This window comes from Triticum urartu, chromosome 2, assembly GCF_003073215.2.
Source record: "Triticum urartu cultivar G1812 chromosome 2, Tu2.1, whole genome shotgun sequence".
NCBI lineage: Eukaryota > Viridiplantae > Streptophyta > Magnoliopsida > Poales > Poaceae > Triticum > Triticum urartu.
Window position 1 is genome coordinate 744,554,281 of NC_053023.1, and position 61,259 is coordinate 744,615,539.

The 61,259-nt window shown below is 45.6% G+C and overlaps 2 protein-coding genes and 1 pseudogene across 2 annotated transcripts; 2 read left to right on the forward strand and 1 right to left on the reverse strand.

Annotated features, from left to right (window-relative positions):
* Positions 1-39,704: 39,704 nt before the first annotated feature.
* LOC125538491 lies at positions 39,705-41,363 on the reverse strand. Its single transcript, XM_048701772.1, has one exon. The coding sequence runs from the start codon at positions 41,361-41,363 to the stop codon at positions 39,705-39,707; it is 1,659 nt and encodes a 552-aa protein (XP_048557729.1).
* Positions 41,364-51,301: 9,938 nt separating this feature from the next.
* Positions 51,302-52,395, forward strand: LOC125538493 (annotated as a pseudogene).
* Positions 52,396-55,883: 3,488 nt separating this feature from the next.
* On the forward strand, positions 55,884-57,542 carry LOC125538494. The gene has a single exon (XM_048701774.1). The coding sequence runs from the start codon at positions 55,884-55,886 to the stop codon at positions 57,540-57,542; it is 1,659 nt and encodes a 552-aa protein (XP_048557731.1).
* Positions 57,543-61,259: the final 3,717 nt, after the last annotated feature.

A 61,259-nucleotide genomic window follows, 5' to 3' on the forward strand; every position in this document is an offset into this window, starting at 1 on the left:
TCTGTTAGCTTAGCATATTAACCGTTCAGTTTTATTGCTATTGCTTTCTTCATGTCAAATACATATTCCTTCGACTATGAGATTATGCAACTCCCGAATACCAGAGGAACGCCTTTTGTGCTATCAAACGTCACAACGTAACTGGGTGATTATAAAGATGCTCTACAGGTATCTCCGAAGGTGTTTGTTGAGTTGGCATAGATCGAGATTAGGATTTTTCACTCCGAGTATTGGTGCGGTGCCCCCCTCCACCATAATCCACCTCGGTCATATCGTAGCGGTGCTTAGGCGAAGCCTTGTTCCGGTAGCATCATCATCACCGTCATCACGCCGTCATGCTGATGAATCTCTTCCTCGACACTCTGCTGGATCATGAGTTCGTGGGACGTCACCGAGCCGAACGTGTGCAGATCGCGGAGGTGCCATACTTTCTGTACTAGGATCGGTCGATCGTGAAGATGTACGACTACATCAACACGTTGTCATAACACTTCCACTTATGGTCTATGAGGGTACATAGACAATACTCTCCCCTCTCGTTGCTATGCATCACCATGATCTTGCGTGTGCGTAGGAATTTTTTTGAAATTACTACGTTCCCCAACAGGACTCATGTGCTACTGCGCACGTGACAACTTATCCCGGTAACCTAACCTCCTCCACTCCCATTCACACACCCACTCCGTATCACCGTTGGCAACGGTGTTGGGTATCGTTGCAGAAATTAACATTTTTCTACGCATCACCAATTTCAATCTATGGAGAGACTAGCAACGAGAGAGGGGAGTGCATCTTCATACCCTTGAAGATTGCTATACGGAAGCGTTGCAAGAACGCGGTTGGTGGAGTCGTATACGCAGCGATTCAGATCGCGGTCGATTCTGATCTAAGCGCCGAGCAATGGCGCCTCCACGTTCAACACACGTACAGCCCGATGACGTCTCCCATGCCTTGATCCAACAAGGAGGGAGGGAGAGGTTGGGGAAGACAACTCCAGTAGCAGCACGACGGCGTGGTGATGGTGGAGCAGCGTGATACTCCAGCAGGGCTTCGCCAAGCACCACGGAAGGAGGAGGAGGTGTTGGAGAGGGGGAGGGCTGCGCCAGGGCTATGGTGCGGCTGCCCTCCCACCCCCTCACTATTTATAGGGGAAGGGGAGAGGGGGCCGGCCCCTCTAGATGGGATCTAGAGGGGGGCGCCGGCCAGGGGAAGGGAACTTGACCCCCAAGCCAAGGGGGGGTCGCCCCCTTTAGGTTCCCCCCAACCCTAGGCGCATGGGCCCTAGGGGAAGAGAGGCACCCAGCCCACTTAGGGGCTGGTTCCCTTCCACATAAAGCCCATAGAGCCCTCTGGGGCAGGTGGACCCTCCCGGTGGACCCCCGGAACCCCTTCGGTGGTCCAGGTACAATATCGGCAACCCCCCGAACACTTCCGGTGACCGTATGATGACTTCCCATATATAAATCTTCACCTCCGGACCATTCCGGAACTCCTTGTGACGTCCGGGATCTAATCCGGGACTCCGAAAAGCATTCGGGGACCACGTACATACTTTCCCTATAACCCTAGCGTCATCAAACCTTAAGTGTGTAGACCCTACGGGTTCGGGAACCATGTAGACATGACCGAGACATCTTCTCTGGCTAATAACCAATAGCGGGATCTGGATACCCATGTTGGCTCCCACATGTTCCACGATGATCTCATCGGATGAACCACGGTGTCTGGGATTCAATCAATCCCGTATACAATTCCCTTTGTCCATCGGTATGTTACTTGCCCGAGATTCAATCGTCGGTATCCCAATACCTTGTTCAATCTTGTTACCGGCAAGTCTCTTTACTTGTTCCGTAACACATCATCTCGTGGCTAACTCCTTAGTCATATTGATCTCATTACGATGATGTCTTACCGAGTGGGCCCAGAGATACCTCTCCGTCTCACGGAGTGACAAATCCCAGTCTCGATTCGTGCCAACCCAACAGATACTTTCGGGGATACCCGTAGTGCACCTTTATAGCCACCCAGTTACATTGTGACGTTTGGCACACCCAAAGCGTTCCTACGGTATCCGGGAGTTGCATAATCTCATGGTCTAAGGAAATGATACTTGACATTAGAAAAGCTCTAGCAAACGAACTACATGATCTTGTGCTATGCTTAAGATTGGGTCTTGTCCATCACATCATTCTCCTAATGATGTGATCCCGTTATCAACGAACATCCAATGTCCATGGTCAGGAAACCATAACCATCTATTGATCAACGAGCTGGTCAACTAAAGGCTCATTAGGGACATATTGTGGTCTATGTATTCACACATGTATTACGGTCTCTGGTTAATACAATTATAGCATGAACAATAGACAACTATCATGAACAAGGAAATATAATAATAACCATTTTATTATTGCCTCTAGGGCATATTTCCAACAGTCTCCCACTTGCACTAGAGTCAATAATCTAGTTACATTGTGATGAATCGAACACCCATAGAGTTGTGGTGTTGATCATGTTTTGCTCATGGAAGAGGTTTAGTCAACGGATCTGCGACATTCAGATCGTTGGGGATATTACTACTGGGCATAAACCGGCCTACCTGGGCCGGATTAACTCCATCAGTAGTTCAAAGGTGTTAAAGCCCAAAGAGGCAGATAAAGGCCCAGGGCCCGTAGTCGGTTTACAACCTGTAGCCGTACATCAGCTTTGTGCATATACTTGTAATATAAGTTAGGAACAAGGAGAGACCAACCCGGATACGAGTATGAACCGGTGTTGGGACTCTCTGAACCGGCAGGCGTCACCCATGTATATAAGGGGACGACCCGGCGGCGGTTCAAGGACAACAGACAACAACTCGAGACATAGGCGAAGCTTATTTGCTCCCTAGTCATCGAAACACCCATCAATTCCATCACAACTAGAGGTAGGCTTTTACCTTCATTGAAGGGGCCGAACTAGTATAAACTCTCTTGCGTCCTTGTGTCCGCTTTAACCCCTTCAAGCTAACCCGTAGCGATGGCTCCACGACTAAGTCCTTTCTCTAGGACATCTGCCGTGACAAAACCACGACAGTTGGCGCCCACCGTGGGGCTATCGCACGATGGTTTCCGTTTCTTGGAGGGCCGCTTTGAAGGACTCAAGGGCTACGCTGTAGGCCGGATGACTAAGAGTCGTCGCGGCAAACTCTACATCGGCAATGCAGGCTGGGGCCCCGAGGCCGGCTCAATTGAGTACGGGTACCGGGTCCCCTTTGGTATCATTCATGTTTTCATTGGCAAGATCGGTGAACCGGGCCCTGAGCCGGACATCTGCACCGACCTCGTCGAGACGGCTCAGCTTGCGCGATCCGCCTGGGTTAAACCGGCCATGAAGCGTGCATTCGTGGGAATGATCCATGGAGGGAGTTATGAGGATGGATCGGAGCTTCGCGGGGCAACTACCATTTGTTCCGGTGACGACTCTTCGACCGGAGAAACCGAATCTCTTTATCAGCTACAAGATGGCCGGATTGAGAGCTGTTCCGATGGACGTATTCCGGACCCCTCTGATCTGCCTAACCGGGTTGAATATTCATGACCGGAACCACAAGCAGCGCTTCACTCTTCGACAGCCGCGGCAACGATCTCCGGTTCAGCAGCGCAATGGTTGCCGGCAGGAGGCCCTGTGCGCCCACCGGCTCAGGTTCTATCAGAACTATTTGATGCGTTGGCTGTGCTTATGGCAGAAGTTAATCCGCCAGATCAGGACGCTCACAACACGGAGATTGCAAAGGTAAAGGAACAAATCACCCAGGCCAAAACGGATCTGGCGGCTGAGGACACCAGGATGGCCGCAGAGCGGGCCGCTTTAGACGCACAGGCCTACAGGCTTATGTTGGATCAGAGCGCGTCGCATGAAGTCATGAGGAGGAAGCACCGGTCCCGCTTACCTCCGGTTTTCGAGGCCAGAGACCTTTTCAACACTCCAGGACCAAGAGCCAAATCCGCTGGAGGGGAACCGGGCAGAAGCCCCTGGGACCGGTGCACCGGTTCAGCCTCGTCAGATGGACCCGCCTCGTCAAAACACCGTTATACCTCAGGATGCTTTAACACCTCCGGGTCACTACTCCAACCCAATGGACAATCTTGTTGCCGCTGCTGCACGGACTGGAGGCCATTCCAATTGAAGGTGACTCGCCGCAAGCAGTAGAGACGCGACGGGTCAAGGAACTTCTGAGGACAGCTTTGGCCCAACAGGAGGCGTACTCGTACAGCCGCGACCGAATCCACTCGACCCCCCGTCCAAGCCGGAGCTATAGCAGACATATGGATGAACCAGCAGTGTCGAGTAATGAACGACGTGGAGCACCCCATGGTAACAACCCGACGGGTGGTGCTGATGACGCTCAGGAAGTGGTGAACCGGGCCCGAGCGCGTAGGGAGGCCGAGTTAGCCGCACAGCATCAGGCTCGGCAGCTCACGCCGGTTCGTCCAACCATTTCGATCGAACCTGGTGTTACTTCTAGTTCTTTGGGGGTGCCTTGCCTCGTCCCCGCTTTACGCAACGTGCGTTTGCCCAAGGATTTCAAAGGCCCACGCAAGGTACCAAATTATACGGCGGATCAACCACCAGAGACATGGGTAGAGAGCTATGAGATGGCCATGGAGATGCTTGATGTGGATGACACGGCGTGTGCGAAATACTTCACCATGATGCTTGAAGGAACGCCCGTACTTGGTTAAAAAGCTTGCCCGCTAATTCTATCAGTTCATGGGCCCAATTACGAGCCCGGTTTATCAACAATTTCAAGGATACCTGTAAACAGCCTATGTCGATAGTGGACTTAGCTGCATGCGTCCAGGAGGAAGAGTCAACGACTCATTGGGTGCGCCGGGTTTCACAAGTGTTGCACTCCTCAGACCGCATCAACGCTGACACCGCAGTATTAACCCTAGAAGGCAACTGCCGGTTTGGGCCCCTGAAGTTGAAATTGGGACGGATGAAGCGTCATTGCACCGACATGGGAACCCTCATGGCCGCTTTGGTAAAATATGCTGATTCTGATAGTACCAAGGATCCCGAGTCTGATGATGACAAGACAGGGAAGGGGAAGAAGAACAGCAGCTCCAAAGGTCAGCAGCATCACTGGGTAGGCAATGGCGGAGGAGGCAAGCGTAAAGCGGATGGCAACATGGATTTTGTGGCTAATACCAACGTACAGGACAATGGCCAGCGGCGCAAGGGCAGGCCGAAAAATCATAGTGGAGCGCCCAACCCCAACCCAAACCGCCTGAACTATTTGCTAAACCAGCCCTGTCCAAAACATGGGACGAAGGAGGAGCCAGCAAACCACCTTTGGAAGGATTGTTTTATTATGCAGGAGTACAAGAATTCTAATAATTTCCGGTATGATCATGGATCTGGCGGCGGCTCAGGATCCGGGCCGGGTTACGGTGGAGGAAGTTCTGGTTCAGGATTTAATGGTAATCCGGGGGGGCATAATGGTCAAAATAGTTAGAACAACAAGGGTGGTTACAACCAACAACATCAACAGTCAGGTTACCAAAGCAACCCAAAGCAGTTGAGTAGTGGGCAGTACCATGTCTTTACCACTAGCTTGGACAAGCGAGACCAGAAGGTTCAGAGGCGGGCAGTCAACTCTGTTGAACCGGCCACACCCTGTTATCTACGTTGGTCTGAACAGCCAATCATATGGAGTAGAGAGGATCACCCACTCCAGGTCGATAATCCGGGTCAGTTGGCTCTGGTGGTGGCGCCTCAGGTGGGAGGTTACAAGTTCACCAAGGTGCTCATGGATGGAGGAAGCAGCATTAACATCCTATACTATGAGACCTTCCGTCGTATGGGACTAACAGATAAGAATCTCAAACCGTCCAATACAGTATTCCACGGTGTAGTGCCTGGCAGATCAGCATATCCCGTTGGTAAGATAGCTCTTGAAGTGGCCTTTGGGGATGATCATGATTCCAGGTCAGAGACATTAACGTTTGAAGTGGTGAAAATCCAAAGTCCATATCATGCCCTGTTTGGGCGTCCGGCATACACCAAGTTTATGGCTCGGCCCTGTTATGTGTATTTGCAGCTCAAGATGCCGGGTCACAAGGGGACAATAACGGTTCACGGAAGCCGCAAAATCGCTTTGGAATGCGAGGAAGGAGATGCGGCTTATGCAGAGTCGGTTTGTGCCACCGAGGAGTTGAAATACTATAAAGACAATGTTGATCCGGCGGACATGACTCCGTTGAAGAAGCCAACTACGGAGCACGATCCGGCCCTGAAGTTCAAATCAGCAGCAGAAACTAAGCTGGTTGACTTCGTACCTGGTGATTCGTCCAAGCAGTTCAACATCAGTGCCAACTTGGATCCAAAATAGGAAAGCGCGCTCATCGGGTTCATCCGTGAGAATCGGGACATTTTTGCATGGAAACCCTCTGACATGCCAGGTGTACTGAGGCAACTCGCTGAGCACACACTTAATGTGGATCCTAAATATAAACCGGTGAAACAGTTCCTCCGCCGGTTTAACAAAGAAAGACGCAAGGCAATTGGAGAAGAGGTAGCCAGGCTCTTAGCAGCTGGCTTTATTATTGAAGTTTTTCACCCTGAGTGGCTTGCCAATCCGGTGCTGGTCCTTAAGAAAAACGGCACCTGGCGCATGTGTGTAGATTACACAGATCTTAATAAGGCTTGTCCAGCAGATCCTTTTGCCCTCCCCCGTATTGATCAAATCATTGATGCTACGGCGGGTTGTGAGCGTTTAAGTTTTTTGGACGCATATTCTGGCTATCATCAGATCAAGATGGCAGTTAAGGACCAGGAGAAGACGACATTCATAACTCCCTTTGGAGCCTTCTGCTATGTGTCTATGCCTTTTGGGCTCAAAAGTGCCCAGGCAACTTATCAATGGTGTGTACAAAATTGTCTTCACAAGCAGATTGGCCGTAATGTACATGCTTACGTGGATGATATCGTAGTTAAATCCAGGGAGAAGGAGACTCTGATTGATGATTTGAAGGAAACCTTTGATAATCTAAGGACGTACAAGATGATGCTCAATCCGGACAAGTGTGTCTTTGGTGTACCGGCTGGCAAGTTATTGGGTTTTCTGGTGTCCAACAGGGGAATTGAGGCTAATCCGAAGAAGATCACAGCCATCACCTCCCTGGCTAAACCGAAGTGTATCAATGATGTTCAACGCCTGGCAGGCCGGATTGCCGCGTTAAGCCGGTTTATCAGCCGCCTTGGGGAGAAGGCGATCCCTTTATATCAGATGTTAAAGAAGACGGATCAGTTCATCTGGAGTTCTGCTGCGGATGAAGCATTTGAGGACTTAAAGCGGCAATTGGCCAATCCGCCTGTGCTCGCCGCTCCCATTGACAAGGAGTCGTTACTGCTATATGTCGCTGCTAATGCTCGTGCGGTCAGCGTGGCTATTGTGGTGGAGCGAAAGGAGACAGGTAAGGAGCATCCAGTTCAACGTCCGGTCTATTATATCAGCGAGGTGCTCATTGAGTCCAAGCAAAGGTATCCGCATTGGCAGAAGCTGGTGTACGGAGTTTTTATGGCAAGCCAAAAGCTTAAGCAATACTTCCAAGGGCACCCAATCACAGTGGTCAGTTTTGCTCCTTTGGGGGATATCATCCAGAACCGGGAAGCAACTGGCCGGATTGCAAAGTGGGCTATAGAGCTGGGACCGTACGGTTTGAAGTATGTGCCCCGAACAGCGGTTAAGTCTCAAGAACTTGTTGATTTCATCAATGATTGGACGGAAATGCAAGCACCTGAAGAAAAGCCGGATCATACGTATTGGACCATCCATTTTGACGGATCCAGGTAGTTGGAAGGCTCGGGGGCTGGAGTCGTATTAACTTCCCCACGAGGTGATAAGTTTTGTTATGTTCTCCGTTTAATGTTCCCTTGTACTAACAATGCAGCTGAGTATGAAGCCTTGCTCCATGGTCTCCGGATGGCTAAAGAGATGAATCTAAGTCGAGTTAAGTGCTTCGGTGACTCGGACCTTGTGGCTCAGCAAGTGTCTGGCACTTGGGATTCCAAGGACCCACTCATGGCAGCATATCGTCGGGAGGTGGATATTGTTGCAGGTTATTTCCGAGGCTATCAGGTGGACCACGTGGACCGGCGGAAAAATTAAGCAGCGGACGCTTTAAGCCGGCTGGGCTCTCAGCGCAAACCGGTCCCGCCCAATGTTTTTCTGGATGTGCTGCACAATCCGTCGGTGAAGATCCCTGGTGAAGAGGATTTGGCTATTCCTGATCCCGAGGCTCAATTGGTGGCAGTTCTTCATGTTATTCCGGATTGGACGCTTCCTTACCTGGCGTACAAGAACCGGGGCGAGTTGCCAGAAGATGAGATTCTGGCCCGGCAGATAATCCGGCGATCCAAGTCCATGGCTATCATCAACGGTGAGTTGCATCATTGCAGTGTGTCAGGAGCTTTTCAACGTTGCGTGTCTCCTGAAGAAGGCTGTGAAATTTTGCATGAGATCCACGAAGGAGATTGTGGTCACCATGCCGGTTCAAAGTCTCTGGTGGCTAAAGCGTTTCACCATGGTTTCTATTGGTTAACTGCTCATGCTGATGCGAAGGATCTGGTCAGACGATGTGATGGTTGCCAAAGGTTTTCAAGACGTGCTCATGTACCGGCTCAAGAATTGAGGATGATTCCAATTACTTGGCCGTTTGCGACTTGGGGGCTGGATATGGTTGGGCCTTTCAAAAGGTCCAAAGATAAGAAGACCCACCTCCTGGTGGCGGTGGACAAGTTTACAAAGTGGGTGGAGGCAGAACCTGTTAGAAAGTGTGATGCGGCCATGGCGGTTCAGTTCATCAAAAATGTGATTTTCCGGTTTGGCTTTCCGCACAGTATTATCATAGATAATGGTACCAATTTATCCAAAGGTGCCATGAAGGAGTTCTGCGAACGGGAGCACATCCGGCTCGACGTTTCATCAGTGGCACATCCACAGTCCAATGGTCAAGCAGAAAGAGCTAATCAAGAAATCTTGAGAGGCATCAAGCCCCGGCTCATGGTTCCTTTGCAGAGAATGCCGGGTTGTTGGGTAGAAGAATTACCATCTGTGTTATGGAGCATCAATACAACACCCAACAGATCAACATGATACACACCGTTCTTCATGGTTTATGGAGCGAAGGCGGTTCTCCCCAGCGATATCCGTCATGACTCACCTCGTGTCACGGCTTATGTTGAAGCGGACAACGAGACAGCACGGCAAGATGCTTTGGACCGGTTGGATGAAGAGCGTGACATCGCAGCCGCCCGGTCGGCGATTTACCAGCAGGATCTTCGTCGTTATCACAGTCGCCGAGTCAGAACCAGAGCCTTCCAGGAAGGAGATTTGGTGCTTCGACTCATCCAAGATCAGACTGATATGCATAAGCTATCCCCACCTTGGGAGGGGCCTTTCGTGGTCAGCAAGAATCTGCACAACGGGTCGTACTATCTGATCGATATTCGAGAGCATAAGGACTCACGTACATCAGAGGAAGAGACTAACAGGCCATGGAATATAGCTCATCTTCGGCCTTACTATACCAGAGCCATTGGCCATACTTATGTACATATTATGACAATGTATATATTATGATAATAAACCGGACCTCAGCTAAAGCGGGGTATCTGTTCTTTTACATCATGTGAGGTTACACGGAGTTGCTCTAAAGCGGCCTCCGGTTTACCCCTTGAGTTCGCTTTGCTAAAAGCATCGTGTTATATCACTTGGAGGATTGGTCGTGCCCGAACCAATACCATGCCTCTTGATAGGCGAAAGCCACCAGATCACTTGGGGACTTGGTCATGTCTGAACCAGTCACGCCTCTTGATCGTCCTAAGGCCACAGAATCACTTGGGGGCTTGGTCGAACCCGAACCATGACCACGCCATTTGGTCGGCATAAATGCCACAAGAATCACTTGGGGACCTGGCTAACTAGAACCATAGTTACACCTAACGGGAGCTTGGTCGTGTTTGACCATGGTTACGCCATTTGATCACCTTAAATAAATCTTTTTTGGCAAACGTTTTTGTCGTTGCTTTTTACTTTTCTTTGAAGGGGTTTTTTTTTGCTTTTTATTGTGTTCTTTAAACCGACAAAGTTTTTTTTACCAATCAATTGACGGAACATAGTTCACGTCAATCCGGAGACTATTTGTCCGGTTTGATCCTTGTTGTTAACATCCTCTTATGGAGTAACACGGTGTTTATCATAACCCGGCACGGTTTACATAGTAAACCAGCGTCATATATATATATAGGAGCTGTTATCTCCTCCAACAGTATGGGTTTGCAAAACTCCGCTTCAAGATTGGCCAAGCCAACTTCACGCTCAATGACGGCAGGTATTATGTATCTCAAAATTTGGTCATACTTAAAATTTTGTTTTGATTTCATATATGCAGGCATCATATTCCGCCTGACGGTACAACCGCGGTGGCACTTGACGAATTTTTCATTTCAGAAAGTGTTTTGGAAAGTTCATTGCCACAGGAAGAACAAATTATGCACGAAGGCATGTCAACATCAAAGGTATCAGCTAGCCTATTACAAGGCAACATGGTGCCCATAATAACATAATTGTTTTTCGCGAAGAAGAGGCAGTTTTAAACCGGCGTCCGGTTCAAGCTTGGTCACCAGCCTGGCCTGATGATTTTGGGTCGTAGTCGGTTTACAACCTGTAGCCGTACATCAGCTTTGTGTATATACTTATAATATAAGTTAGGAACAAGGAGAGACCAACCCAGATACGAGTATGAACCGGTGTTGGGACTCTCTGAACCGGCAGGCGTCACCCATGTATATAAGGGGACGACCCGGCGGCGGTTCAAGGACAACAGACAACAACTCGAGACATAGGCGAAGCTTATTTGCTCCCTAGTCATCGAAACACCCATCAATTCCATCACAACTAGAGGTAGGCTTTTACCTTCCTTGAAGGGGCCGAACTAGTATAAACTCTCTTGCGTCCTTGTGTCCGCTTTAACCCCTTCAAGCTAACTCGTAGCGATGGCTCCACGACTAAGTCCTTTCTCTAGGACAACTGCCGTGACAAAACCACGACAAGATCCGTATGCACTTTACAGATATCTATGTCTCCATCCTGAATATATTCACGAATGGAGTTGAAGAGACGCTTGATATGCCTGGTCTTCGTGTGAAACCTGGGCTCCTTGGCTAGGGCAATAGCTCCAGTGTTGTCACAGAAGAGAGTCATTGGGCCCGACGCATTGGGAATAACTCCTAGGTCGGTGATGAACTCCTTCATCCAGACTGCTTCCTGTGCTGCCTCCGAGGCTGCTATGTACTCCGCTTCACATGTAGATCCTGCCACGACGCTTTGCTTGCAACTGCACCAGCTAACTGCCCCACCGTTCAAAATATACACGTATCCGGTTTGTGACTTGGAGTCATCCGGATCTGTGTCAAAGCTAGCATCGACGTAACCCTTTACGACGAGCTCTTCAGCACCTCCATAAACGAGAAACATATCCTTAGTCCTTTCAGGTACTTTATGATATTCTTGACCGTTGTCTAGTGTTCCATGCCGGGATTACTTTGGTACCTCCCTACCAAACTTACGGCAAGGTTCACATCAGGTCTGGTACACAACATGGCATACATAATAGACCCTATGGCTAAGGCATATGGGATGACACTCATCTTTTCTCTATCTTCTGCCGAGGTCGGGCATTGAGCCCGTACCCGGATGGTACTTCATCGATGTGACATCCCCGGTGAGCTCCATCCCGTGCACGCTGGCGCCTCCACCTCCACACCTGTCACCCTCGCCGCCGGCATCGACCTTTGGCATGCTTGCTTGGGTCACCCCAACCCCACCGTGTTGCGTCAAATTCTTAGGAGTTTTTCTTTCTCGTGTAATAAGCTCGACGAGCATACTTATGAGGCTTGTCGTTTAGGCAAGCACGTTTGTCTTTCCTTTAGTGCGTCTACCACTGTTTCCACTTCTCCGTTTCAATTACCCCATAGTGATGGTTGTACGTCTCCCGCTGCAAGTAACACGGGGCTACCTATACTATTTGGTGATTTTAGATGATTATTCTCATTATGTGTGGACTTTTCCTCTTCGTCGCATATCCAATGCTTTAGCCACACTCACGTCCTTTTACTCCTATGTCACCACATAGTTCGATCACCCCATTCTTGCACTCCAAACCGACAACGGAAAAGAGTTTGATAACGTTGCTCTTTGCACCCTTCTTTCCTCTCACGGCACCATCTTCCGTTTAACTTGCCCATACACCTCACAGCAGAACGGCCGTGGCGAGCGCATTCTTCGCACTATTCATGACTGCGTTCGCATGTTACTCTTTCACTCTAATGTGCCTGCCCGGTTTTGGCCTGATGCTCTCTCCACTGCTACCCTTCTAGATAACATCCGCCCGTGTCGTCCTCGATGGAACTATGCCCCTCACCACCTGCTCTTTGGCGCACCACCGTCCTATGACGGTCTTCACATTTTCGGGTGTCTTTGCTATCCTAGCACCGCGTCCACCACTCCACACAAACTCGCACCACGATCACTCCCATGCGTTTTCCTTGGCTAGCTATTCCTCTAACACCAAAGGTTACCGGTGCTATGATCCTGTCACTCACCGCGTGTACACCTCGAGACACGTGTACTTTGTCGAGACAATGTTCCCTTTTTTCAGGTCTCTCCAGCTCTGGCTCCCTCAGCGCCGAACACCGCGCCCCCTGCTTGGCGTGATGCGCGACCATGACCCTAGGTGGTTCCTCCAGCCCGACGCCTTCTGCCGCCGCCCGGGTCCTGACTCCCTCCCCCGAGGTCGAGTCCGACCAGGCCCCTGGGTTCCCGACTCCCTCCTATGAGTTTGAGTCGGACCGGGACCCCCACCCCAGCGCTGTGGCGGCCCCCACCCACCATCTCGGTCGGTGCCATCACCCCAGCGACGGGCTCGACATCCTCCTCTTGTCTACTGCGATAATGTCAATGTGGTCTACCGCTCCGCCAACCCGGTGCACCATCGTTGTATGAAGCATATTGAGCTCAATATTCATTTTGTGCGTGAGCAGGTTGCACTTGGCCGTGTTCGGATTCTCCATGTTCTGACAACGCAACAGTTTGTAGACGTGATGACTAAGGGATTGCCTACTCCCGTCTTTGAGGAGTTTCAGTCCAGTCTCAGTGTCTCCGGCGACGCTTCAACTGGGGGGGAGGTGCCTACTTTTACTCTATATATACGTGCACCTACACCCAATCATTACAACAACTAGTGTATTGCCAAACCGTTCTCCTACAGTGAAGACTGATCGGCAAGCAAAGATTACGAAAATAGTAGAGTAGAATTAGACTGGGACAAAGACACACATGCATGCCTAGCAGGATATACTGTAGTATAGTACTCCCTCCGTCCCATAACATAAGACATTTTTCGACTCTAATGTAGTGTAGAGTCGAAAAACTCTTACATTATGGGACGGAGAGAGTAGAAAAGAAAATAAGAGTAGTCCAACCAAAGGCATGCAGAAAGGTAATTACGCCGTGGAATGGAAAAGCAATAGGAAGCGAGGACGCAACTTTCGAGGGACTTTCATTACTTAGGCTAGTCATAGTGGGAGTAACTTAGGTAGTAACATAGCGTACTTCGAGAAATTTTTGCTTATGTGGCATGGATTTAATGAGAAGTGATAACATAATATGTTACTGTAACATAGCGCTTCCCAAGATAAGATGAGTCTATAAGTCATTATATGAAGCCACATATGACACTACTAGTATATTACTTTGCATTATGAAGATAGTAATTTAGACTAATGTCATATGCATGACACTAGTATAAGTTACTATCTTCATAGTGCGAAGTAACATAGTAGTAGTGTCATAAATGGCTTCATTTATTAGCTCATAGACTCATTATGTCTCGGGAAGTGCTATGTTACCACAAGCACCTCTTTCCTCATTAAATATGTGTCACATAAGCACAATTGTCTTGAGATATGTTACGTTGCTACCTAAGTTACCCCACTATGGCTAGCCTTAGACTAGCCACAATGGAGAGTAACATACACTAGTAACATATGTTGGGGAACGTTGCAGAAAACAAAAATTTTCCTACGGTCTCACTAAGATCCATCTATGAGTTCATCTAGCAACGAGTGATCGGATTGCATCTACATACCTTTGTAGATCACGCGCGGAAGCGTTCAAAGAACGGGGATGAGGAAGTCGTACTCGACGTGATCCAAATCACCGGAGATCCTAGCGCCGAACGGACGGCACCTCCGCGTTCAACACACGTACGGTCAGCGTGACGTCTCCTCCTTCTTGATCCAGCAAGGGGGGAGGAGAGGTTGATGAAGATCCAGCAGCACGATGGCGTGGTGGTGGATGCAGGGGTCACCGCAGTAGGGCTTCGCCGATCTACTACGAGAGGGAGAGGTGTAGCAGGGGAGAGGGAGGCGCCAAGACTCAAGGGTGCGGCTGCCCTCCCTCCCCCCTCTATATATAGGGTCCCCAAGGAGGGGGGGGGGGGCGCCGGCCCTGGAGATCCAATCTCCCAAGGGGGCGGCGGCCAAGGGGGGTGGAGTGCCCCCCAAGGCAAGTGGGGCGCCCCCCACCCTAGGGTTCCCAACCCTAGGCGTAGGGGGAAGGCCCAAGGGGGGCGCACCAGCCCACTAGGGGCTGGTTTCCCTCCCACTTCAGCCCATGGGGCCCTCCGGGAAAGGTGGCCCCACCCGGTGGATCCCCGGGACCCTTCCGGTGGTCCCGGTACAATACCGGTGACCCCCGAAACTCTCCCGATGGCCGAAACTGCACTTCCTATATATAATTCTTCACCTCCGGACCATTCCGGAACTCCTCGTGACGTCCGAGATCTCATCCGGGACTCCGAACAACTTTCGGGTTACTGCATATTATATCTCTACAACCCTAGCGTCACCGAACCTTAAGTGTGTAGACCCTACGGGTTCGGGAGACATGTAGACATGACCGAGATGGCTCTCCGGTCAATAACCAACAGCGGGATCTGGATACCCATGTTGGCTCCCACATGCTCCTCGATGATCTCATCGGATGAACCACGATGTCGAGGATTCAAGCAACCCCGTATACAATTCCCTTTGTCAATCGGTACGTTACTTGCCCGAGATTCGATCGCCGGTATCCCAATACCTCGTTCAATCTCGTTACCGGCAAGTCACTTTACTCGTACCGTAATGCATGATCCCGTGACCAGACACTTGGTCACTTTGAGCTCATTATGATGATGCATTACCGAGTGGGCCCAGAGATACCTCTCCGTTATACGGAGTGACAAATCCCAGTCTTGATCTGTGTCGACCCAACAGACACTTTCGGAGATACCCGTAGTATACCTTTATAGTCACCCAGTTACGTTGTGACGTTTGGTACACCCAAAGCACTCCTACGGCATCCGGGAGTTACACGATCTCATGGTCTAAGGAAAAGATACTTGACATTGAAAAAACTCTAGCAAACGAACTATACGATCTTGTGCTATGTTTAGGATTGGGTCTTGTCCATCACATCATTCTCCTAATGATGTGATCTCGTTATCAATGACATCCAATGTCCATAGTCAGGAAATCATGACTATCTGTTGATCAACGAGCTAGTCAACTAGAGGCTTACTAGGGACATGTTGGTGTCTATGTATTCACACATGTATTACGATTTCCGAATAACACAATTATAGCATGAATAAAAGACAATTATCATGAACAAGGAAATATAATAATAATCCTTTTATTATTGCCTCTAGGGCATATTTCCAACAACATACACATATCCCTAGACTATGTTACTACCTTCATGGTGCGTAGTAACTTAAGTGTGGTAACATGCAAAGATTCATTTATTAGGTTATAGACTCATATTGCATTGGGACATGTGATGTTACAGTAACTAGCTAAGTTACTACAACTATCTCTCCTCATTAACTCATTGCCACACAAGCAAATTTGCTGAGTTGCACTCGATGTTACCGCTGAAGTTACTCCTATTGTGGCTAGTCTTACGGTTTCACTAAGACCTCCTCCAATGCAGAGGTGCTTAAATGAGGTGCTAAGTATATTAAATGCCTTAGCAACTCAAGTCCTCAATGCAAAGGTGCTAAGCTTTTGGGTGCTAAGCTTCATGCATTTAATTAGTTGTAGACTCAAAATTGTGCTTCCACCTAGATACACGTGCTTAGCACCGTTTCCTCCTGGGGTCACCATACTATTCTCTCTCCTTTTAACTAGCATGCCACATCAGACTTTTTGCTTACTTGGCAACCTTAGCACCTGTCCAAGATGGAGCATTGAGAGGGGCCTAATTCAAGCAAAGACACGAGCTAAAGAAGTCTCTGAGATGTTGGTTGAATGGTTGCTGAGTGTGGCGACCATGACAATACACGGAATTACTTTAAAATTCTCATATATCACCGAAGAGGATGCTTTACTACAGCACATATGGCAGTCTTTTGGAAGGTAGCCGAGACGAAAATTACTTTATGCACGGAGTCAATCACACACGTACTCCTACTAGACTACAAGATTCGGTTCAAAAGGAAGCTCCATGGCCTGCTTGGCATACGCATGGGGGCAGGTAAATTAACTGACCAATATTAATCGTGCGACTTGCGTTAGCATTGTTTAAGTTTAACTAGTTTTTAATCGGTCGGTGCTTAATTTGCATGTTACCATTCCGCTATATATGCCTCCTGTCCCGTACATGTTGGAATACTTTGACCAGTCCAGCTAGCTGTGCAGCATTTCAGATGTATACTCAGACATATATTCCGGCATAAACAAACATGCAGGCTGAGGAGCACATGTAGGATTACATACATAGATTGACCTTGACGAGTCCTTTGACCTGAGATCGACTTGAGAGGACGATATACTGCTACTGCTGGCAGGTCAGGATACATATATTTTTTTGAAACGCCAGGATACAGTTTTGACAGAATGGTGACTAAACGCCAGGATACATTTTTTTTCGATCTATACATTTTTTAGATCAAACGAAGGTGCAACACATCAAAAGTCTTATCACGACAGCATGGTGACTAAAGCCTCGGCCTTATACTCTCAAAGAAATAAAGAGCACACCATTTCACGTTCGAAATCAGTAGGGGCAACAGCACCTCCATAGGCAACAAAAGTTCGCCAAAAATATTTTCAGAAAGTTTATATGGGCCAAAATTTTGGTGACTCATGGCCCATATACAAATATCCGTGCGTTGCACCGGGTGAAAAAATTCGTAATACCAGCTCCGCGTGCCATTATGGGACACTTCTTATATCCAACTCGGGCAAATGTTAAGGTTACCCTCATGGCCCATTATCGCTTAAGGTTACCTTCAGGGCCTATTATGGCTTAAGCTATGCTTTAAGTTGAGGTACGAGACTGCTTTTCAACCATCTCCACATGAAAACTTTGGTCGCCTCTTCTCCTCTTGCCACCACCAGGCAAAGTTCACGCAGCTCTGGCGGCGGCGGAGAGGTCCTTCATAGATACGGTGCCCCGGTGGGGCGCGCGATATGGCGGGGGGGGCTAGCTCTTGTGTGTGCATTAATGGCTGGTCTGGGCTGGCAGCTCAGCTCCAGTGCATTGGCAATATTTGGTGGTGGCCCTTAGCCTGGTCATTGGAGAAGGGGGTTGCGCCACGGGATCCTGGGCGGCAACATGTTTTTGGTTGTCTTAGGGTTTTGGATAGGGAAGCGAGACAATGGTGCCGCCCAGAGGCGACATTGAGCTATGATAACGACGCGCCGCCGATGGATGCAGGAGGAAGAAGAGTTCGGCTCCCCCAAGGATTTGAATGTAATTTTCTTTTTTCTGTATGGGCGAGTTTGTAAGGACATGTGTTACTTAATATTTGGCCTTATGCCTTTCCGCAAAACAAAAATAAAAAGAATTATCACTTTTCGTACCATGGAGGGCCTGTTCTGATCTCCTCCAGCTTCTCCAAACTCCACGAATACAGCTTCTTAGCGCAACTTCTTGCTCCATGTAGCGAAGTCATTCCGTTCGGCAGCATCGCTACGCTTCTCCATCGCTAGCACGGGCTGGCAGCGTCGCTGGCTTGCCTAAGTGCCATAACGGGCCATCTGGAGCCAACCCAGTTCGGCCAGCCCTATGTACGAGAGAGGGAGCCGCTCCTCTAGTGAATTGTTTTCTGTTTCGAGGGGGAAGATAACGAATCGTTTTCTTAGGCGGTGGCAACATCGCTGTAAATACTCTCAACTCTCACTTTTTGTTTTCGTGGAGCTGGGTTTCCCTGGCTTCTCTAATTTGCACTATGGCCCAGCTCAACTTCTCATTTCCAGCTTCTACGACCTAAACCGTTCGGGATAGATTCACTCCAGAATTTTGAGAAGATAGAAGCTGGAGGAGATCAGAACAGGCCCGTAGTGTGGATGTGAAGAAGACACCCTAACGTCCTTCAGCTCTGCACTGCTATAGGATGGAAGAGTAGTGGTGCATGGAGGAGAAACATACATTGTGATAGTTACATACTCTCCGAGAGTTTAATAATTAATGTAGAGTAACTAAATTACCGCGAATTCAAATTTTATAAGATCTATATGTAGAGTAACTAAATAAAATCGAATCAAGTACAAGAGCGGAGGATCTCTTACTAATGATGTGGAAGAGATCAAAGGTATTACAAACTCCTTCTTTAAGCATCTGTATTCTTGTGACAATACAGTTGATCCCTCTCGTATTATTCCCCTTGTGAAATCTCTGGTGAGTGATGAGATGAATGAGGATCTTTGCAAACTTTTTTCTGAACAAGAGATCAGTGATGCGCTATTCCAAATTGGTTCAATGAAGGCTCCGGGGCCAGATGGATTCCCAGCTGGGTTTTTCCAGAGGAATTGTGGTTTTCTGAAGGAAGATATTGTTCGTGTTGTTCAACAATTCTTTATTTCTGGGTGTATGCCGGTGGGAATTAATAATACAACTATTGTGCTTATTCCTAAAGTAAAAAAATCCTCAGTCTATAAAAGTTTTCAGCCAATAAGTCTATGCAATGTCATATATAAAATTATCTCCAAGTGTCTTGTTAACAGACTAAGACCAGTGTTGGATGCTATGATCTCTCCTACCAAAGTGCTTTCATTCCTGAAAGATTAATTTCTAATAATGCTCTCATAGCTTTTGAGTGTATGCATTCGCTGAGTACGCTAAAAGATGGCACGGGTGAATTTTGTGCGTACAAGCTGGATTTAGCTAAGGCTTATGACCATGTGGACTGGAATTTTTTAGAAAGTATGCTTCGAGTATATGGTTTTTGCCCGGCTTGGGTTAAGTGGATTATGACATGTGTTCCATCAGTAAATTTCTCAGTGCGTTTTAATGGCCAACTGCTAGACTCGTTTCAACCTACTCGGGGTCTCAGGCAGGGGACCCATTATCTCCGTACCTATTCCTTTTTGTGGCTGAGGCCCTTTTGTTGTTACTCAATGATACTTCTGCGAGTGGGGCTATCCAGCAGTTCTAGCTGAACTGATATGCTCCAGGTATATCACATTTATTATTTGCTGATGATAGCCTCCTATTTTTTAAGGGTTCTTTAGAGCAAGCTCTGGCCATCAAACATATCTTGACGGCTTATGAGGAGGGAACGGGGCAACTATTAAGCCCGGATAAATGTTCCATTTTATTTGGTAAAAGGTGTAGTCTGGAAGAGCAGGTCTCTATATTGGCGATTTTCAAAATTACGGCTGATGGTTTCAAGGATAAATGTCTTGGTTTACCTGTGCCAGAAGGACGAATGAAAGCGGGCAAATTTCAGTCTACAAAAGATAAAGCGCTTAAGCAGGGTCTGACTGGATAGAAAAATACGCCTCTGGCAGGGTGAAGGAAATCCAGATTAAGTCAGTCATACAGGCGCTCTCGGTCTATGCAATGGGCATCTTTAAATTTCTTGCATCTCTTTGTGAAGAGTTATCCCAGATCATTAGGAATTTTTGGTGGGGTGACGAGGAAAACAGAAAGAAAACTCATTGGATATCGTGAGATAAGATGACGAGACCTAAAGGTGAAAGAGGTACGGGCTTTTGAGATCTAAGGTTATTTAATCAAGCGCTCCTCGCGAAAAAAGCTTGGCAATTATTGATTTTTCCAGACTCATTATGCGCAAAGGTGATGAAAGCAAAGTAGTATCCTCATGGGCATTTGCTGGACACTGTTTTCCCTCAAGTGACTTCAGCTACTTGGCAACGTATTATGCATGGCCTTGAGCTGCCGAAGAAGTGTATCATTTGGAGAGTTGTTGATGGTGCGACTATAAATATCTGGAGGGATAATTGATTGCCTAGAGATTCGGGTCTTCAAATTTTTGCAAAAAAGAACAGGACCAGACTTAGATTTGTGTCTGATTTATTCATGAGTGGTTCTAAAAGATGGAATGAGAATCTGATTAGGCATCTATTTTATCCACACGATGCTGAGGAAATTTTAAAGTTGCGTATCCCGTCTTTCGGTGAGGGAGATTTTGTTGCTTGGCACTATGAGAAAAATGGGATGCTCTCGGTTAAAAGTGTGTATAGGCTGGCGCTGAATTTAAAGAACACTAAGAATGAGCCAGGGAGCTCTAGTGATGCTGTGAATGAAGAAAGGAGGCTTTGGAAGGCTCAGGTGCCTCAGAAAACCAGAATTTTTGCTTGGCGTGCTGCTACAAACAGTCTGGCGGTTCAAGTAAATCAATTTAAACACCATCAAACTACAATTGGTTTGTGCTTGATTTGTGGCGTCGAAGATGAATGTGTGTTTAATGCTCTGGTGAGTTGCCCTAAGGCTCGGACACTGCATATGGCGGTAAGAAAGGTCTGGAACTTGCCAGATGATGAGATATTTAAATTTTCTGGCCAGATTGGCTAATTCTTTTATTGGACCAGTTAACTTCGCCGACGCAGGAGAAAATTATTTTTATGTTTTTGAGGGCTTGACACTTGAGGAATGATTTGATCTTTGGTAAGGGAAAGGAAAATATCTCTTCCACGGTGAGTTTTATTCAAAACTATTGGGGGTCATTCTCGTCTTGTCAACCAATATGAGGATGGAGATCAGCAACAAAGGTAAGGAGAAGGTGGAAGCGTTAATTAATACCAATGAAGTGAAACAAAAAGGTGTGAATTGGCAGCCCCCCGGTCTGGAGTTCATTAAGATTAATGTTGATGCAAGTTTTGTGAAGGCCATGAGCGCTGCGAGTGTGGGCGTGGTTGCGAGGAACCATAGTGGAGAAGTGATCATTTCTTCGTGGGATTATGTTGGGGTCTGCAACAACGTGGATGAAGCAGAATTTAGAGCAGCCCTCTCAGGGTTACTCTCCACAAGCCCATCATTTTAGAAACCGACTGTTCTTTTGTGGTCTCCTTTCTTGGAAACGATTTTTTGGATAGGTCTCCTCTTGTTGATTAAGAAGGAAGCATTGAGCATTTCTAGGTTGATGACAAGATTCAAGATATCCAAGATTAACATGAGGGCCAATAGGGTGGCGCACGAGGTTGCAAAGTTTAGTTTTGTTAATAGGAGTGATTGTGTGCTTCTTAATAGTGTTCCGCCCTGCGTGTCTACATGTTTATTTAATCAATATATGGGAGGGGTTTTAAAAGAAGTACAAGAGTGGAGGCGTCTGAGACCTTGCATTACCGGCGCTTGTAGCCCTTGAACACCTCGCTCATGACTGCTCCCCTTGATTGCCTATGTCCACATGCACAAATCCCTTCACCAAGAAAATACATTGCACTTCATTTAAGAATGAATCTAGTACGAACTTTGCACAATATACATTGCCTGGCCATGTATTACAGTCCAAAATATATGCAGTTAGTTTAGTTACATATAGTTTGTCATAATTACATTGTGTTGCACACACAGAAACAAGTTCCTAATCCATCTAATCATACTTACAAAGCATGGCAACCGATCTTCCAGCTTACATGTCCTCTGAATCCCCAAAACAAGCACATGTTCTTAACTTTTGCAGATTTACTCTGCTGCTCGCAATTTGCAACTGCTTTTCACATTTAGATTTCAGGCAATAGGAAATGGGGTGGAGGGGCGCAGATTTTTCAAAGAAATACGACGGCTACAATAGAATAATCTCTCCACCTCTCTCATATGCACGCACATATACACAGGCAAGCAAATTGAACTGCAAAACTGAAACAAAATCTGCAAAGTTTGCGAGAGATTAAATTTTGCTATGTTGCAATTCGTGTTTATTCTGAAATTTATGAAGTAAAATAGAAATTCGAGTTTACAAATATTGAGCAGGTGTACTAGATGCAGAGCAGCTACACTTTTCTATTCCATTGGCCACCCGCAAGGGGCCGATTTTCGTGTTTTGACCCTCTGGATGAAGTTTAGCCGGATCTGACCCCCATCTAAAAGTATTACGGAATTTGACCCTTTTGCTACTGCCACAGTCCCCGGCAGTAGTGTTGAACAGGCTACCGCCAAGGCCTCCGGCGGGTAGGGCTAATGGCAGGCACCGACGTCCGTCCTCCTCTGCTGACGTGGCAAACAGACCTACCGCCACGGACCCCGATGGTAGGCTCTGTTAGGCTACCGCCAAGATCCCTAGCGGTAGGGTGTTGTGCAGTGGATAAGGTTGTGTGGCGGGGGTTGTGCCCCACCCCACAACTCCATTCACCCCCATTCTCCTCCACTCACCTGAGCTCAAGCCCTCTCCCCCCATTCTCCTCCAATCATAAATGCACAAAAGAGCAATAAATAGGGTTTCCAACAAATTGAGCCAATGCCACCAAAGTAGATGATTCCAACCAACCAAAAGAAGAGGGATTGGGAGAGGTACCTTGGGTGATGCAAATGCTCCGGATCCACCAGACAAATCTCTAGCAATGGAGAGAGATTTAGTGAGTGCTTTGGTGGGGGAGAGAGGGGGGAAATAGGGTGAGCTCGGGAGGAAGGAGATTGGGGATGAATGCGTGGGTGGGGCCCCACCACCACCTTATCCACTACAGAACTCTACCGCCGGACTGCTTGGCAGTAGGGGCACGCAGCTTACTGCCAAAACCCCTGGCGGTAAGGTCCTTTGCCACGTCGGCATGCGCAAACGGCCGTTAGTGGACCTCCGTCAAGCCTACCACCAAAGCATCCGGCGGGCGCGTGTACAACCCTATCGCCAAAGACCTTGGCGATAGGAGAAAAGGTCAAATCCCGATATACTTTCAAATAGGGGTCACATTCGGCTAAACTATGTTCAAAAGGTCAAAACACCAACATCGGCCCCCACCGGGCAGCCCGACATTCCATTATCCTCCAGTGGTCCAGCACAGTTTCAGTGGCCTAGTACCTCACCTAGTGGCTGGGATGACGTGGACATGGACTAGAGAGAGCTAGGCAAGAGCCTAAGCTCGGGGGAAGCTTTGACAGTGCGAGGACAACCACATCACCAGTTGTCGGCCGCTGGCGCGGCGGCGCTGTCGAGCATTACACTCGTGGTAATTGGCACATCTGCAGTTACAATTTTACCCCTCAGGAATGGGTACTCCATGATTTTCTATGTTAGTAGCACTCCGAATTAAAATTATTGAAGTACCAAATTCATCAGATTAGAAAGAATAGACAGTCAGTTTAATTTAAGTGTACTATAAAAGAGCTCAGAGTTACAAATCGATTCTTTTGGAATTTTATTCTTCTGCCAAACCAAATAGTCAGCAACAATTAGCAGAGTATTGCTCCATCTTATTGCAAACCACATATATATGAGGCATTATTTCTTTCTTGGGACATGTATATAAGCATGTAAGCCAATTTGACTTGGCTGAAAAAAATTAAGGAGCAGGTAAAGTCGGCGGGGATGTCATGGCCACTAGTATGTCTTCTGAAGACGAGGATTTTTTACACTCTCTCTTGCAGTCCTCCATTGTGGCGTAGCACCACGGATTTACCAAACAACAGAAGCAGATTCCCTTAGCGGCGCATTCATGACGCCAACTAGGGGTTGTGCATAGCATGTTTGGTAAATTGATCTTCTCGCCATATGTGTTATCCATGATTCGGCCTATGGAATAACAAATGAACAAATAATTTTTACAGAATTATTATATAGATTAAAGCAGAATAAATAAACACACAACAGGTTATCTATACCAATATAAAAAGACCCAAAGGGGCAGATCCAATTAATTTCGGCCATCAAACCATGTCAATCCAATGATCCAGATTGCTCCAATGATGAGCTCTCAACATATTGAGCGTGATAGCTTAACAAATATCAACATCTTTATTAATCTCATAATTAACACGTAATTGATATCCTACGTAATATCAACGTGCAGTTGATTTTCTCCCCAATATCAACGTGCATTGCACGCACTTATTTACTAGTTTAGACAGAGGAAACAAAAGTGGTGTGTCTAGGGCACATCTAGATGTGTTCTAGTTATTGCACATCTAAGTGAGTGAATTAAGCATAGAGAGAAAGAGAAAAATGAAAAGAAAATATCTACACGAATCTCAACATAATCAATGACATAGGACTTAGATGTGCAATACTTATAGCACATCTAGACGTGCTTTAGCAAAATTGAAAAGAATATTACTGGAGAAGTGAAGAAATAGTGTGCTTACATTGAGCAATAGTAGCACAGCATAGGAGATGTAGAGACAGTAGGGCTAGTGCAAAGATGCGGATCGTGTACTTGTCCATAGCCGACCCGGCACAACACTGGAATGTAGATCACTTCCGTTGTCGACGAGAAATATTTGCTACCAATCAACACATGACCTAACCCGTATATATATAGAGAGGTTGAGAGAAGAGAGACCCGGTGCTATAACTCACCCCGATCCTGCGCTGTAAACAACGGGCAATACAATTGAACTTAAAGGACTGCCCCGATCATGCGCATAAATCAATCAAGATATTGTCCTCCGTTTTTAGACAAGTTTCCATGTTACAAAACCATAGCTCCAGGGTTCCACCGCCGCCGACCCAGGCCATCTCTCGAGCCGGACCTATGGCGTAGGGTTCCGGGGAGAATCTGCTGGTGCCCACCACATGGGGTCTCGCTTTCGCCGTGCACAGGGTGGAGACCGATCAGCGAGGGCGGCCGTGATGGTATGTTGCTTTCCTTTGTATGGGTTCTTCTTCTATAAGATCGATCACTTCTCACGAAAATTTATGCGCCAACATCCGGCCTGCGGGAACGCAGCGGAGGCGAGCTTGCAGTAGATGTTCCAGGGGTGCCCCAGCGGCACGACGACCTATGGCATCCTCCTCGATGTGCCCCACATCGGCAGCGGCAACCTCGTCCGCAAAGACCTCGCCTTGGGCTGCTGTGCATGTGCAGTTGAGTGCCGATCTCCCTTTACCCTATCTGATAAACTCATTGAGTTTTGTGGCTCTTTTTTGTCTTTCTCGGCCCTTGTCTTTGACCTGAATCTGGATCCGCATGTGAAGGCTTTGTACTAAACATTGAGGTAATGTACCAGATTACTTATCCGGATCTTACCGGTGAATGCTTGAACTTGAGCTGGACAAGATATGCCATTTTGTGATCTATTTCACTTTCCTGGCAGTCTCAAGATTGTACCTCCACGTGAGAAAATCAATTTTTAGATGGACTGGTTGAATAGGCAAAGAACACAATTTTGCAAGGTTGCTAACGTTGGTGTGGAAAGAATTTCCCTACAAACTGCTTGCATGTGGTATTCAATATTCTCACTTCCGTGTCTTCTGATCACGCTTATTAGACCACCATTTTTTCTTATTTCATTGTGAAAATGTCTAAGAAGCGTAATGAGCTTCTGGGCGTCGGCAGCTGTGTGCAAGCAAAGCTCTACCGCCGCGCAGGCGTGGCTGTCTGCTCTGCGGTTGGTCCGTACTATCTTGGCCGCGCACGAGCAAGTTCACATGTGATAGAACTATATTAGTGATTTTTCTGTCTACTTTACCACCATCTGTGACATCTCTACATGTTCTCAGGGCACTGTTTGGCATTTACAGTACACACATAGACAAACAAATGAACAGGCAAGACACAAGGACTCCTTAGAACTAACACAAGAGTATTGGTGCAGCACATGACCCGTTCCCAATTTGACTTCATGTTTCTTTTCATGGAAGCTACGACCTACGAGACAGTAAAAGAAGGGAGCAACTAGTTAACGAGCGCTCCTTCGGGAGCCTTACAACGATCAGCGCCACTTGGCGCGCTCTCAGCCATTCGCGCTTCCTCCAGATTTTGTTTTATTATTTTTCCGCACGCGTTTTCGACTTTTTAAATGGTTTTTTCCGGGTTTTTTCAACGTTTTGGTTTTCCTCTGGTCTTCCTTTCCTTTTCGGCACAAAAAAATTCAAAAAAAAATCCGCAAAAAAACATGTTTTTTTTCTTTCGTGAAAGTCACGGTTTTTTCCACGAGAGGCACGGTTGTGCTTTAGCGAGAGCCACGGCCGTGCCTTTCGGAAATGAAAAAAAGACGCGTTTTTTTTCTTTAGCGAGAGTCACGGTTTTGCTTTTGCGAGAGGCAAGGTTTTGCTTCTGCGAGAGGCACGGTCGTGCTTTCGCGAGAGTCACGGCCGTGCCTCTCGGAAAGGGAAAAATAAAACGCGTGTTCTATTTTTTTTCCACGAGAGTCACGGTTTTGCTTCTGCGAGATGCACGGTTGTGCTTTCGCGAGAGTCACGGTCGTGCCTCTCAGAAAGGGAAAAAACACATTTTCTATTTTTTTTCTTTCGCGAGTCACGGTTTTGTTTCTGCCAGAGGCATGGTTGTGCTTTCGCGAGAGTCACGGCCGTGCCTCTCGGAAAGGGAAAAACAAAATGTGTGTTCTGTTTTTTTCGCGAGAGTCACGGTTTTGCTTTCGCGAGATGCACGATTGTGCTTTCGCTAGAGTCATGACCGTGCCTCTCAGAAAAGGAAAAAAATACATGTTTTCTGTTTTTTTTCTTTCGCGAGAGTCACGGTTTTGCTTCTGCGAGAGGCACGGTTGTGCTTTCGCGAGAGTCACGGCCGTGCCTCTCGGAAACGGAAAAAAACACGTTTTCTGTTTTTTTTCTTTTCATGAGAGTCACGATTTTACTTCCACGAGAAGCACGGGTGTGATTTCGCGAGAGGCACGGGCATGCCTCTTTCGAAAAGGAAAAAAACTGTGCTCCCGGTTCGGTTTTTTCGCCTGGTTTTTCTCGTCCCGTTTTTTTCGTGAGGAAAAAAAGTTCGTCAAAACCTATCAACATGGGATCTAGTTTTGAAGATCTCGACGAGGAATCCAATGGTGAAAACGGTTCAAGATTTGGACGCATGATTTAAAAGATAAAACATTTTGAATAAACGGATCTACGAAAAAGGGGAAAACTCTCAGGTTGTGACAAATGGCGCGTTGTATGTGCGTCACTTGTCGCGACCTGGAAAAGTGGAGTGTTCTTTGCAACGAGTACTCCTTAATTAGTGATTCGGTAAAAGAAAGGAGTCAGCCTCCACATAAGGTTTTTTTACGGGGTTAATGCATCTCCACTACTATTAGTTCCACAACATCACACAAACCAATCAGCACCACACGATTAGGTTCATAATTCTCGATCTAACAGCCATCATTAATCTAATCCCTTTATGGTGTGTATTTAGCAATTTTTGTTGACTGACCGTGCTTAACCAGGGAGTAGTACTCGAACAACCACTCCCTACAATCACGGAAGTCTGATAGCAAACTAAGGAAATTCCACGCGCTGGACCTTGACCTCACCGTCTGTCACGGCGGCGACCTCGTGTGTCAGACACCGCCCACCACCAACGTCTCCTCCATGCACGACGACCTCGCCGCACTGCACCACTCTGTCGCCTCTGTGCACGATCGCCATCGCCGATTGTTGCCCCTCACAGCGTGACATCAGGCCTGCGATATCCAGGAGATAGAGCTTGCCCCGGCACCCGTGCAGCCACGCCCACATCCGCACTGCCCCGGCGCCTGCGCCGCCACGTCCCCTGAACCAGCCACCTCGCGACACCGCCCGCCCCTGCTACCCACGCGACGCTGCTGCTCCCTCCTGCCCCAAGAGCGCACATCTCCAAGCGGCCTTTGCGGGAGGGACGACGCACCAGGCGCATCGAGCCGGCGCATCCCGGCATCGCCTCCGTTCTTCGCTCCGCCTCATCGACGCTGGTGCAGGTTATCTCCTCCGACTGCATGCCCATCCTGGTGGCCATCTCCTCCAACCGTGCTCCCCATCGTCTCCCTTCTTGATCCCATCTGACACTAGGAAACTTTTGCAGGCCTATATCCCACTCCTCCCCGTAGCTTCAGAGATCTTAGACAGAAAAAGGATATGGTGGCGTTGTGCCGACTGTCCGCTCTTCTCTTTCCTGGCGTAAGGGACCTCAAGATCTGGCACCGGGAGCTTTCTTCGTCCGCATCCCTACTTTGTGTATGGGAAAGCAATCTTCCGGGTAGCAGCAGTTGGACTTCATTTGTGATTAAGGATGATAGCTATTGAAGTGAGTAAATTATCCTTTCAAAGGAGATTTTTATGCCTACTGTTTCGGTATATTGAGTGTGACCACAAACAAACATGCTGACTACTAAAGTTCTTGCAGGTGTGATTGTTTGATTAGAGAAGGCACTGATATAACACGAGAGATTATTTCTGTAACACTTCATCTTGGGTCTGCACTTTCTAACAGAGTTGCAGACAAAACAAATCAACGAGCCTTTGTACTGAGTGTAAACATACTCTGCAGATCAACACCCATCTTTTAATGTGAGGTCTGTACTATCAAGTGCAGTTTATTTACTATGTCTCGGATTCTGAATGTATGGTTCAATTTCATGATTTTAACCTTTCAAGTTATTGGTGTCCACACATGATTTCAACATATCCAGTTTTCTTTCAAGTCATTGGGATGTTGCTTTGACAGTTGTCATGTACAGCTTATTATTTTTTGCACTATAGTCTCACAATTCTGAATTTAATCTTTTTTGTTGACTAGCATCATATTTCTTGATTGTGACCTCATGCTTAAATAGTTAAATTTGGTAGGTTGTAGAAATTCGAAATCACCATCTCTGAGAATTAGTATATATTCCATGGGGGTCATTGAATTCTTTTTCTCTTCCTGGAATTTGCGGCTTACATTGCTAATATTTGATCCTTGATAGCAATGCTCTTTTCCTTCCATGTCGGTCATGCCAAAAAAGCATTGAGGTGAGCATTTGATCCTCCATTAATCATCTATGTCCTTTCTGAAGCTGAATGCCGTTTTTTCTGGCTCAAGGGCGAGTCTGCACCAATCCACCCATGCTCGAGTCTGCACCAATCCATCATGCTCGAGTCAGGGGGATCACCTACAGTGCGATGGCCAAACCTATCTTGCAGGTTAATTCACTTTCGAATTTTTTATGGGCTTTAAGACTAACTTATCCTTATTCAATTGCACAATTTTCAAACCATATTAAAATGTTAGTTAACAGGTTCATTGTGCATTCGCTGGAATCATGGTATCATTTAGGACAGATTTATGTCATACTATATATAGGCAATTGGTATGATTCTTTTTAAGTCGAAAGTAATGGTGTGGGGCTAGAAGAAAATACATACCTTATGTTCGAAATATTTGATTCCCTTTTTAGAGTCAAGTACATGTCATTTGGAGAGAATACCTTGTTTATATATTTTATTTGTATAGAACCAGTTCTTTGGATATGTGACTAAACTTGATTCATACTTGATCCTGGTGCGACTTTTTTACCCAGGATAATAAACCTATGTTGTTGTTGTGCGGTTGCAGGGGAATCATGTACCGGCATCATAGATTATCCCAAATGATATTTCACTGACAAGCCACATATAAATTGAAGTCAAATTAGGCATATCTATGTTGCACAGGTTAATCTTATCTCAGTGTTCCCTGGATATTTCTTTTTTTGTAGCCTCTATTGCAGTGTGCACCGCTGCAAGAATGAAATTAATTTATTCTATATAAATGCTATAATAAGTATTTCAGAACATTTTTTCTGCTGTTGGATTTAATATTCTATTCCATTTCTGATTGATAAAAATGTTTGAGGCTACTTCCATATTTATCCCTTGTTTCTTACGGTCTAACGTGTTAGACAATTTTTCTTTCACATTTGCCTCTCCTGTTTGTGCACCAGGTACAAGGTCTCACCTTGTTGAAGGCTACTTCCGGTTCTTCTGTTTTCATTTTCATTTTGTTAATGTACATTTTATACCTAATAAGGACTTGAGGTGTCTCGTGGATTGTAGCGCATGGGGAGCCTCACGATTGTTGTGGTTACTTTTTAAACAAAGTCATTGTAGCACAAGTTGTATGTATAGCTCGTGATACATGGTGATGCATCTTTCCAAGGTTAATTGTGCGTCTCATTTATTGATGCTTTGACGGGTGTTTAATTTAGTGGTTTACATTGAAGGTGCATAACATTAAATAAGATATGATTAGGCTTAAGATATAAGAAGAATAATGATTATATATGAAACTTAAATACACATGGTTTGTCGCTTTTATGAAGAATGGAGTTACAAGAATGGGTGAAATATGCCCTACGGGATGAAATTGACTACGCATTTTGTGTATGTCCAGGGTTTAGAAGTCCATTGTGTGTGCATGTTTGATACGAGATATGTTGCTCATATGAAAAGAACTATATCTCCAAAGCTATATTTAGTTTAAATTAAGATTTGAGCTACATTATTGCACTCATTCATTTTATTGACATAATTATGGCCTAATTAGGATGACTGAGAATTTTTTTTTCTACGATTATACGTGCATTGCACGTGCATACTTACTAGTAATGTACAAATTACAGAACTCCCCGTTGGCTAATTAGGGGTTCACACTGCGCCGTGATTATGGGATAATCTTCAACTAAATAAAAGGAAAACAAAGGCGTGTAACCTGAGTCTTCTTCCACCTGTTCCAGCCATCGCGTGGAGGAGGCGGACGACCGCGTGAGCACGATGAGCGGTCGCTGCCTCGTCCACCTGGGCTTCTTCTTCGATCCAACCGAGCGCACCACTCTTTAACCGGACCGGACCAAAGATTTTTCGGTCCATATTTCACAGACTGGACCGGCCATTTTTTTGAGTTGTGCAGGACTGAGCTGGCCGGGACCACGCAGCCACGAGTGGTGTCGTCCACCCCGAGCCACATCCCACCTTTACTACCTCACGGTTGCATAGATTCTCTCCACTAGCAATTATGATGTTGTGTCATCCCGCCCTAGCATCGCTGGAGGCGGCTTTCCACCCCCTCCACGATGCACTCTCCATTGTCGGCCTCCATCCTCAGCGTTGAGGATGCTGTACAAGCGGCGGGATGGAATCGCAGAACCGCGGACTGCCCTGCCCCCACACTAACCCTTCGGCATGCTGATACGCCGAAGCCCAACCGTCGCGTCCGTGAACTCCAGCGGCCTTGATTCAAGGTACGAGGTAAAAAAATTGATTCTCATGTCGTGTATGCCAACTGATTCTTCACTCTGCTACTCCTAATTTTCTTGCAATTTTCAGGGAATTGTTTAATCCTGATCGACAAGATGATATATGTGCATTATCAAGATCACAAATTCACATTAAAGGCTGACGCAGGCGTCTCCAAGACATATATAAACGCATGCATCTGGCTGGCACCAAAAGCAAGAATGATTACTTCATTTGTCATGAATCACACTTGTAAGGTATCCAATCAGTCGTTCACTTGCTTGCTTGATGTCTTCGGTTTGGATGCTGATATGTAGTTCAGCTGATAGATCTGTGGGTTCGTTCCATCACCTCAGATTGTTGTTGCATGTATGCAGGCAATCTTTTTATTTTTCTGAGAGCTTCGGTGATATTCTTGGACCAAAACGGCTGGGGGCCAGGAAACGGACAACCTCTATTTCCACCTCAAATCTTTTTATTTTCTAGCTTTGATTAACTAGAAAAGGCTTGATTCTGGTATATATTCCTCGGCGCAGAAACTAGAAGCTCCGTGATATTTTTTTCTTGCCACATACACGAAGGATTGTGCATACATCTGGACCGTTGAAATCAACATATGGTTTCTTCAGGGACTTGTGAACATAGCATGGGCATTTAGATATTTTTTTAGCATTCTTCAGGGTCTTGACGAACAGCCAATTAATGATACGAGGTAAGGAGAGCAGAAGTTTAGTGCATGTTCAGCTCCATCCACCGATGTATATATGCAAGGGAAAAAGATTACGTTTTTTTGGTGAGAAAGATTCATCAGCCAGGAACTGTATATTTTGCTAAACTTTATCTGTTCTCTTAATATGCAGCGTTCAAATCTTCCCGTCTATATTTTACAAGGTTCCCATTACCCGAGGGATACAGACATATTGAGTTTGGTTGAAGGAAAAGAAAATAAGAGTGATTTAACAATAATAGATGGGAAATAATGATGCTTCATATGCATGGAGATTCGGAAAGGTGTGGTAGCTCCCGGGGGTCGGGGCACCCTGCTATCTACCCGTCTAACCTCGCTGAGATTCGTGCCGTCTTCTGTCAAAGCACAGAGCTGCTCAGTGTCTGCATGCTTATCGAGTCCATTTGACCATTCTAATTGTGGTGCTATGGGGAGTAGTAGGCTATGGGCAGTAGCCGTCTCGTGGGGCAGCAGGAGCAGTCCAGTGCTGAAAAGACTTGTCATAGAGTATGCAGGTGGCATGCCATACCACTGTTCCTGACAGTTGCGTCTGGTCATGTGCACTAGCTTGTGAAAATGCCTCCTAAGTAATAAGGGGCTGTTTGGTTTGAGCCTAAGTTTGCCTAAGGTTGCCACACCTAAGGTTAGGCAAGTTTGATCAACTTGGATGGGTGTTTGGTTCAAGCCACACCTTAGGCAAGCCGCACTAGGGTCCCACATCACATACACTCAAAAAGTGGCAAAATTCCCTTAGGCTTGCCAACGTGTGGCTCTCATTTTAAAGAACTAAGCTTAGGCAAGTGTGGCAACATTGTATGGTAAAGTGTGGCATGGTTAGGCCTAGAACCAAACAGCCCCTAAATCTCCCCAAAAAGCTTTGCATGCATCAGGGTAGTTGATGCAACTCTTCATGGGAAAGGTGCTACACTGACCGAGCTGTGTGACAGGTGAGGGAGAATCTGTATAGGTTAAACAGTGACCTACGAAGCCCATTGCAATTTTCAAATAATTTACTACTCCGGTTCTTACTGTTCACATAGCCTGCAAATCTATTCGCTATTGCAGGACAGGGCATGAATCACCAATTCAGACACTATGGATGGACGGCGAGGATAAGTGGGTGTCCCGACCCCCGGGACCTAAAAGTCCTATCTCATGGAGATTTTAAAGGTATTTATATTTTACTCTAAAGATCAGTCAAGGTTTACGACTACGTTGGTTTCATTATTAATCTAACCCTAAATATTTAGACGCTGTTGCAATCCATATGCAATTTCCTAGTTACTCCCTTCTTTTCGGTTTATAAGGCTCAATTCAAAAATCTCACCAACCTAGGTAGATGATGAGTGGTGGAATATTTTTTGTAGTTTGCAAAAGCACCCAATTAATGCTCTTGTTTTCCTCAAAAAATTATGTTTATGAATGCATTAATTGCAATGCATGCATGCATAAAGTGCAGGCATTGGTCAGTTTTCTCTTAATACTTGCATGCAATGATTTAATGCACCTTGAAGTCTGAACATGTGATGGGGAACAACCAAATTGAGCCTTATAAAATGGAAAAAACTAAAATTTTGAGATAAGCCATATAAACCGGAAAGGAGGGAGTAGTAAACAAAAAGGTTGTTTAACATATATTCTTGAATTCTTCTATAGGTTTGTGAAAGTCTTTAATGCCATACTAGTATTATTTTTCATCACTAGGAAGTAATTGTTTTTCAAGCACTCAAAAGAAAGAAGCTAATAGGAAGTTGGTGTTCCCTAGACTGTGTGAATGAACGTTCACTCAGAAAGGCTCAAATGAGCAACCGACATTTTCCTCGGCGATCACTCAAAAAACCTCTCCCATGAACATCTTCTATTCTTAAATAGTTTCAACCCATTATCTATTTTTTGTCCTCATACAACCATGCCACATCATCAAGTCATGCATGCATGAGGTCATAAGTACTTATTTTTCCTCTTCATGTAACCATGTGGCATCATCAAGCCATGCATGTGGCCTAAGTTACAATTTCTGCACTAATCCGCCCATTGTTTCACTGATTTTTAATGTGGCCATAAAATAGTATATACATTGGATGCCTAGGGCAAAGATTGACCGAAAAATGCCTCTTCGGCTTCAGCATGGCCGACGGGGTTATAGTTTTTAAAATTTGTCTATTATGTACTTAATACGAAAGACAAATAAGACACCATGTTTTTCCATATAAGCTAAGATAATGTACATCGTTGATCAGTAATTCTCACGGCTGAGATTTAAAGATATTACATTACGTGCCTAAAGTTATAGTTGGAACAAAGGTGCATGAATAAGAAGTTGGAAAAAGATGAGAAGATGGGAAGTTATGATCGGCAATGTGCACGTACGGTTGATGATGGGAAGTTATTATACCAAACAAGCACAAACAAATGAGGAAAACTACAACCACAATACTAGCTTATCCGGTTTTGAAAACATTGCAGTAGGTTCCCTGAACCGGTTTTTGTTTTTCCTGATTCGGTTTTCTTTTTTTCCTTTTAGTTTTCTGTTTTTCCAGTTTATTTTATTTCATTTTTAGAAAAATGTTCAAAAATTTGAAAATTTTCATGCTTTTAAAAAAGCATCAAAATTGAAAAAAAGGTTGTGCTGTCAAATTTTGTTCATAAATTCCAATAATGTTCGCGTATTGAATTTTTTTGATTTTTCCAATTTTATTTTATTTCAAATAATGTTCAAAATTACAAAAAAGGTCTTGCTTATAGAAATTGATCAATATTTCAAAAAACACGTGTTTAATATTTTGTTCATAAATTAAAAAGAAATTGCTCGCGTATTAAAAAATGTTTTCGGATATTGTCTGAGGATTTACAAAAATGTTGCCATTTCAAATAATTGTTCGGTAATTTTAAAAAATCTTCATGTTTCAATTTTTCTCAAGTTTCATAAAATGTTCCCATTTCAAAATATGTTCACAATTTTTAGAAAAATGTTCGTGTTTTCAAGTTTTGATCGGGAGTTTAGAAAATGTTTGTGTTTGGCCATATTTTTTAAATTTCAAAAAAAATTCCCATTTTCAAAAAAAGTGTTCTTGTTTTCGGAAATGTTTCAGGTTTTTAAAAACAGTTTGCAAATTTGAAATTTTTTATCATTTCATAAAACACCGAGTGGGTTCGTTCTTAAAGACTGACGTGGCTGACTTATCAGTAACTCTCGCATCGTGTGTAGCACAATATCCGTAGTTCGATTCTCTTTGTGGTCGATTTTTTTGGGGCTATAGTACAAGTTCGGTGGCGTTCATGGAAGTTTCAATGGCGTTCGTTTATGGCCGGCCCAGTCAGAGACCTTCCTGTACGAAATAAAGATAGTTTGCCGCAGAGAGCGGCATATAGGAGGTCCCCGTTAGGTTCCTAATGTAGCTTATGACCTAGTAGTAAGGACAGTGCTAGAGTCTGCGTGGGTCTGGGTTCCCAGAGAGTTTTTATTTCTTCCGTTTAAAATTGGATTCTGAGAAAAATTCACAAATTCAACAAAATATTAACGAATATGTAAAAAAATCATGAATTTCAATTTTTCTATGAAAAATATATTTCATGAACCTCAATTTTTTTCATGCAATTTAGAAAATTATGTAATTTTTTTAAAATGCTTGCGAATTAAGAAAAAACATGAATTCAAAATAGTTCATGACTTTGTATAATATGTATAGATTTTCATAATGTTCACATACTCAAAGTTCATAAATTCAAATAATACTTGCAAATTTTAATAGAATTCACAAATTTTAAAAAGAGTTGTTGAAATTTCAAAAATCAGGATTTGATTTTTTTCTCACAAATTTTTTAAAAATCTTTTAAGATTTTAAAATTTTAAATTAAAACTAAAGTATGAAAAATCTGCAAATGAAATGATAAAAAATAGAAATACCCGCAGGAAAAAATAGAAGAAATATCGTTCCTAAAGCTTCCCAAAAACTATTGGGAAGCTCCCGCCAACTTCTAAAACCACTCCAGGAGCGATCGCTAACAGCGTGTTAGTGCTGGGCCGGCGCATCTAGTGAAGTTATGAGTGGAGAACTGATTTTGGGAAGTTTTCAGAAGCTTTGTTTCGTTTGTTTTCTTTTGGTTCTTTATTTTTTAGTTCCCTTTTTAATCAATTTTTGTTGCATTTAGCATTTTTGCTTCTCCTTTTTTACATTTCCTTTTTAATCCTTGTTTTTTCAAACTCATGAATTTACTTTAATTCACTAACATGTTCTGATTCAGGATCATTTTTTGGGAATTTTGTGAACAATTGACAAACATTTTTCAAAATAAACATTTTTTAATTAATGAACATTTCTCCCAATTCATGTTTAGTGATCAATAAAGTAGTTGCTAAAAATCATAATAAATAAAGTTGGATTGTTGTATTCAAAAAGTAACAGTTTTCATTCGCTAAAAAATTATAATGGCCCAAAGTTTTTTCCGGAATAATCATGGTAATAATATAAAAAATCTACTCCAAACTGCAAAAACAGCTTATATTTAGGTACAAAGGGAGTACCAAACTACATTTTTTAGAATAAAAAATAAATCTACAATTTATCTTTCAGTTAAACAATTTCTTGAAGTTAAATATTACATATTGTTTTGCAACATCATCTCAATCTAGTGCATCCATCGTAAGGCGTGCCATGTTTTCCCAAGTCTCTTGGATCTAGGCTTACTCTTTTGTTTAAATAGATCTGGGCTTACTACACTAGTAGAAAAATGGCCTAATGTTCAGCTCATTAGTTCTGGTTTGTATTTGAGCCGGCATTAATGTGACCATTAGTGCCGGTTCCAATAGCTAGGCGGGCCGCTCTCATTAGTATCGGTTCGTGGCGAACCTTTAGCAGGTTCGTTGTGCCACGAACCGGTGCTAAAGAGAGTGGTGGCAGGATGTTGTCAGTCTGGGGCCCCTCCAACACCTTTAGTACCGGTTCATGCCAGAACGGTACTAAAGGTCGTCCTATATAAACCCTTCGTCCACCGATGAGCTCGCTCTGTTTTCCCCTTTCCCCTCTCCTCTCTGTTCTTCCCCTCCTCCTCGAGCTCATCACACATTTTGCCCAAAATTTGTCAAGATTTGAAGGCCCCCATCCATTCAAATGATCACAAAGGTAGCAACTTTGTCCTTTCCATCTCTCATTGCTAGATTAGCTCTTGCAATGCTTTATATAGTGATTAATTTGTGGGTTTTAGTAATTTGGGAGGAATTATATGTGGTAGTTTATTTGATTTATATGCAACTTGAGCTCAAAATTACTGTTAGTTTGCATATGTAGGTGTGGTTTACTTAGTGCCTTCCCATCTCCGTCCTAACCACCGTCGATCGTCCGCACCGTCCCGTCGCCCACACCACCTTGTGGTGAGCCTCTTGTTCTTATCTTTTTTATAAAAAAAAATCATGTTTGTGTGATGTAGATATATAGTTCCTTGTATAATTATCTTACCCGTACGTTGTTTGTTATTCATAGTGCCATGGTTTTGATATCCGTCCCAGTTGGCCCTCGCCCGGGTTATGATTCGGATGTGGTATATTCTCTTTTATAACTATTTGTTGCATTTCGTATTTATGACAAATTATGCCCATCAAGTTGACATAGATATTTTTATCTAGGAGGTATGTGAACCGGAAATTCCAACCGACCCTATTGTCGAGAGGTTAAATTTAGTTGAAAGAGAAAATGAGTATTTGAAAGAAAAATTGAAAAGAATTGAGGGGGAGAAGATGGAATTGGAGTTGCATGTTGACGATGTCGTCGATGATCACAAGATCAAGATGGAGAAAATGCGCTTGAAGATTAGAAAGATTAGAAAATATGCCATTGATAGTGAGGCTTGGTATCATTATGTTGTTGGATCAATTGTTACCTTAGTTGCGATCTTGATCGCATTTGTTGTTGCATTTAAATGCTTTAGCTAGAGAGTTATTTGTATGTTTGTTTTATGAGAATAATGTTGTATGAACTTTATGTATGAACTTGTATTAATTTGGTCTATTCGGTGCTGTGTAATGAAGATGAGCCGATAATGGATGTACGATGACCGATGCTCTCCCCAGTTCGAATAGGTGCATACTTTTCTGCTTGCGGCTGAGGCAAACAAGCGGGCGGATGGTTTTATGCCTTGTCCATGTGCTGGCTGTAAGAATGGTCACAATTACTCTACGTCAAGAACCATTCATGTCCACCTGTTTGAGTCCGGTTTCATGCCCCACTATAATGTTTGAACTAAGCACGGAGAAAGAGGGGTTATGATGGAAGACAGATCGACCGACTTTCAGGTGTAATCTAAACTTGCACAATTTTTTGGTAAGGTGGAATGTTAGGATAAACATGTACAATTGAATATGGGAGATAAACATATTTGTTGCCTAGTCTTTTGGGATAAGCTCTATCTCTCCAAACCTCCCTGTAATCTCTCTAGACGTTGTAATCACACATATATAATCAACACGAAGACATGCGTCTCATCTATTTGTGTGTGTGTGTGCGTGTGTGCGTGTGGTGTGTGTGGGGGGGGGGGGAGGGGGGTCATCGATTTTACGTTGATGACTAGAAACACTTATAATCTCATTCACTCGTTCGAAATCCAAGGCAATGCGGCAGTCCGCCAGAAATTGCCATGTCCGAGGTGCCCTGAAAGTAGATTTCACGCTAAAAAATGATTTTTCATGAAATGGAAAAAGGTTGAATGTCCACGTGTCATCCGAAGATTACAAGAAAAATTAACTTAGGGCGAATTGAAAAACAGCGACAGTCCCAAAGAAGACATGAAAAGGAAAATACGCGGGACCATGTTCAGAGTGGGCCAAATATAAGATTTAAGACCACAAGTAGGATATATACGTCATGGTCATGTTCGTTGTCTCGTATTCCTTCTTAAGAAGGTGCAAAACCCACGGTTGGTTGGCAATCGATGCACCCTTCAACTTGCTGACAAAGAAATCAGTCAAGAGTGAGCTTTGATTTTTTTTTAATGGCTGCATGCATCACTGATGCAAAGGCTGGGGGCTATCCTTCTTTTCAAACAAAAAGAAGAGAGACACGAGCTGCTTAATTAATTAATTTCCTCTATTATCCGGCTGGCTCTATTATTACAGTTCATATGGATATTTATACAAAAGAAAATAGATGGTGTTTGAGGATAGTCGTGAGGAGGAGATGAAACATATCATTTCTGAGATTTGCTTCTTGGCCAATCGACACTAAGAGGACACCAATGTCGACCTCATGTAAATTAAATAGGAGTGATGCATGTATATAAAATGTAAGTAACATACATACATACATACATATTTTGAGTTTGGGATGAATGAAATGGAAAAAAAGTGGAATGTCCACTTGTCATCGAATGATTGGAAAGAAAAGGGATTCCAAAAAAGAAAGAAAATAGAGCACGTAGATATATAGACTTGAAAAGGAAAACATGCATGCATGCAGAATTAACCACGTTCGAATCGATCACAGCAGCAGGCCTGCCGGCCGAATATAATTAAGAATTTAAGATGGATGCATGTAGACAGCCTATTCCGCCCGATCGAGCTTGCCTATCAACTCGCCCCCGTCCAGGATGCTGCCAAACATGGCGGCCTCAAACAGATAGTTCACCTGCCACGCATGGTGGCTTGCATGGGCGACGAGCCAGACCATTTCGTCGATGAGGCCCTTGGAGAAGAGCTGGACCATTTGCAGGCGTGAGGATTCAATGAGGTGTTTCTCACGCTGCTCGTCCACCTCGCCCGTCCGGACGTACTCCAGCGGACCGGTGACAATGGACGACCAAAGGGCGGCGAGCAGGTGGTCTTGGTCTCCTTTTACTTTGAGGAAGCGCCGGACGTGGTCGCAGGTTTCTTCCCCATTGCAGGCGTACTCAGGGTCAAGGGGCCTGCTGAAACCGGTGGTGCAAAAGTCGGTGTTGAAGACCTCGTCGAAGTCAGCCTCGCACTGGGGCCGCGCCGGGGACTTGCGGGCCTTGGGCCATCCTAGGAGGGCGCGGCGGAGGAACATGTGCCGGTCGTTGTGCAGGTGCCAAGTATACAAGGTGATGCACATCCGAGCCACGGGCTCGTGCCACCTCTGGGTGTACATCCGAGCTCCCGTGGCAGCGTAGGCGTCGTAAATGGCCCGCAACGCTGGCTCGCTCACCACGCCTGAGGCGGCGATGTCGGCCACGTTGAGGAACGAGTTCATGACCTCGGAGTTTACCAGGTCGCTGCCCACATCGATGACATCGGTGCCGGGCGAGCTGAAGACGAGGTCGCTTGTGACGGCGCCAACATCGAAGCCCCGGGCTATGGCCTCGGCCCCCATGCCTAGGATGCTGCTCTCGCAAAGGGACATGACCTGGGCGGCGTGGCGGTCCATCCGCCCCGACCGGTCCTTGAGGAGCGTCCTGTGCGCCGCCTCCAGCGTGATCTTGGCTCGGATGTAGGACGCGCCGATGGCGACAGCCTCGCGTCGCTGCCGGCCACCAGGGGTTCGTAGCGAGCGGGTGTCGGCGAGCCCGTCGCGTAGGAGGCGGCTGAAGGAGGGGAACACCTTGTGGTACCCGTGCTCATAGTAAAATGCCATGTCCACCACGTAGTTGGAGAAGAGGGTGCGCATGTCGAAGGCCCCAATCAGCAGGTTCGCCATGCCGCTGCCAGATAGGGCGTTGGCTGTTGTCATCGCCTCAGGCCGGTCGGTGGCGCCCAGCAAGGCGAGAACTTGCGGCGTGGCTTGGACCAGCCCGGCGCCCTTAGTGGGCAGCACGTTGCCGATTGCATGCTGCAAGCTTTTCCACAGCGCCAGCTCCGGCGATAGTCGCAGTTGCACCACCCTGGGCCGCGCCGCGTCACCTCCGCCATCAATGCTAATGCTAGCAAACATCTCCGCCAGCAAGTCTTCCGCCTCGCGAGACAGCCTTCTCAAATCCACCATGCCCCCCGCCCCCTTGCCGACCAAGGCCCTCGCCGCCGAGTAGCCTGGGTACAAGGGGAAGCCTTCATCTTGCCGCTTCGCCAGCTGGGTGCCCCAGAAATACGAAGGGATTGCAACTAGCCCGCTGCCGTTGCCGCCAGGGACAATGTTCTTCTCCCTCACCACCTCAATATCGAGGCCATGGAGAGAGCAGCCACCCCAGGTTGGGGTTGGGGTGGGTGGTGCCTCCACGTCGCCGCGACAAGTCCAGGCCAGACTCAACATTTTTATTTAGTACTGTATTAAAAATTGCAGGTAATGGACTCCTCGTGGTGTTTGCCAGCCTTATGTATTCCCCGGCAGCTTATATAGCCATATCAACACAAGGCTGGCTTCCTCTCAGCAGTGGTTTTTGTACAAGCTTAAGCTTGTGGCACTAGCTAGCTAGAAAGACACACACGTTTTGATTGTTTTCTTCTTATTGTATCACTTTCTCGCCATATTTGTATTGCTTTATATAACTCTCGATGAATTTTTGACTCCTTCCAATAACATCACCTCGACAAGAGTTCTTCCAGAACGTCCACATAATACATCTCCATCTTTCTCTTACTCTGAAAAAACCAACATGTACAGAAAATACTTGGTTTCTATTTTCATGTGTAACAATTATATAAAGAAGTACAATTGTTACCATGATGATCTCTTTCAGTTGCGCAGGATGCCATGAGTTTTTTAGTTTATCCATCATAAAGCTTTGTCAATTCATATTTTCAAAGCATCATCCAAAGCCATCAGTTTTTATCTCTAATGTACAAAAGTGAATATAAAACACATTAATTAAAAAATAAGATCAGCCTATATACAATATATATTCATTGATCGGCTGCTCGCTTCGAGCATGTGACCGTTTCAATTAGAGTGAGTGGCGTCGTGCATTTTAGTAGAGTGAGACACATCCGAGTTTTAATACACTATTCTCTGGAAATGACTTGCTAGGGTATGTCAGAATTTTCACTATATAAAAATGTAAATTACATTTATCTAAAAATACAGCCGTTTCCGTATTAAAGCAAGCAGACGCTCCTTTTATTCTCATCTTAAAAGCAATACAGATGAATTCCACGCACCCAGAAGTCTAATGTACATGGAGGTTGGATGCATGCATGAATTCAAGTGGTGAAGAATATTCGTCAAGCTGGAGTTTGTCAGAGTTGTGTTGAATATTATTGTACAGTTGGACTTGGTTTTTAACTGTGTGTGTTTTTTTTTGCGGGGAGTTTTTAACTGTGTGTTGACAGGGTAGGATTTGTGTCCTAATAGGACACTTTATTTTAGGCCTCTCATATATATCGGGGGTAGACCCACGATGTAACCTATGCCAACATAATAGCACATGCACGCAGGGGGGAGCCGGCGGCATGTGTCGGCGCCCGGGCGGCCGAGGTGCGGTATTGTGACGGTGCCATGGGAAGGAGCGCCCATAGTTAACCCCGGGATGTAGCCATGATAGTGAACCTCGTTAACAAATCTCGGTGTCATGCTTGTGTGATTGCTTGATCCTCGATAGATCGACGGAGCGCCTCGAATTTATTCTAACAGTGTTTGTGGTATTATAATAGTATGTTTTTTGCTACATCGCACGACTGCTACAATGCGCGTCACGTTCTGTTACATCGCACGGCCGTCGTATTTTTTGCTACATACGACAACCAGAGTTATAAATTGCTACAACCGATGTCCCATCCGGCTACAAATGACATAGTGTTTTGCTACATCACATGACCATCGCATTTCTGCTATAATCCGTGTCACTCATCCCGCTTCAACCATCATCACAAATTGCTACAACCGGCCGCTCGGCGTTCTGCGATGGCTCAGCGGCGAGACAGTTTTTTTTAAAATTGATGCTCGAATTTTCTGTAACAGGGCGAGCAACTGTGAGGTGAGCCGGACGAGCTGCGGCATCGGGCATGAGCAGCGGCAAGCATGCTGACGAGTTGTGGCCGTCGCCACCGAAGCTGCAACCGCATGGTGCAGCTGTTGCTTGGGCGAATCCGGTGACAAGGACGACGGGCGAGGGCTGCGACCGACGACTAGGACGGCTGGCAAGGGCGGCGACTACAGATGAAAAAATAGGCGATCAGATCAAATCATATATATCATTTCGTATATCATGGCAGCAAAAACACATTGTGGTGAACGCTCTTGGTTATGACGGTGTGCATTCCTTGCAGCAGGACTCAAACTGTGACGCCGTTGAGAGGAGGAGGGGGGGGGCATGGAGGGAAGGAGATACGATGGTGAGAGGAAGGTGTGAGTTGAATGGCATGGTGTCTAGGGCAGGCGTCAGTGATACTCATTACGGGGAAAGATGGATGCGACGATACCGTCGCGAGCAGAGCAGGCCGGGAAAATAAGATGTGACTACGAGCATTGTGCCATGTGGTAATACTTATAGAGTGAATATAGTATTTTTATGATGAGAATAAAAGGAGCGTCTGCTTGCTTTAATACGGGAAACAGTTGTTTTTTTAGATAAATGTAATTTACATTTTTACATAATGAAAAATCTGACATACCCTAGCAAGTCATTTCCGGAGAATCGTGTATTAAAATTGGGATGTGTCTCACTCTACTAAAATGCACGATGCCACTCACTCTGATTGAAACGGTTACATGCTCGAAGCGAGTAGCTGATCAATGAATATATATTGTATATGGGCTGATCTTATTTTTTTAATGAATGTGTTTTATATTCACTTTTGTATATTACAGATAAAAACTGATGGCTTTGGATGATGCTTTGAAAATGTGAATTGACAAAGCTTTATGATGGATAAACTGAAAAACTCATGGCATCCTGCGCAACTGAGAGAGATGATCATGGTAACGATTGTACTTCTTTATATAATTGTTACACATGATAATAGAAACGAAGTATTTTCTGTACATGTTGGTTTTTTCAGAGTAAGAGAAAAATGGAGATGTATTATATGGACGTTCTGGAAGAACTCTTGTCCACGCGATGCTATTGGAAGGAGTCAAAAATTCATTGAGAGTTATATAAAGCAATACAAATACGGGCATTCAAGTAATATAGCTAGTTGTGAACGGAGAGGACCCTCATTTTGCCCATCATCAGGACCATGGACCCTGAGTAGTACGATGATCGACAAGGAAACCTGCAAGAATGTCTGGCCGTCGTCCTCGACATGCTCGGCACCGTCTGGCCGTCCCTCGTCACTGGCCGGCACGTCCACAAGGGCGAGGTGGACACGAACAACTCCTCCTTGTGCCTGTAATCCTGGAGCGGAATCGTGTTACTTTCTAGTCATATGGCGAGAAAGTGGTACAATAAGACGAAAACAATCAAAATGTGTGTGTCCCTCTAGCTAGCTAGTACCACAAGCTTAAGCTTTGTACAAAAACCACTTCTGAGAGGAAGCCAGCCTTGTGTTGATATGGCTATATAAGCTGCTGGGGAATACATATGGCTGGCAAACAGCACGAGAAGTCCATTGCCTTGCAGTTGCACTTGGGTGTGTTGAGTTGTGATTGCGCTCAGGATGGGGTGGTTGCAACTACAAAAAAAATCAAATAAAAAAGGAACCGATTTCATCGGAGTGACAACACTCCGTCCGACCCTGGTTGCGGGCACATTATATGTCCTGGGATTGCGCTTGGGTTTGCTGAGTTGTAGTTGCGCTCGTGTTAAGGCGGTTGCAACTAAAAAAACTAACAAAAAATGGAACTGATTTCATTGGCGCTGAAAACCCTCCGCCCCTACCCCCAGTTGTGGTCACATTATATGGCTTGCAGTTGCAGTTGGGCGTGTTGAGTTGTGATTGCGCCGGGACGGGGCGGTTGCAACTACAACAAAAAACCATAACAAAAAAAATGGAACCGATTTCATCGGCGCCGACAAGCCTCCCCCCGACGTCCGGTTGCGCTTGGGTGTGATGAGTTGCGATTGCGCTCGGGTTGTGGCGGTTGCAAGTACAACAAAAAAACCTAACAAAAAAAGGAACCGATTTCATCGGCACCGACAGCCCTCCACCCGACCCCGGTTGCGGTAACACTATATGGCTTGCAGTTGTGCTTGGGTGTGTTGATTTGCGATTGTACTCGTAGGTCAGTTGCAACTACAAAAAAAACCTAACAAAGAAGGAACCAATTTCATCGGCGCGGACAGCCCTCCGCCCGACCTCGGTTGCGGTCACATTATATGGCTTGCAGTTGCGCCTGGGGTGTGTTGAGTTGCGATTGCGCTCGGGATGGGGCGGTTGCAACTACAAAAGGACCTAACAAAAAATTGAATCGATTTCATCAGCGCCGACAACCCTCCGCCCCGACCCCTGGCTGCGGTCACATTATATGTCCCGCAGTCGCGCTTGGGTGTGTTGAGTTGCGATTGCGCTCGGAATGGGGCGGTTGCAACTACAACAAAAAAACTAACAAAAAATGGAACTAATTTCATGGGCGTCGAGAACCCTCCCCCCAACGCCCGGTTGCGCTTGGGTATGCTGAGTTGTAGTTGCGCTCGTGTTGGGGCAGTTGCAACTAGGAAAAGACTAACTAAAAAATGGAACCGATTTCATTGGCGCCGACAACCCTCCGCCCTGACCCCCAGTTGCGGTCACATTATATGGCTTGCAGTTGCGCTTGGGTGTGTTGAGTTGTGATTGCGCTCGGGATGGGGTGGTTGCAACTACAAGGAAAAACCCTAACAAAAAAATGGAACCGATTTCATCGGCGCCGGCAACCCTCCCCCCGACGCCTAGTTGCGCTTGGATGTGCTGAGTTGCGATTGCGCTTAGGTTGAGGCAGTTGCAACTACAACAAAAAAACCTAACAAAAAAAGGAACCGATTTCATCGGCACCGATAGCCCTCCACCCGACCTCGGTTGCGGTCACATTATATGGCTTGCAGTTGCGCCTCGGGTGTGTTGACTTGCGATTGCCCTCGGGATGGGGCGGTTCCAATTACAAAAAAAACTAACAAAAAATGGAAGCAATTTTATCGATGCCGACAGCGCTCCGCCCCGACCCCCAGTTGCGGTCACATTATATGTCCTATAGTTGCGATTGGGTGTGTTGAGTTGCGGTTGCGCTTGGGATGGGTCGGTTGCTACTACAACAAGAAAAAAACTAACAAAAAATGGAACCGATTTCATCGGCGTCGACAACCCTCCTCCCGATGCCCGGTTGCGCTTGGGTGTGCTTAGTTGCGATTGCGCTGGGCCCCAACGAACTGCTGCAAGTCGGCCGCCAACATAACACACATAAGCATGGGGCATCCGTCCAGACATGTCGAACACCACTATTTTGCCCCAGGCACACGCAGAGCCGCGTTTCCAGTAATCACCTCCAATCAATGTCGTTGAGTGTCCCTTGAACACATCAACAACGTACCTATGGCCGTGTGCTTTAAACTTCAGGCCACTCATCTGGTTGATTCGGTTCCTTGCCGTGCATGGGATGTCAGGAAAAAAAGTCAAAACAATTAGCGAAAAAGAAGAATCTTTCATAAAGGAAAATACATTGAAAAAAAACATCCAGAAAAAAGTGAGAAAAAAGGAGAAGAGATTACCGCAAAGTCTCCAGACCCGTCGTGAATGAAAATGCCAAACCTCTATTCATTGTCGTTCTCGAAGTACGAATGGCAATCTAGGCACAACATCCTGCATAGTATAAAACTCGCGTATAAAAAATAAGAATCCACAATCAGTTTGCACAAATAAAAAAAAGACAAAAAAGAAAAAAAATGATGGGTTATTTTGGAATGATAACGAAACTGTAAAAAATACAAAGCACAGACTGATGAAACTACACAACTCAAAAAGATAACAGCACATCGTCGTCCTCTGTTCATTGTTTAAACTATCCAATCATAAAATCATAATAGCACCTGATTTTGATCTATTGAAAGCAGAAAAAGAAAGAAAATATGCCATGGAGAACAAAGGAAACCCTAGTCTCTGTGTTGATCCAGTTAACAAAACATCCATGCCAAAAAGTACACCAAACAAAAACTGCGGCGTAACTGAAGAAAAATCTATATCAAGAATCAAAATCTTAAAAATGCATTTACATTCGCCATTTACAGTGAAAAACCAATGTAAAATATAATACTATAGAATGAAACAAACTGTTACTTGATTACGTTTGCTTGTTCGGTCAGTCCGTTTGCTTGTTCGGTCAGTATTAGTGTTTTTTCAGGGGAAATCCTTCATGGCTGTTTTGGTTCAGTCATCAAAAAAAGAAGTATTCGTGTGTTACAAAAGACAGGCAAACTCAAAAACAAAAATAGAACTGTAGAGTATTCCTTCACCTTGGTAACAGTTGTGTTAGATAAGATAGACTACTATAGAATGAAACAAATAGAACAAATGCAGTGCTAGATATATAATACATTGGTATTATTAAAAAACATTAGCAAACACCTTGAACACTTTGAAATCGGTGTGTCCTAATACCAAAAAAAAAGTTTCATCAAACCAAAATCTGTCTGTCTGCTACCTTTACAAATGCTAGCTGGAACATTTTCATAGTCACTTCAGAACAACATATTCCAGCCGAGCTACCTAAACCATCTCGTGACAGTATGAATGCATGGTGAAATTACTGTGTATACAAACGACCCCGACAACCGCAAGAGCAGGAAACATAGTCCAGTTATAGCAGGAAAAGAGGGGTTCACATTTTTGCTATCAAAATCCTCAGCGCCTGAAAGATTAGGCAGAGGGAAACGGTGAGGCTGCGCGAGACAAAACAGAAAAATCTGTGTTGGAAAATCATACTCTGCATATTCATCTCCATCCAAAAAGATAAAACACACAAAAAACCTGTGTTGGAAAATCATACTCTGCACATTCATCTTCATCGAAAAAGAAAAAACACACAAAAAACCTGTGTTGGGAACATGTTTTCTATTTCACGCCCATTTCCAACACATCTACTATATCTAAATAGGAGCCCTCACTACTTGAATTTTCTTAACATGCAGCTCATCCACATCAGCCTGCCACATCACACTTCTTCACCCACCCAGCCATAAGACATGCAGCCTTCCATAAATATGGCGGGCAAGAAAAATCCCTAGACTCTGCATGCATGCATGCGTCCATCTAACACGCCCCAATAAAAGGTAGTAGTACTACTGATCCGTGCAATTGCTCCGCGCATACCATCAATATAGGATGACAAATACATCTCGCGAAGGCTGGTCATAGTGGGAGTAACATAGGTAGTAACATAGACGCCACATAAGTAAAAATAATGATGTGGTAAGTAGTTAATGAGGAGAGAGGCAAATAAAGTAACATAATATGTTACCATCACATAGTGCTTCCCAATGCAAAATGAGTCTACAAAGTAATAAATGAAGACATCTATGTTACCACACCTATGACACTACCCACTATGAATGCAATAGCATAGATCAGTCACATATGCATGTTACTAGTCTAAGTTACTCTCCACTATGACTAGCCTAACATGGGAGGAGAAGAAGAAAACTGCTTTGATTATGATGGAAATTAATAGGCGGACCACTAGGTTCTTTGGTCTCCTTAACGAATAAATCTCCATTCGTTCCTAAAAAAAATCCTCACCGATTCTTCTCATATTCCCTCTATCTCTGCCTCTCTCTTCGTACTACGCCTCCAGCGGCGGCCTTTCAAGGGTCATCGCCGGCGGAGACCCGTGCATACTTGATTGTTTGCCCAAATGAATTGTTCAGATTCCACAGTGAGCGTCGCCACCGCCTTGAACACGATGACTCACACCTTCCGGCTGGTCCGGTCTCCGATGGGCACTACTCCCTCTGCAAGTCGCTGACCCTGGTGGTGCTCACGGATCAGTATGTGGTCGTCGAGCGATGTCCTGCACTATGCGATGCGGCCTCCACGCCGCGGACGCCAGCGCTGGGTTCGCTCATGCGCGGATGGGCCGCACCGGGCGCGAGTGCCACGGTCAGTGCCTGGAGGAAGGGTGAGTATGCCTAAGGGAGGGATGGGGGGCACTCCCGCCGCTACACCTTGCATACATCATGATGGTTTTTCTGTCTTGATTTTTCAGAAAAGGAGCAAAAGAATCGGGACAAAGGATTAAACTGGGACATATCCACAAGTATCCAAGACGCATCCAACATGTATCCAGATTTTCTTTTCCTTCATTCTTAATGTCAATTCTTCAGATACCTGTTTAGATACGGTATCAAATATGGATACATATTCTCAGTTTGTAGAAACATGTATCCTGCAGGTGTACGATCGACCTGTGTATGGAAGCACTGAACAACTGTGTATGGAAGTGTCACACAGCATGCTGCTAACTTTTTAGTCCTCTTCGAGGACATATTCTATTTTGTCATAGTAGTTTCCTCTTATAAACACAAGAATTTTCCATTGATTCTACAAACTGAGAGGCCTATTATATTTGTTTTGAACCTCATCCTCATGTCCACTAAGAAGGAAGCCAAATTTCAAGAAGGAAGCCAAATTTCAGCGCTAACCCATGTTTATTTCTCAATTTTCTTATTGTAGGATCCAGCTACCGCCGGCCATGCAAAGCAAATCGGTAGGATAAGATATACCTTCAAATATACTAATTCATTTTATTTCTTTGTTTTACTATTTTTAGATGTCCAATAAGTCATGTTGTCATATAGCAATCCAGTTTTTACTGTATTCCTGTAGCCTTTCCCTACTTACTAACTTACTTTATGCATAACCTATTTTGTGCAGGTATGGTATTAGAACCAAGGGATTCACATTGCGCATGCTTTGGGCTCTTGCCAACCATCTGCCACTTTTAGCTCATATGTTATGAAGTTACTCGAAGCGTGGGTCACATGTGTTGTATATTAAATTTTTTCCTATAGCCTTTATACCATTAGAGCTATATTTCATATGCTACAATTTTCCGAAGCATTCATTTTTAGTGAGTGTGATTTAGATTACTCTTTTCTTTATCAACTGATTCTTCTTTTTCATGAATCCCCTATGATGCCTTTTGTATTTGTAGACAAGTCGTTAGGTAACAGTTTCGGCTGGCTAATTATTGGCTAGTTTTCCTCCATTATACTCGGTTAAATACGTTGCTCTTTCCTTATTCTCTTATTGTAAGTCATTGGTATGGGCTGTTCTACTACCCTCCTCACCGTGAGTCACAAAGACACTCTTCAAAGCCTCCGAATGAACTATTGTTGTATGCTGCAATTTCAGTAGTTTGATGAGCTTGGAAATGAGAAGATGGATCATTGTTTACTTTCTTCCACTCAAATGTCTCCTTCAAATAAATATAACACATTACACATTTCTATTTTTTTTCATATCTCTTTAAATCATTGCTGAATTTACCGCTGCAACGCGCGGGGTATAGACTAGTATCCTACAGTTACTCCACCCCCACTTCTCCTATTTGGCTGACCCCCCCCCCCCCAAATACGTGCGATGATCCACATACAAAACTACAGCCACCCACATCTCCGATTCGAAGCTGCCAAAATCATATACCGTTCCTACGGATCTGGCCAGAAACAAAAAAGAACAGCCCTAAAAGAAAAACCTAGAAAATATCTACAAATGGCAAAGAAAAAATTGGAGGACCAACAGAACGGCCGGATTCTTACTTCGAAAAATGCCGCCGCCGCCGATCTCCCGCATAGGTAGACGCCGCCGTCGCCGAACTCCCACAACGGGCTATCCCCGAGTCTCAGCTGCCACCAACAAGACACGAAGAGAAATGAAAAGAGGGGGCGATAATACACGGGCTTCCTATATCCAAAGCAAGTGGGCTTCATCAGCAAAAAATGAAAAACAAGCGCGCGACAAAAAAGAAAACAGGCCATGAGCGGGACAATAGATGGGCCATGCCTCCCGTCGTTACGAAGCTCTCCAGGACGAAAACGCGAATCGTGGCGTGGCTCAATTGGATGGTCAGAAAAGTGAATGAGGCCAATCTAATTCTCAGCTGAATGAGTTTTAGCAAATCCGATTTTTTAATACAGTACTAAATAAAAATGTTGAGTCTCTCTTGGACTCGTCGCGGCGACGTGGAGGCACCACCCACCCCATCCCCAACCTGGGGTGGCTGCTCCCTCCATGGCCTCTATATTGAGGTGGTGAGACAGAAGGAAACTGTCCCTGGTGGCAACGGCAGCGGGCTAGTTGCAATCCCTTCGTATTTCTAGGGCGCCCGGCTGGGGAAGCGGCAAGATGGAGGCTTCCCCAACTTGGGGTGGCTTCTCTCTCCATGGCCTCGATATTGAGATGGTGAGGGAGAAGGACACTGTCCCTAGCGGCAACAGCAGCAGGCTAGTTGCAATCCCTTCGTATTTTTGGGGCGCCCGGCTGGCGAAGCGGCAAGATGGAGGCTTCCCCTTGTACACGGGCTACTCGGCTGCGAGGGCCTTGGTCGGAAAGGGGGCAGGGGGCATGGCGGATCTGAGAAGGCTATCCCGCGAGGGGGAAGACTTGCTGGCGGAGATGTTTGCTAGCATTAGCATTGATGGATGAGGTGACGCGGCGCGGCCCAGGTTGGTGCAACTGCGACTGTCGCCGCAGCTGGCACTGTGGAAAAGCACGCAGCATGCAATCGGCAACGTGCTGCCCACTAAGGGTGATGGGCTGGTCCAAACCACGCCGCAAGTTCTCGCCTTGCTGGGCGCCGCTGATTGGCTTGAGGCGATGACAACAACCAACGCCCTATGCGAAACTACTGATTTTGGGGCCTCCGACGTGCGCACCCTCTTCTCCAACTACACGGGCTCGCCGACGCCCGCTCGCTACGAACCCCTAGTGGCCGGCAGGGGCGTGAGGCTGTCGTCATCGACACGTCCTACATCCAAGCCAAGATCGCGCTGGAGGCGACGCACAGGACGCTCCTCAAGGACCGGTCGGGGCAGATGGACCGCCACGCCGCCCAGGTCATGTCCATGTGCGAGAGCAACATCCTAGGCATGGGGGTCGAGGCCATAGCCCGGGGCTTCGATGTTGGCGCCATCACGAGCGACCTCGTCTTCAGCTCGCCCGCCACCGATGTTATCGATGTGGGCAGCGACCTGGTAAACTCCAAGGTCATGAACTCGTTCCTCAACGTGGCCAACATCGCCGCCTCAGGCGTGGTGAGCGAGCCGGCGCTATGGGCCATCTACAACGCCTATGCTGCCACGGGAGCTCAAATGTACACCTAGAGGTGGCACGAGCCTGTGGCCCGGATGTGCATCACCTTGTATACTTGGCACCTGCACAACGACAGGCACATGTTCCTCCGCCGGGCCCTCCTAGGATGGCCCAAGGCCCGCAAGTAATTTGTGACAGAGGGAGTACTACTACTATTTACTCCCTCATTACATAGTTTTAAAATTTGTTTTTATTAGAAGAAGACCATTGACCAATCTTACTGGAAAAATATAGAAACATTTATGACTCCAAATTAGTATCAGTAAATCCATTTTTAAAAGTAATTTCATGATATACTAAGTTTGATACTCCCTCCGACCCAAGTTAAAACTCAGATTTGTCTAGGTACGGATGTATCTAGTCACAAAGCAGAAGTATATACATTTGTATCAAGACAAATCTGATTCAATTAATTTGAGTCGGAGAAAATATCATATATACATATATATTGCTAATCTAAAAAATGGTCTAATTCAAAAGCAGAAGTATCCTTTTTCGTGGATGGAGAGAGCAGTTGATAAGCTTTTGCGTGCATCAACACTGTGACGCATGTAGATGATGTATTCTGGTGACACATTTATAGATGATGTAACCATGTCACCCACTGGCACTAGGTTTAAGATGGACCACCTATAGCCCGCTTGAGCGATGCATGTTTCGGCTGTGCATATCCACTTGACCTCGCTCCAGCAATTGCGGATCCTGGATAGTAACACTTGTGGTCACCACTGGGAATAGGATTCCGATTTGGGCGTTCCACCGGACCTATGTTAGACCACTTATAGTGGGAGTACCTTAGATATTAACATTACACACCGAATATAAGTTTGCTTATGTGACAACTGTTAGTGAGAAGAGATGTGTTTATTAGAGTTGTGTCGAATATTATTGTACAAGGTAGGTTACAGTTGGACTTGGTTTTGAACTGTGTGTTGACAGGGTAGGAGTTGTGTCCTAATATGACACTTGTATCCTAGGCCTCTCATATATATTGAGGGTAGACACACGATGTAACCTATGCTAACATAATAGCACGGGCGCGCAGGGGGAGCCGGCGGTGTGTGTCGGTGCCCGGGCGGCCAAGGTGCGGTATTGTGACGGTGTCATGGGGTGGAGCGCCCGTAGTCAACCCTGGTGATGTATCCATGATGGTGAACCTCGTTAAAAAATCTCGGTGTCATGCTTGTGTGATTACTTGATCCTCGGTAGATCGACGGAGTGCCTCGGATTTATTCTAACAAGGCTCCAGCTTGCCATGCATTCACGCCGTAGCCCCTCCATTAGCACAGAGTGAAGTCGTCCATCAGACTCCAGCTCCATCTTTAACATGACTCCATGTAGCTGCGCTATGCTATCACCACGCCTGGTCGACTTCAAGCTCTCATGTGCGCACTGCCTTGAATCAACCCCGCGTCATAGTCTTGTCGAAGCTGCACAAGCCCTTAGCATGCACCACATGTTTCCACAACCCAGAAGTCTAATGTACATGGAGGTTCGATGCATGCATGAATTCAAGTGGTGAAGAATATTCGTCAAGGTGGAGTTTGTCAGAGTTGTGTTGAATATTATTGTACAGTTGGACTTGGTTTTTAACTGTGTGTGTGTGTTTTTTGCGGGGAGTTTTTAACTATGTGTTGACAGGGTAGGATTTGTGTCCTAATAGGACACTTTATCCTAGGCCTCTCATATATATCGGGGGTAGACCCATGATGTAACCTGTGCCAACATAATAGCACATGCGCGCAGGGGGGAGCCGGCGGCATGCGTCGGCGCCCGGGCGGCCGAGGTGCGGTATTGTGATGGTGTCATGGGAAGGAGCGCCCATAGTTAACCCCGAGATGTAGCCATGATAGTGAACCTCATTAACAAATCTTGGTGTCATGCTTGTGTGATTGCTTGATCCTCGATAGATCGACGGAGCGCCTCGGATTTATTCTAACAGTGTTTGTGGTATTATAATAGTATGTTTTTTGCTACATCGCACGAGTGCTACAATGCGCGTCATGTTCTGCTACATCGCACGGCCGTCGTATTTTTTGCTACATACGACAACCAGGGTTATAAATTGCTACAACCGATGTCCCATCCGGCTACAAATGACATAGCGTGTTGCTACATCACATGACCATCGCATTTCTGCTATAATCCGTGTCACTCATCCCGCTTCAACCATCATCACAAATTGCTACAACCGGCAGCTCGGCAATCTGCGATGGCTTAGCGGTGAGACGGTTTTTTTTAGAATCGATGCTCGAATTTTTTGTAACGGAGCGAGCAACCGTGAGGTGAGCCGGACGAGCTGCGACATCAGGCATGAGCGGCGGCAACTATACTGACGAGCGGTGGCGATGGCCACCGAAGCTGCAACCATGACTAGGACGACGGCTGAGGGCTGCGACCGACGACTAGGACGGCCGGCAAGGGCGGTGGCTAGAGATGAAAAAAGAGGCGATCGGATCGCATCATATATATCATTTCGTATATCATGGCAGTAAAAACACATTGTATTGAACGCTCTCGGTTATGACGGTGTGCATTCCTTGCAGCAGGAATCAAACTGTGACGCCGTTGAGAGGAGGAGGGGGGGGGGGGGGGGACGCCTTGGAGGGAAGGAGATACGACGGTGAGAGGAAGGTGTGGGTTGAATGGCATGGTGTTGAGGGGAGGCGTCAGTGATACTCATTACGGGGAAAGCTGGAGGCGACGATACCGTCACGAGGAGAGCAGGCCGGGCAAATGAGATGTGAGTGCAAGCATTGTGCCATGTAGTAATACTTATAGAGTGAATATACTATTTTTAAGATGAGAATAAAAGGAGCGTCTGCTTGCTTTAATACGGAAACGGCTGTATTTTTAGATAAATGTAATTTACATTTTTATATAGTGAAAATTCTGACATACCCTAGCAAGTCATTTCCAGAGAATAGTGTATTAAAACTCGGATGCGTCTCACTCTACTAAAATGCACGACGCCACTCACTCTAATTGAAACGGTCACATGCTCGAAGCGAGCAGCTGATCAATGAATATATATTGTATATAGGCTGATCTTATTTTTTAATTAATGTGTTTTATATTCAGTTTTGTACATTAGAGATAAAAACTGATGGCTTTGGATGATGCTTTGAAAATATGAATTGACAAAGCTTTATGATGGATAAACTAAAAAACTCATGGCATCCTGCGCAACTGAAAGAGATCATCATGGTAACAATTGTACTTCTTTATATAATTGTTACACATGAAAATAGAAACCAAGTATTTTCTGTACATGTTGGTTTTTTCAGAGTAAGAGAAAGATGGAGATGTATTATGTGGACGTTCTGGAAGAACTCTTGTCGACGCGATGTTATTGGAAGGAGTCAAAAATTCATCGAGAGTTATATAAAGCAATACAAATATGGCGAGAAAGTGATACAATAAGAAGAAAACAATCAAAACGTGTGTGTCTTTCTAGCTAGCTAGTGCCACAAGCTTAAGCTTGTACAAAAACCACTGCTGAGAGGAAGCCAGCCTTGTGTTGATATGGCTATATAAGCTGCCGGGGAATACATAAGGCTGGCAAACACCACGAGGAGTCCATTACCTGCAATTTTTAATACAGTACTAAATAAAAATGTTGAGTCTCGCTTGGACTCGTCGCGGCGACGTGGAGGCACCACCCACCCCAACCCCAACCTGGGGTGGCTGCTCTCTCCATGGCCTCGATATTGAGGTGGTGAGGGAGAAGAACATTGTCCCTGGCGGCAACGGCAGCGGGCTAGTTGCAATCCCTTCGTATTTCTGGGGCACCCAGCTGGCGAAGCGGCAAGATGAAGGCTTCCCCTTGTACCCAGGCTACTCGGCGGCGAGGGCCTTGGTCGGCAAGGGGGCGGGGGGCATGGCGGATTTGAGAAGGCTGTCTCGCGAGGCGGAAGACTTGCTGGCGGAGATGTTTGCTAGCATTAGCATTGATGGCGGAGGTGACGCGGCGCGGCCCAGGGTGGTGCAACTGCGACTATCGCCGGAGCTGGCGCTGTGGAAAAGCTTGCAGCATGCAATCGGCAACGTGCTGCCCACTAAGGGCGCCGGGCTGGTCCAAGCCACGCCGCAAGTTCTCGCCTTGCTGGGCGCCACCGACTGGCCTGAGGCAATGACAACAGCTAACGCCCTATTTGGCAGCGGCATGGCGAACCTGCTGATTGGGGCCTCCGACATGCGCACCCTCTTCTCCAACTACGTGGTGGACATGGCATTTTACTATGAGCACGGGTACCACAAGGTGTTCCCCTCCTTCAGCCGCCTCCTACGCGACGGGCTCGCCGACACCCGCTCGCTACGAACCCCTGGTGGCCAGCAGCGACGCGAGGCTGTCGCCATCGGCGCGTCCTACATCCGAGCCAAGATCACGCTGGAGGCGGCGCACAGGACGCTCCTCAAGGACCGGTCGGGGCGGATGGACCGCCACGCCGCCCAGGTCATGTCCCTTTGCGAGAGCAGCATCCTAGGCATGGGGGCCGAGGCCATAGCCCGGGGCTTCGATGTTGGCGCCGTCACAAGCGGCCTCGTCTTCAGCTCGCCCGGCACCGATGTCATCGATGTGGGCAGCGACCTGGTAAACTCCGAGGTCATGAACTCGTTCCTCAACGTGGCCGACATCGCCGCCTCAGGCGTGGTGAGCGAGCCAGCGTTGCGGGCCATCTACGACGCCTACGCTGCCACGGGAGCTCGGATGTACACCCAGAGGTGGCACGAGCCCGTGGCTCGGATGTGCATCACCTTGTATACTTGGCACCTGCACAACGACCGGCACATGTTCCTCCGCCGCGCCCTCCTAGGATGGCCCAAGGCCCGCAAGTCCCCGGCGCGGCCCCAGTGCGAGGCTGACTTCGACGAGGTCTTCAACACCGACTTTTGCACCACCGGTTTCAGCAGGCCCCTTGACCCTGAGTACGCCTGCAATGGGGAAGAAACCTGCGACCACGTCCGGCGCTTCCTCAAAGTAAAAGGAGACCAAGACCACCTGCTCGCTGCCCTTTGGTCGTCCATTGTCACCGGTCCGCTGGAGTACGTCCGGACGGGCGAGGTGGACGAGCAGCGTGAGAAACACCTCATTGAATCCTCACGCCTGCAAATGGTCCAGCTCTTCTCCAAGGGCCTCATCGACGAAATGGTCTGGCTCGTCGCCCATGCAAGCCACCATGCGTGGCAGGTGAACTATCTGTTTGAGGCCGCCATGTTTGGCAGCATCCTGGACGGGGGCGAGTTGATAGGCAAGCTCGATCGGGCGGAATAGGCTGTCTACATGCATCCATCTTAAATTCTTAATTATATTCGGCCGGCAGGCCTGCTGCTGTGATCGATTCGAACGTGGTTAATTCTGCATGCATGCATGTTTTCCTTTTCAAGTCTATATATCTACGTGCTCTATTTTCTTTCTTCTTTTGGAATCCCTTTTCTTTCCAATCATTCGATGACAAGTGGACATTCCACTTTTTTTCCATTTCATTCATCCCAAACTCAAAATATGTATGTATGTATGTATGTATGTTACTTACATTTTATATACATGCATCTACTCCTATTTAATTTACATGAGGTCGACATTGGTGTCCTCTTAGTGTCGATCGGCCAAGAAGCAAATCTCAGAAATGATATGTTTCATCTCCTCCTCACGACTATCCTCAAACACCATCTATTTTCTTTTGTATAAATATCCATATGGAACTGTAATAATAGAGCCAGCCGGATAATAGAGGAAATTAATTAATTAAGCAGCTCGTGTCTTTCTCTTCTTTTTGTTTGAAAAGAAGGATAGCCCCCGGCCTTTGCATCAGTGATGCATGCAGCCATTAAAAAAAAATCAAAGCTCACTCTTGACTGATTTCTTTGTCAGCAAGTTGAAGTGTGCATCGATTGCCAACCAACCGTGGGTTTTGCACCTTCTTAAGAAGGAATAGGAGACAACGACATGACCATGACGTATATATCCTACTTGTGGTCTAAATCTTATATTTGGCCCACTCTGAACATGGTCCCGCGTATTTTCCTTTTCATGTCTTCTTTGGGACTGTCGGCTGTTTTTCAATTCGCCCTAAGTTAATTTTTCTTGTAATCTTCGGATGACACGTGGACATTCAACTTTTTTCCATTTCATGAAAAATCATTTTTTAGCGTGAAATCTACTTTCAGGGCACCTCGGACATGGCAATTTCTGGCGGACTGCCGCATAGCCTTGGATTTCGAACGAGTGAATGAGATTATAAGTGTTTCTAGTCATCAACGTAAAATCGATGACCCCCCCCCCCCCCCCCCCACACACACACACGCACACACGCACACACACACAAAAATAGATGAGACGCATGTCTTCGTGTTGATTATATATGTGTGATTACAACGTCTAGAGAGATTACAGGGAGGTTTGGAGAGATAGAGCTTATCCCAAAAGACTAGGCAACAAATATGTTTATCTCCCATATTCAATTGTACATGTTTATCCTAACATTCCACCTTACCAAAAAATTGTGCAAGTTTAGATTACACCTGAAAGTCGGTCGATCTGTCTTCCATCATAACCCCTCTTTCTCCGTGCTTAGTTCAAACATTATAGTGGGGCATGAAACCGGACTCAAACAGGTGGACATGAATGGTTCTTGAGTTAAAGTAATTGTGATCATTCTTATAGCCAGCACATGGACAAGGCATAAAACCATCCGCCCGCTTGTTTGCCTTAGCCGCAAGGAGAAAAGTATGCACACTATTTGCGAACTGGGAGAGCATCGGTCATCGTACATCCATTATCGGCTCATCTTCATTACACAGCACCGAATAGACCAAATTAATACAAGTTCATACATAAAGTTCATACAACATTTATTCTCATAAAACAAACATACAAATAACTCTCTAGCTAAAGCATTTAAATGCAACAACAAATGCGATGAAGATCGCAACTAAGGTAACAATTGATCCAACAACATAATGATACCAAGCCTCACTATCAATGGCATATTTTCTAATCTTTCTAATCTTCAAGCGCATTTTCTCCATCTTGATCTTGTGATCATCGACGACATCGTCAACATGCAACTCCAATTCTATCTTCTCCACCTCAATTCTTTTCAATTTTTCTTTCAAATACTCATTTTCTCTTTCAACTAAATTTAACCTCTCGACAATAGGGTCGGTTGGAATTTCCGGTTCACATACCTCCTAGATAAAAATATCTATGTCAACTTGATGGGCATAATTTGTTATAAATACGAAATGCAACAAATAGTTATAAAAGAGAATATACCACATCCGAATCATAACCCGGGCGAGGGCCAACTGGGACGGATATCAAAACCATGGCACTATGAATAACAAACAACGTACGGGTAAGATAATTATACAAGGAACTATATATCTACATCACACAAACATGATTTTTTTTTATAAAAAAGATAAGAACAAGAGGCTCACCACAAGGTGGTGTGGGCGACGGGACGGTGCGGACGATCGACGGTGGTTAGGACGGAGATGGGAAGGCACTAAGTAAACCACACCTACATATGCAAACTAACAGTAATTTTGAGCTCAAGTTGCATATAAATCAAATAAACTACCACATATAATTCCTCCCAAATTACTAAAACCCACAAATTAATCACTATATAAAGCATTGCAAGAACTAATCTAGCAATGAGAGATGGAAAGGACAAAGTTGCTTACCTTTGTGATCATTTGAATGGATGGGGGCCTTCACATCTTGACAAAAATTGGGCAAAATGTGTGATGAGCTTGAGGAAGAGGGGAAGAACAGTGAGGAGAGGGGAAAGGGGAAAAATAAAGCGAGCTCGATCGCGGGTGGACGAAGGGTTTATATAGGACGATCTTTAGTACCGGTTCGTGGCACAAACCGGTACTAAAGGTGTTGGAGGGGCCCCAGACTGACAACATCCTGCCACCACTCTCTTTAGCACCGGTTCGTGGCACAAACCGGTGCTAAAGGTTCGCCACGAACCGATACTAATGAGAGCGGGCCGCCTAGCTATTGGAACCGGCACTAATGGTCACATTAATGCCGGCTCAAATACAAACCAGAACTAATGAGCTGAACATTAGGCCATTTTTCTACTAGTGTAGTAAGCCCAGATCTATTTAAAAAAAAGAGTAAGCCTAGATCCAAGAGACTTGGGAAAACATGGCACGCCTTACGATGGATGCACTAGATTGAGATGATGTTGCAAAACAATATGTAATATTTAACTTCAAGAAATTGTTTAACTGAAAGATAAATTGTAGATTTATTTTTTATTCTAAAAAATGTAGTTTGGTACTCCCTTTGTAACTAAATATAAGCTGTTTTTGCAGTTTGGAGTAGATTTTTGATATTATTACCATGATTATTCGAAAAACTTTGGGCCATTATAATTTTTTAGCGAATGAACTGTTACTTTTTGAATACAACAATCCGACTTTATTTATTATGATTTTTAGCAACTACTTTATTGATCACTAAACATGAATTGGGAGAAATGTTCATTAATTAAAAAATGTTTATTTTGAAAAATGTTTGTCAATTGTTCACAAAATTCCCAAAAAATGATCCTGAATCAGAACATGTTAGTGAATTAAAGTAAATTCATGAATTTGAAAAAACAAGGATTAAAAAGGAAATGTAAAAAAGGAGAAGCAAAAATGCTAAATGCAACAAAAATTGATTAAAAAGGAACTAAAAAATAAAGAACCAAAAGAAAACAAACGAAACAAAGCTTCTGAAAACTTCCCAAAATCAGTTCTCCACTCATAACTTCACTAGATGCGCCGGCCCAGCACTAACACGCTGTTAGCGATCGCTCCTGGAGTGGTTTTAGAAGTTGGCGGGAGCTTCCCAATAGTTTTTGGGAAGCTTTAGGAACGATATTTCTTCTATTTTTTCCTGCGGGTATTTCTATTTTTTATCATTTCATTTGCAGATTTTTCATACTTTAGTTTTAATTTAAAATTTTAAAATCTTAAAAGATTT

What these genes read in the sequence shown, in the direction of transcription:
- LOC125538491 (XM_048701772.1), bottom strand. Translation starts at nt 41,363, where the DNA reads ATGTTGAGTCTGGCCTGGACTTGTCGCGGCGACGTGGAGGCACCACCC.
- LOC125538494 (XM_048701774.1), top strand. Translation starts at nt 55,884, where the DNA reads ATGTTGAGTCTCGCTTGGACTCGTCGCGGCGACGTGGAGGCACCACCC.